Genomic DNA, 72,089 nt, shown 5'->3' on the forward strand with positions numbered 1-72,089 from the left:
CACCTATAGGTGTTAATCCTAGTTGGCATCCGTTAACACCTGTTAAACCGCTCCTGAAGGGTGTTAAGAGGTATTAAAAGTTTCACATGTTAAGAAGTTAACTAGGAGAGAGAAGTAGGGAATCAAGCATTGCCAAATTTGCATACACACACGCACACACAACAACATGCTATATATATGTATTTTAATTAATTTTAAGGGGCGTTAATGGGGTTAAACCATTTTCTTGGTGTGCGATGAAGTGAAAGAGGGTCAAGTAGGTGATGTGGTGCCTACGTGTAGTTAAGGGGCGTGAAAGTATACCCCGTAGCCTAACAGAAAAGAGAGAACATCTAGAAAGGAAACTAAAATTAACTAAGTTGCTCAGAATACCCATTATCAAGTAAGTTCATGAAAGGGAGGGCTACCCCTCCACCTCAAACTTTCATTAAACATGGTCTAATATTGTTGATACTTGAAATCATATTTGGCTTCTTTTAACACGAGTCAGCTCTTTACTAATTGAGTCAGGATTTTTTTTGTTCTATTCTTAAATTGGAAGATTTTGTTGGTTTTTATTACAAGTCTCAAATAGTTCAATATAAATTGACTTGTAAAAATTTGGCTAAATTGCACTTTTCGTCCTTTATGTTTCAGTGTTTTTGCAGGCGCTGTCCTTTAAGTTTAAAAATTACACTCTATGTCCTTTATGTTTGCAACCTATAAAAGGCGGTGTCCTTTCTGGGTTTATGAGAAAGGACACCGCCTGTTATAGGTTGCAAACATAAAGGACACCGCCTGTTATAGGTTGCAAACATAAAGGACACCGCCTGTTATAGGTTGCAAACATAAATGACATAGAGTGTAATTTTTAAACTTAAAGGACAGCGCCTGCAAAAACCCTGAAACATAAAGGACGAAAAGTGCAATTTAGCCTAAAAATTTATAAACATCTGATACGGTACCAAACTACCATACAAATAAATCAAAGATAAAAATTAATTCAAGCAACCTACCTTCTTCAGCATAAACTCGACACCAAATTTCATATGAACCAACTAGCTCAAGATGAATTAAGAAACTTTTTTCTATCAATAATGAGCAAGTCGAGAGTCATGGATTGATTAAAAGTATATTATTTAAAAATGAAAACTTAAATATCAATAAATATACAAGAAAATAATGAAAGTATTTATTATCTTGGGTGCCTTATACTTGTATAGACATGCTAGAGAACAATTAGTCATATATGTTACGAAATTACATCTTAGATTTCAAAGTTACAAAAAACTTGCCCTTAGTCCTGAATGAAATTGGGTATTAGGCTCAATAAATGTCTAAATCTATTGCTCATGGGCTAATAACTAATCAAAAGCATAAGAATAGTTTTGTAAGTGGGCCTATGTTGGTGTTTGCACAGGTATATATACCCTATTGAAAAGAAATATTTACGTATACATATCGGGTTTTTTCTAAAAATAACGTGCCCTTTGAAATATCGGTAGGGGTGTTAAACGGGTCGTGTTCGCGGGTTGGCGGGTTCAACCCGACCCGAACCCGAAAATTTTACACAAACCCGAACCCGACCCGAACCCGAAAATCGTATCATACATAAGAACCCGAACACGACCCGAAATTTCGTGGGTTGGCCCGAACACGACCCGAAATTTCGTGGGTTGGCCCGAACACGACCCGTTCAACCCGAATTTTTTTATTTTTTCCTGAAATTAATATATTAAAATTAAAATTTACTTAAAAAACACAAATGTATATAATAATATAATATTTAAACCCGCGAGTTTCGTGTTAGGTTCGTGTCGGGTTTTCGGGTCGTGTCAGAAATTCACGCCCCTAAATATCGGGCCCTAGCCGGTGGTCCCCGCCCACCCAGGGCCGACCCTGTACTTTTTTTTTGAACAGCAAAATCACTTTTTATATATATATATATATATATATATATATATATGGTGGACCGCTAGAATGAGAACCACCTCGAGTTGTAAGAACCGCGAGAACCACACCGTACGGGGCGAGGTGGACCAAATTTTTTTTTCAAAAACGTAGATGCATGTATTATAAACACATTCGTAAAAAAAAATTAAAAAAAAAATATCGTGCGTGTAGTTTTTTACACCACAAGTTTGTGTTACGGAACTCGTAAACCACAAACTTGTGGTGTAAAAAAACTACACGCACGGCATTTTTTTTAAATTATTTTTACGAATGTGTTTATAATACATGCATCTACGTTTTTGAAAAAAAATTGGTCCACCTCGCCCCGGATCAAGTACGACCCGAACCCGAAAATTTTACACAAACCCGAACCCGACCCGAACCCGAAAATCGTATCATACATAAGAACCCGAACACGACCCGAAATTTCGTGGGTTGACCCGAACACGACCCGTTCAACCCGAATTTTTTTATTTTTTCCTGAAATTAATATATTAAAATTAAAATTTACTTAAAAAACACAAATGTATATAATAATATAATATTTAAACCCGCGAGTTTCGTGTTAGGTTCGTGTCGGGTTTTCGGGTCGTGTCAGAAATTCACGCCCCTAAATATCGGGCCCTAGCCGGTGGTCCCCGCCCACCCAGGGCCGACCCTGTACTTTTTTTTTGAACAGCAAAATCACTTTATATATATATATATATATATATATATATATATATATATATATGGGGGACCGCTAGAATGAGAACCACCTCGAGTTGTAAGAACCGCGAGAACCACAAACTTGTGGTGTAAAAAACTACACGCACGGCATTTTTTTTAAATTATTTTTACGAATGTGTTTATAATACATGCATCTACGTTTTTGAAAAAAAAATTGGTCCACCTCGCCCCGGATCAAGTAGTTCTCGCGGTTCTTACAACTCGATTTGGTTCTCATTCTAGCGGCCCCCTATATATATATATATATATATAGAGGGTTGGGCTCTATAAGAAACCCTATCTTTTTTAAAAAACCTTGGAAACCCAACCTCATCTATTGATTATCTTTTATCCTACTTGATCAATGGCTCTCATCATTTTGGTGAGAATTATAATTAAAAGAAATAGTATAATACACATTTGAAAGTCTGGGAGGGCATTTTCGGTAGAACAAAACCCACTTTTTGGCATTGAAAATGACAAAACCCACTTGTGTCATCATCTCTCTTCTCTTTCTTCTAGTCAAATCTTTCAATAAACTATTATCTCTCTCCTCTTTCTTCATCATGTGAAAAGAAGAAAGCTTTATGGTCTTCAATGGTGATCCTTCAATGGTGATCTTCATTTGAAGATAATTTCAGCATCATGTGGTCTGAAAAAAATCACAAAGACACACGCACGAGTGTGTGTGTGTGAGAAGAGCGATGACAAGATGAATGTTTTTAGAGAGAGAAAGTTGATGTTTTAGATAGAGAAACAACAATCTTTATCACAAAGACACACGCACGAGTGTGTGTGTGAGAAGAAGGTTTGAAGATCTTCTTCGTGTTCATCGGACGGGTATAGATCCGGTAAGTGTTCTTGAAATATCATTTCACACTTCATTTGAAGATAATTTCAGCATCATGTTGACCGTTATGGTTGGGGCAGAAGAGGCGGTAGATGCACGATGAGTGAGGCACGATGGTGGTTGCAGATCTGGTGGTCGGTGGAAGGTGGTGGCTGGTTCATTCTAGGTTGTTGGTAGTTGATAGCGGCGATAGTGGGTGGTTGTAGAAGGTGGTGGTGGGTGGGTGGTTGGTGGCCCCGGAGTTCAGAACATCGTCGGAGTTAAGATCTAGTAATGGTTAATGTTCTCTCTCTCTCTCTCTCCTCTCCTTTGTCTTCAATCAAGATCTAGTAATGGTTAATGTTCATGTATTTTAAATAAATCGAAAACTTTAGGATGAGATTTTGAACGAGATTTTTTGTTGGTTTGGTTGCTTGTTTGGGGATTTTGATCTTAACAATAATTGTTTTTTTTGTTGGTTTAGTTGCTGGTTTGGGCTTTTGATCTGAACAGTAAGTGTTTTTTTTTGTTGGGTTGTTTGATTTACAGAAACAGACCCATAACATGTGTTAAGCACCTGTTAGAATGATATATAACGTGTGTTGATTTACAAAAACAGATCCATAAAGATATTCAATTGACAAGCTTGATGGATGTAGGCGACGTTAATGCGGGGACATTGAATAAGTCAAATCTTTTGGGAAAGAAGTTTTCGTTCGTTTATAACATGTGTTAGTGGTTCATGCTATAACAGAACACCATGATGTAACCTGACATGTGTTCATGTATAACATGTGTTCATCTTTTGGGAAAGAAGTTTTCGTTCGTATATAACGTGGGAAAGAACTCTTCGTTCGTGTATAACATGTGTTTGTTTTGCACAATTTGGAATGTATAACATGTCTTAAGCCTCTGTTATAATCTTTTTGTAACCTGACATGTATTCATGTATAAGCTAGTGGTTTACAAAACACCATGATGTGTATATACTGATCTAACATGTGTTACAATTTGTCTGTTCGGAACATGTGATTGATTAACATGTGACAAGGGTGAAAACAGTCGACGGGGGCGATGAGTTTAATGGTGAGCTTAGTTAATATCGTAATCTTGTTGTAACCCCACTTGTATACATATGATAACATGTAAGCATCCATTATAACCCGACTTGTATTCATGTATATCAAAAGTGGTTTGCAAAACACCATGATGTGCATATACTGATCGTAACACGTGTACAAGTTAATATGAAACATACAAGTTAATATTGTAACACCGTATACCTGGGATAACATGTGTTAAGCCTCTGTTATAATCTTGGTTTAACCCAACATGGTGTCATGTATAAGCTAGTGGTTTCCAAAACACCATGATTTGTATATATTATAATAACATAGTATACCTGATATAACGTGTGTTAAGCGTCTATTATAACGTGTGTTAAGACTTCCAGAATAGATGCATAAACTCCAATAGTAACTTAATAACATAGTATACCTGATATAACGTGTGTTAAGCCTCTTTTATAGCGTGCGTTAAGACTTCCAGAATGTTAAGTCCATACCGTTTTAACATCATCTACTAGACAAAACAATAAGAGTCTCAAATTACATGTAGTTGCTTAACATGTGATAAGGTTGAAAACAGTTGACGGAGGCGATAGGTTTCATGGTGAGTTTAGTTAATATCGTAATGTTGTAACCCCACTTGTATACATATGATAACATGTGTTATGCATCCATTATAATGTTGTTGTAACCCGAGTTGTATTCATGTATATGAAAGTGGTTTGCAAAACACTATGATGTGCATATACTGATCGTAACACATGAACAAGTTAATATGGAACATACAAGTTAATATCGTAACACCGTATACCTGGGATAAAATGTGTTAACCCTTTGTTATAATCTTGGTTTAACTTAACATGGTGTCATGTATAAGCTATTGGTTTCTAAAACACCATGATGTGTATATACATACTGTAACATGTGTTAAGCGACTGAAATGTATAACGTGTGTTAAGCATCTATTATAACGTGTGTAAAGACTTCCATAATGGATGAATAAACTCCAATAGTAACTTAATAACAACAGAGTAAACCTGATATAACGTGTGTTAAGCATCTATTACAACATGTGTTAGGACTTCCAGAATGGATGCATAAACTTCAATAGTAACTGTAACAGTAGAGGTACAAATACGGGCGCCTCCAACAGAAAATGTGTTAAGTCTAGACCGTTTTAACATCGTGTACTAGAGAAAATAACAAGAGTCTCACATTACATATTACTAGTAAACAAAAATACATAACACTAACACGTGTTACGTTGTACATGGGTTTCACGTCACATGTAACACATGCATGTCCTGAAGCTCAAACTATAACACGTGTTAGTTGTGTTGTGCTGTAACATAAACATGGTCATGATCCTTAAGCATCTGATCCACGTTTGACGAAACTAACCGTCCCGAGAATTGGATCTTGTTTCCCTTGTATCCATCACCATCCTAATAACAAAAAGATAAGATAACCGTTAAGTCGTTAACCAGACATAACTATTAACTATTATACTTGGTGTTCGTGTTTCAAAACCTATATTCTATAATCGGCTGAAAAGAAAAAAAGTGAAATGGGTAAAATGAAATTGAACGATTCAAACTATTCAAGCATGTAAGGTATAGTATGAAACCGACCATTTATGTACTTGAAATTTAGTATGTAACGTGTAATATGAAACGAGCCATTTACAATTTACATATCATAATCTTAACATAATAAACTTTCCCAACGCATCCAAAAGCATTTATCCATGACTCAAACATCCACATAGTCCCTAAGCACAAAATTTCAATCATCTAACAATATTACCCTCGCACATAAAAAAACCCCAAAATTAATCCAAACAAATTTTAAATCAAAAAACAAACAATTAAACCTTTGTAGTTGATATGAGTTCAACATTCGGATGGAGATCATTCCCCCAAATATAATCTTTGGATGGAGAACATTCGGGTTCATATTGATACGATCTCAAGAGCTCGTTAACATCGATGACCTTTGAGCAGCAGTTGATGATGGCAACATTCAGATCTGGTGCCATTTTGAGGATGCTACGGACCCACATGATCTGTCACACCCCCAAAATCCACACGCGGAGTATCACCGCTTGGGAGCGTGACTGACCAGGATCAAGCCACCAATCATATTGAACATGTAATTAATATTAAGTAAAATAAATGTAAACCATCCATTCAATACGATAGGTGTTCAAAACATAACCATAGTTTCAAAGTGTAGCGGAAGCATAGTAAATAAACCAACAATAGTTAATAGTTTTAAATGTCATAATAGTTCAACGTAGAAACCACGATCCTTGCCCACAACGACCCGCTTCTCCAGTGCAAGCTCCAAGTACTTAACGATCTGCAAGGCATGTAACAGAATGATCAACAAACTAGTTGAGCGAGTTCACAGTAAGTAAATGCGTAACAGTAAGTAACGGGTGGCTCTACAGGGCCAATAGTAAGTTATACAGGTGGGGGCTTCCCATGTTATGTGACCACTAGACTGTGACACTCGAGGTTTTTCCGAACGATCACCTTGTAATATTTTGTGTATATGATTATTATTAAATGAAAACGTGATCCTTTGTGCATTTTATGTGTTGTATGTATTATATATGTAGTATAGATATATAATAGAGCCGAGACCACGACCCGAGACCATGACTCGCAACCGGGCGGTTGCGAGTGGGCCACTCGGTCTCGAGTGGGCCGTTGAGCCGAAACCGGTTTGGGCCGAAACCCCCAAGCCCAACCCGAAACATCCCCTTGTATATATATCCCACCTTTCCCCCACTTCTTCCATTTTACACACACAAACACTCCTCAAACTCTCTCAACTAGAAACCCTCAACAACACACCCCAATCCCTTCCTATTTTCGGTTCAAGCAAAGATCCCGGACAAGAAACTCGGTCAAGACTATCACTCGGACATTCCATCTTCTTGGTTCTCTTTTCTTTGTTTTCGGCTCCTCCTTTCATAACCGGTTAGTGCTATCTTGTGGGTTATCTTTTGTGTATAAGATGTATGTATGTTGTATGAACTAAGAAATGGTTGGTTAGTAGTTTATGCATGATTATTAGGATGTTTTGTAAAGTTTGTGAATATGTGTTAACATGACTAAAAATGACATGATATTGGTAGTTTACAAGTGTTCATAGCCAACTACACTATGCTTCTTTGTTTCTTGCAAGAATGATGATGTTTAGCATAAGATTTTCGGCTATAATGTATGTTTTCTTGTTTAGCATCAAGATCTTGTTAAATGTGTGATTTTCGGTTCATAAATATGTGTTTATATTGGCATGAAAACCCTAGAAAAATATGAAGATAGGATGAACTTGTTTGAATATGGCTTGAAGATGTAAAAATGGCAAAGTTTGATCTATCTTTACTAGTATTCAGCTTTGGCAAAGTGTTAGTGAAACCTTATTGGTAGTTTCCTAAAATGGGCCTGAATTCTTGGTACAAAAGGGACTGATGCACCTGCATCATCACGTGTACATGAAAGTGACAGGTTACGACTCGCAACGACAGCCTTCCGACTCGAAACCGCACCGTTGCGACTCGCAACCAAAGCATGACAAGTCGAAACCACGTGATTGCGACTCGAGACTACGTCGGTTGCGACTCGCAACCACAGCATGATGACTCGAGACCACGGTTACGACTCGCAACCACAACGTGACAAGCCGAAACCACCTGGTTGCGACTCGAGACCAGCTGGTTGCGAGTGGGCTGTTCATTTTGGTTACTGGGCCCATATGTGTTTAACTTGGGCTATCTGTTGACTGGATTACGTGTTGCTGTTGACTGCTTAATTTCTTAGGCCGGCCCAGTAACCCACTGTTTACTTATATGCTTGATACGTGTTAGTTATGTGTAAGTTTTTTTTACGTGAATGCCTGTATACCGAACCTGACCTATACCGGTAACCATGTTAGGACGTGGTGACCAACGTGATTGACAAGTAACCTTAACCTACCGAGCAACCCAAGGTGAGTTCACAACTTAAAAGCATGCGTCCCGGTGGTTTGGGACACGAGACTAACAACCCTATCCCCTGGTAAAAGGGGATACCATTTACATACCTTCCCTAGTCATTGGGAACAAAACTTACTTTTCCTTCCCGGGTATTGGGAAACCTTTTGGTTAATTACTGTTTATACGGATTGCAACTAACGGCACTAAACGAAACTCTATCACTCAAGTCCCTACTACAAATACCGATTAGTCGCCGGGTTAGGCGAGCGGGTTATTAGTTGATAGCGCTATTTAGGTGTTTACCAGCCTCACACCGTGCCCTGGTTTGGGACGGGCGTGAACTAATGTACTCAGAAATCCGTCAATGATGATAGAACATTGACATCGGGGCATCCTGCGGATACGCAACGGTTACCTAGTGTTCGGTATTGGAAAAACAGTTTAGTCGCTAACTTTTGGGGTAGCTCCCCAGGGCATGTATAAACGGATAAATTAACCGGTGAAACAATGTTTTTGGTAATTAAAACTGGACAACTAGTGGACTCACTCAGCATTATTGTTGACCCCCTTACTGCATGCTTTGCAGGTAACCCGTGACGATGGAGCTTGCTGCTTGGGAACGTGTAGTGTTTGTTCACCCTTGTGTTGGGTGTTACCTTATTTTGAATCATGAACTTTGTTTTAAACTACCTTACTTATGCTTCCGCTACTTATTACTGTTTTGAACTTAAAACTTTAAACTCTGAACTTAATATTTGCTAAGCTTATGAATAGTAAGTATTACTTTTGTTAACAACTTAAGTATTCGGTATAATTGGTGGCTGGATCCTGGTCAGTCACGCCCTCGAAGCGGGTGTTATCCGCAGGTGGATTTTGGGGGTGTGACAGATTGGTATCAGAGCCATTGGTTATAGTGAACTTGGTTTTAAAAAAAAAGGGAAAAATCTTTTTGGAGAAAACCAGACTATAACCCGTGACTCGTAACGACACTACACTCCAAGTGCAAGGCTCGACACATTTGACCTCATAGCTCGGACCAGTGTTTACTTGTTTGCTTTATGTTTCCTGTTATGCTATACGTACTAGTGTGCCTAAACTAGATAGATACACCTCTCTCTCCTATCTCATTCTCGCTACCTTACGGCATCACACTCATACTGTGTTTTCTGGTTATGAAGACAATGAGTGGACGCGGAAGAGGAAACATTAACATGACGCAGGCTCAGTTCACTAACCTGCTCAACACAGTGGCTGCGGCTTTTGCAGCTCACCCTTTAGGTAAGCTCGTTGTTTTAGGATGTTTAGGTCCTACCGCCACATCGACTTTTCGCCTCTAAACCTATACGTTTCGCTTCTCACCCTATAGGTCAGCATGCACCTGCGCAACCACCAGTGTGTACTTTCAAAACTTTCATGGATTGCAAGCCTCTCCCTTTCAACGGCACTGAGGGTGCCATAGGTCTTCTGCATTGGATTGAGAAAATTGAAGCTGTTTTTGCCGTTTGCGAGTGTCCTCCTGCAAATTGGGTGAAATTTGCTACTGCTACGCTTGAAGGAAGCGCGCTTTCTTGGTGGAAGGCGCAGATTCAGATGTTTGGGTTGGAAACTGCTAATGCTACGGCATGGGAGGATTTCAAGGATATGATTAAGGATGAATACTGTCACCGGGATGACATCCACAAGCTTGAGAATGAGTACTATGAACTCAAGATGGTTGGGTCGGAAATTGAAACTTACACCAAGTTGTCCAATGACTATGCTGCTCTTTGCCCGAACATGTCTCGACCAATGTACCGAAGGATCGAACTGTACATCAAGGGTTTGGCTCCAGAGATTCGAAGCCATGTAACTTCAGCCAACCACACTACCATTCAGCCGATTGTTCGACTTGCTCACAAACTTACAGATCAGGCCGTAGAAGAGGGCCGGTTGCCCAAAAGGATCAGTGCTACTGTCGGAACTTCTAGTGACAGCAAGCGTAAGTGGGAAGGAAGTCAAAGCAAGGATGCTAACCCCACTCAGGCCCCAGCACAGCAAAGGAAAACCGAAAACAACAAGGGCGCTCAACAACAGGGTGGCTATCGTGGAAACCACCCCAAGTGCAACAAGTGCAATCGACATCACAGCGGGCAGTGTGTGAAGGGCCAGTGTCAGCGATGTAACAAAATGGGGCATGAGGCCAAGGATTGTAGAAGTCAGTTCCCAGCTAGACAGAACCAGCAACAGCCCCAACAGCAACAGCAGCAGGGAAACAACCGGGCATGTTTTAAGTGTGGAGCTGAGGGGCACTTTAAGAAGGATTGCCCTGAACTGAATCAGAACCGCAACAATAATCAGGGAGCTGGGAACAACAATCAGAACAACAATGCTGGGAATGGTGCTAGAGGAAGAGCTTTCGTGATTGGAGCTGGTGAAGCAAGGAATGACCCCAATGTCGTGGCGGGTAAGTTCCTACTCGATGATCGTTATGTTTCTGTGTTATTTGATTCCGGTGCCGATGCTAGTTATGTATCCCTACGTATTAGTAAGAAGCTTAAGCGTCCGCTTTCGTTACTAAGTTCTCCTCATATCGTCGAGTTAGCTAATGGTAGAAACATCGAGGCCTCCCATGTTGTCAAAGGCTGCAAACTAGAGTTGTCTGGTCAGACATTTAGTATCGATCTTTTCCCTGTTACTCTTGGAAGCTTCGACGTCGTTATTGGTATGGATTGGTTATCCAAGCATCGCGCTGAGATCCTTTGTCAAGAGAAAGCAGTTCGTATTCCTCGCCGTTCTGGCAAACCCCTCATTGTACAAGGTGGCAAAGGCGGAGAAGTCTCAGGCGTTATCTCGTTCTTGAAGGCCCAGAAGTGTTTACGGAAAGGGCACACCGCTATCTTGGCACTTGTTACCAACACGCAGGAAAAGGAAAAGAGGATTGAAGACTTTCCAGTAGTACGCGACTATCCCGAGGTATTTCCTGAGGAATTACCTGGACTCCCTCCCCATCGTCAGGTCGAATTCCAAATCGAGCTAGCTCCCGGAGCAGCGCCTATAGCTCGTGCGCCTTATCGACTAGCCCCCGCAGAATTGAAGGAACTCTCGACGCAACTACAAGAACTATTGGATAAAGGATTTATCCGCCCTAGTTCATCACCCTGGGGAGCACCGGTACTCTTTGTTAAGAAGAAGGATGGCACGTTCCGAATGTGCATTGACTATCGTGAGTTGAACAAGGTTACCATCAAGAATCGTTACCCTCTCCCTCGAATCGACGATTTGTTTGATCAACTGCAAGGATCGAGCTACTACTCTAAGATTGACCTGCGATCCGGCTACCATCAGTTAAGGGTCCGTAACGAAGACATCTCCAAAACTGCATTCAGAACTCGTTATGGTCATTATGAATTCCTCGTTATGCCCTTTGGAATGACCAACGCCCCTGCAGTGTTCATGGATCTTATGAACCGAGTATGCAAACCCTACCTCGACAAATTCGTGATTGTGTTTATAGACGACATCTTGATCTACTCGAAAAGTCAGGAAGAGCATGAACAACACCTACGCCTTATCCTCGAACTCCTTCGCAATGAGCAACTGTATGCCAAGTTCTCGAAATGCGACTTCTGGCTTCGAGAAGTTCATTTCCTTGGGCACGTGGTTAACAAGGATGGAATCCACGTCGACCCAGCTAAGATCGACTCTATAAAGAATTGGCCTACCCCTAAGACTCCGACTGAAGTTCGCCAATTCTTGGGATTGGCAGGCTACTACCGCAGATTTATTCAGGGATTCTCAAAGATTGCTCAACCCCTCACTACACTCACTCAGAAAGGCGTCACCTACAAGTGGAATGAAGCACAGGAATCTGCTTTTCAGAGGCTTAAGGATAACCTCTGCAGTGCTCCTATTCTCTCGTTACCTGAAGGCACTGACGACTTTGTGGTCTACTGCGATGCGTCTATTCATGGACTCGGTTGTGTGTTGATGCAACGCGAGAAAGTTATTGCTTACGCCTCTCGACAACTTAAGACACATGAAAGGAACTACACAACACACGACTTGGAACTGGGAGCAGTGATATTTGCGCTTAAGATATGGAGACATTACTTGTACGGTACCAAGTGCACCATTTACACCGATCACAGGAGTCTCGAGCATATCTTTAAGCAGAAGGAATTAAACATGCGTCAACGTCGATGGGTTGAACTTCTGAATGACTACGAGTGCGCCATCAAGTATCATCCGGGCAAGGCCAATGTCGTGGCAGACGCCCTCAGCCGAAAGGACACTATACCACGGCGCGTGCGAGCATTACAACTTACCATCCAGTCTAGTCTCCCTACCCAGATCCGAAATGCTCAGGTTGAAGCTCTGAAGCCGGAAAACATCAGGGCTGAGTCCCTGCGAGGATCAAGACAACAGCTAGAACAGAAAGAGGACGGCGCCTACTATGTGGCAGGGCGCATTTGGGTCCCACTTTACGGAGACCTACGAGAGCTTGTGATGGACGAAGCCCATAAGTCCCGTTATTCAGTACATCCTGGTGCAGATAAGATGTACCACGACTTGAAAACCACATACTGGTGGCCTGGCATGAAAGCCCACATAGCAACCTATGTTGGCAAATGTTTGACCTGTGCAAGAGTCAAGATCGAGTATCAGAAACCAGCAGGCCTACTACAGCAACCCGAAATCCCGAAATGGAAATGGGAACAGATTTCCATGGATTTTGTTACAGGGCTACCTAGATCCCAACGTGGGAATGATACTATCTGGGTGATAGTAGATCGATTGACTAAGTCTGCACACTTTCTGGCCATTAAGGAAACAGACAAGTTCTCAACCTTGGCAGAAATCTATTTAAAGGAAGTAGTCTCCAGGCACGGGGTGCCAATTTCTATTATTTCCGACCGAGACGCTCGTTTTACTTCCGAGTTGTGGCAAGCTATGCACAAATGTTTTGGCTCACGTTTGGACATGAGCACCGCTTATCACCCGCAAACGGATGGGCAGTCTGAACGCACCATCCAAACCTTGGAAGACATGCTTAGAGCATGTGTGATCGATTTTGGCAAGAACTGGGAGAAGCATCTACCGTTGGTGGAATTCTCCTACAATAACAGCTACCACACTAGCATTCAGGCGGCACCTTTTGAGGCATTGTACGGTCGTAAATGCCGATCACCTCTCTGCTGGGCGGAAGTAGGTGACAGTCAACTCACAGGCCCAGAACTAGTGGTAGATACAACGGAAAAGATTTCCCAGATCAGGCAACGCATGGCGGCAGCTCGTGACCGTCAGAAAAGCTACGCTGACAAGCGTAAGAGACCATTAGAATTCCAGGTCGGGGACCGGGTTCTACTTAAAGTCTCACCCTGGAAGGGTGTGGTTCGTTTTGGTAAACGAGGCAAGCTGAATCCACGGTATGTTGGACCGTTCGAAATTACCGAGAAGATCGGTAAGGTTGCTTATAGATTAAACCTGCCTGCAGAGCTGAGTGCAGTGCACAACGTTTTTCACGTATCTAACCTGAAGAAGTGTTTGTCGGATGAGACACTTGTAATTCCTTTTAAGGAACTGACGATTGATGAACAGCTACACTTTACTGAGGAACCGATTGAGATCACGGATCGAGAAATCAAAACCCTCAAACGTAGCCAGATACCCCTCGTGCGAGTTCGTTGGAACTCACGGCGCGGCCCAGAGTTTACCTGGGAGCGGGAGGACCAGATGAAGTCCAAGTATCCCCAGTTATTCCCAAACGAAAACCCCAGCACTGAAGCTACAACCGAATTTCGGGACGAAATTCCAAACTAACGGGGGGATGATGTGACACCCCGTTAAAACACACTAGCTTGGCAGTGGCTGCTTCAACTTTCGGGACGAAAGTTCTTAAAACTTGGGGATAATGTGACACTCGAGGTTTTTCCGAACGATCACCTTGTAATATTTTGTGTATATGATTATTATTAAATGAAAACGTGATCCTTTGTGCATTTTATGTGTTGTATGTATTATATATGTAGTATAGATATATAATAGAGCCGAGACCACGACCCGAGACCATGACTCGCAACCGGGCGGTTGCGAGTGGGCCACTCGGTCTCGAGTGGGCCGTTGAGCCGAAACCGGTTTGGGCCGAAACCCCCAAGCCCAACCCGAAACATCCCCTTGTATATATATCCCACCTTTCCCCCACTTCTTCCATTTTACACACACAAACACTCCTCAAACTCTCTCAACTAGAAACCCTCAACAACACACCCCAATCCCTTCCTATTTTCGGTTCAAGCAAAGATCCCGGACAAGAAACTCGGTCAAGACTATCACTCGGACATTCCATCTTCTTGGTTCTCTTTTCTTTGTTTTCGGCTCCTCCTTTCATAACCGGTTAGTGCTATCTTGTGGGTTATCTTTTGTGTATAAGATGTATGTATGTTGTATGAACTAAGAAATGGTTGGTTAGTAGTTTATGCATGATTATTAGGATGTTTTGTAAAGTTTGTGAATATGTGTTAACATGACTAAAAATGACATGATATTGGTAGTTTACAAGTGTTCATAGCCAACTACACTATGCTTCTTTGTTTCTTGCAAGAATGATGATGTTTAGCATAAGATTTTCGGCTATAATGTATGTTTTCTTGTTTAGCATCAAGATCTTGTTAAATGTGTGATTTTCGGTTCATAAATATGTGTTTATATTGGCATGAAAACCCTAGAAAAATATGAAGATAGGATGAACTTGTTTGAATATGGCTTGAAGATGTAAAAATGGCAAAGTTTGATCTATCTTTACTAGTATTCAGCTTTGGCAAAGTGTTAGTGAAACCTTATTGGTAGTTTCCTAAAATGGGCCTGAATTCTTGGTACAAAAGGGACTGATGCACCTGCATCATCACGTGTACATGAAAGTGACAGGTTACGACTCGCAACGACAGCCTTCCGACTCGAAACCGCACCGTTGCGACTCGCAACCAAAGCATGACAAGTCGAAACCACGTGATTGCGACTCGAGACTACGTCGGTTGCGACTCGCAACCACAGCATGATGACTCGAGACCACGGTTACGACTCGCAACCACAACGTGACAAGCCGAAACCACCTGGTTGCGACTCGAGACCAGCTGGTTGCGAGTGGGCTGTTCATTTTGGTTACTGGGCCCATATGTGTTTAACTTGGGCTATCTGTTGACTGGATTACGTGTTGCTGTTGACTGCTTAATTTCTTAGGCCGGCCCAGTAACCCACTGTTTACTTATATGCTTGATACGTGTTAGTTATGTGTAAGTTTTTTTTACGTGAATGCCTGTATACCGAACCTGACCTATACCGGTAACCATGTTAGGACGTGGTGACCAACGTGATTGACAAGTAACCTTAACCTACCGAGCAACCCAAGGTGAGTTCACAACTTAAAAGCATGCGTCCCGGTGGTTTGGGACACGAGACTAACAACCCTATCCCCTGGTAAAAGGGGATACCATTTACATACCTTCCCTAGTCATTGGGAACAAAACTTACTTTTCCTTCCCGGGTATTGGGAAACCTTTTGGTTAATTACTGTTTATACGGATTGCAACTAACGGCACTAAACGAAACTCTATCACTCAAGTCCCTACTACAAATACCGATTAGTCGCCGGGTTAGGCGAGCGGGTTATTAGTTGATAGCGCTATTTAGGTGTTTACCAGCCTCACACCGTGCCCTGGTTTGGGACGGGCGTGAACTAATGTACTCAGAAATCCGTCAATGATGATAGAACATTGACATCGGGGCATCCTGCGGATACGCAACGGTTACCTAGTGTTCGGTATTGGAAAAACAGTTTAGTCGCTAACTTTTGGGGTAGCTCCCCAGGGCATGTATAAACGGATAAATTAACCGGTGAAACAATGTTTTTGGTAATTAAAACTGGACAACTAGTGGACTCACTCAGCATTATTGTTGACCCCCTTACTGCATGCTTTGCAGGTAACCCGTGACGATGGAGCTTGCTGCTTGGGAACGTGTAGTGTTTGTTCACCCTTGTGTTGGGTGTTACCTTATTTTGAATCATGAACTTTGTTTTAAACTACCTTACTTATGCTTCCGCTACTTATTACTGTTTTGAACTTAAAACTTTAAACTCTGAACTTAATATTTGCTAAGCTTATGAATAGTAAGTATTACTTTTGTTAACAACTTAAGTATTCGGTATAATTGGTGGCTGGATCCTGGTCAGTCACGCCCTCGAAGCGGGTGTTATCCGCAGGTGGATTTTGGGGGTGTGACAGAATGATCAACAAACTAGTTGAGCGAGTTCACAGTAAGTAAATGCGTAACAGTAAGTAACGGGTGGCTCTACAGGGCCAATAGTAAGTTATACAGGTGGGGGCTTCCCATGTTATGTGACCACTAGACTATTCGTATCATCCCTGTTCTTCGTCCGAGAACAGTAGCGCGTATGGGGTGTACGTAGGTTTTACGTACGTATCCTTCATAACCGAGGATAGGAGACGCGGGGGTGTACGTGGGTTTCACGTACGTATCCTTTGTACCGAGGATAGAAGTAAGTAATGCGTACACGTAGGTTTTACGTGCGTGCCTGACATCCGAGGCAGTAATTGGCATGTGACCACGTAGGTGTTATCCCAACCTACGGAACCGTCCTGACATCCGAGGACCATGATAGGTGATAGTCTAGGAAAAGCATATATACGTTCTTAGTCAATGATAACCTTTAACCCGTTCCCATGACCCGGGAATCCCATGCTTTAGTAGGAGTGTGAACTCACCTTGGTTTGCTCGGTATGCTAGGTTATGCACTCACAAGTAATTAATCACGTCCTATTGTATGCACGTATAACAAATCAGTTCATGTTCGCAATAATACGCATGCAATCTAATGTCACATAGTGCTTGATAGCCAATATCATGCATCAATCATGTATCACATAACAGTCAGTTTGCATATCGGCACAACACGTATCATTTCACATTTAATCATCAGCTAGTGTACACGAATACAAATGTTAACATTCATCACCAAGCATGGCATGCCAAATAAATCAAGCATACATTCCATCATTCAAAGTATGTTTATAACCCCCCATTATCTTTCGACACAACAGTTATCTTTCGACATATAAGTTATCACAGTTATCTTTCGGACCAATTGTTATGTTTCGAACCAAATGTCATCTTTCGACCAAATGCCATCTTTCGACCACGCTGTTATCTTTCGGTCAACATAACTATGTTTCGGTCAATGCTATCCTTCGGTCAACACTACTATGGTTCGAAGGACAAGTATCTTTCGGTCACAACAACTATGTTTCGACTAACAGGTATCTTTCGGTAAATATCAGTTACATTCACTCAAAGTTTCCAAGTTTATCCGTGATTATCAATTAACACAAATTCAAGTATTCGGTTACCTCAAAATCGATCAAACAGGGAGTTTCATATTAAACCTCATGAACCCTAATTTAACCACATGAACAATAATAACACTTAATCATATTATGTTCCGGTTCCATGAACAATAAAAATTCCGAATTGCATAATATCACAGCCGATCCACAAAACATTATCATTAAACATCCTCACAACAGATCCGATTAACATACACATCCGATTAACATCCATATCCGATTAACATACCTATCCGATTAACATCCATATCCGATTAACATACATATCCGGTTAACATACAAACAACATATTGCAAGACAATTGATAAATCATGAAATCATATACACTCAAAGCATCATCTATTAACATAAACAACATCACACACTAACCGGAAAAATCTGGATTACGGGACGAGATCTTCGAACAGAGAATGGGTCTGCTATGCCGTCACACACACACAATGGAACTAGGGTTTTTGAAAATAACTGTCGACTAACATGCAATCACGTATATAAAACGTATCACAGGAATGGGCCAAGCCCATTAGAAAGACTGGGCCGAAAGATGTCGAAGGATCCTATCTTTGTTCGAAGGATAGAGTCCTTGGTCGAAGGATATGTTTCGTGATCCTTCGAACCGAAAGTTGATCCTTCGAATCGAAGGTTATCTTTCGTGATCCTTCGATCTGTAAGTCATGTTTCGTGATCTAGACTAAGCGTTTTAATAATAATTCTAATATTATTTTCTACCACAGCAAGTAATCACATATAGGCAAAACGACAATACGTTTCATTAAAACACAACGCGTACAATTTCAATTCCACAATCCAAACAACTAAACAGTCAAAGTCAACGCGCATCTAATGCGAAAGTGAAAGTCAGAAACTCGAGTTGTCACATTATCCCCAACTTAAAAGAAATTTCGTCCCGAAATTTGGTACGCACTCACTGAGGAAGCTAGGTAAGTTACATCGTTCACCGGTTTTCCTGGGGTGTCACATCATCCCCCCGTTGATTTGGAATTTCGTCCCGAAATTCAGTAGTAGTAGCTTCAGCCTCAGAAGTGGATGCATTGGTTTCGAATAGCTGGGGGTACTTTTCTTTCATCTGGTCTTCGCGTTCCCAGGTATACTCTGGGCCACGCTGGGAGTTCCAACGAACTCGAACAAGAGGAATTCTCTTGTGTTTGAGGACCTTAACATCCCGGTCCGTGATTTCAACTGGTTCCTCGACGAACTGCAACCGTTCGTCTATAGTGAGTTCCTTAAAAGGAACTATAAGGGTCTCATCTGATAGGCATTTCTTCAGATTCGACACGTGAAATACATTGTGAACTGCACCGAGTTCAGCTGGTAGGTTTAATCTGTAGGCTACTTTGCCAATCTTTTCTAAGATTTTGAATGGTCCGACGTACCGCGGATTCAGTTTGCCTCGTTTACCAAATCGAACCACACCCTTCCAGGGTGAAACTTTCAATAAAACCCGGTCCCCGACCTCAAATTCCAATGGCTTTCTACGCTTGTCCGCGTAGGCTTTCTGACGGTCGCGTGCTGCCGCCATGCGTTGTCGTATCTGCGCAATCTTTTCTGTGGCGTCCACTACAATCTCTGGACCCGTAATTTGACTATCCCCCACCTCTGCCCAACAGAGAGGTGACCGGCATTTACGTCCGTACAATGCCTCAAATGGAGCGGCTTGAATGCTGGTGTGGTAACTGTTATTGTATGAAAACTCCACTAAAGGGAGGTGCTTTTCCCAGCCGTTGCCGAAATCGATAACGCACGCTCGAAGCATGTCTTCTAGAGTTTGGATAGTTCGCTCAGACTGCCCATCCGTCTGAGGATGATATGCTGTGCTCATGTCTAATCGTGAGCCGAAGGATTTGTGCATCGCTTGCCAAAGCTCTGACGTGAATCGTGCATCGCGATCCGAAATAATAGAGGTGGGCACTCCGTGCCTCGAAACAACTTCTTTAAGATAGACGTCTGCGAGAGTGGAGAACTTGTCCGTTTCCTTGATCGGCAGGAAGTGTGCAGACTTGGTGAGTCGATCAACTATGACCCATATTGTATCGTTCCCACGCTGAGATCTAGGTAGACCTGTAACAAAATCCATGGAAATTTCTTCCCATTTCCATTGCGGTATCTTAGGCTGCTGAAGTAGACCAGCTGGTTTCTGATATTCAACCTTGACTCTCGCACAGGTTAAGCATTTTCCAACGTACGTAGCGATGTGAGCCTTCATACTAGGCCACCAATAAGTAGTGCTGATGTCGTGGTACATTTTATCCGACCCTGGATGTACCGAATAGCGAGACTTGTGAGCTTCATCCATTACAAGTTCGCGTAAACCGCCATAAAGTGGGACCCAAATACGCCCCGTTACATAGTAGGCGCCGTCTTCCTTTTGTTCCATGCGTTGCCTTGAGCCGCGTAAGGCTTCAGCTTTGACGTTTTCGGGTTTCAGTGCTTCTAACTGAGCAGCTCGTATCTGTGCAGGAAGACTGGACTGAATAGTAAGCTGTAGCGCTCGCACGCGCTTAGGTAGAGTGTCTTTCCGACTGAGGGCATCATCCACAACATTGGCCTTGCCTGGATGATACTTGATGGCGCATTCCTAGTCGTTTAGAAGTTCAACCCATCTCCGTTGACGCATATTCAAATCCTTTTGCTTAAGAATATGCTCGAGACTCCTGTGATCGGTGTAAATCGTGCACTTGGTACCGTACAGGTAGTGTCGCCATATCTTAAGCGCGAAAACAACAGCTCCCAGCTCTAAATCGTGCGTCGTGTAGTTCCGTTCATGAACCTTGAGTTGCCGCGAAGCGTAGGCAATAACTTTATCCCGCTGCATCAATACACAACCAAGCCCCTGTATCGATGCGTCAAAATAAACCACGAAGTCATCCGTGCCCTCTGGCAATGAGAGAATAGGTGCGCTGCAAAGCCTATCCTTTAAGTACTGAAAAGCGGTCTCTTGGGAATCTCCCCAACGGTAGGTGACACCTTTCTGTGTCAGCATAGTGAGCGGCTGCGCGATCTTGGAGAAGTCTTTGATAAATCGCCTGTAGTAACCCGCCAAACCCAAGAATTGGCGTATCTCCGTCGGTGTGCGCGGTGCAAGCCAGTTTCTGATCGAATCCACCTTGGATGGGTCGACATGGATCGCATCCCTGTTCACTACATGGTCTAAGGAGTGGACTTCACGTAGCCAGAAGTCGCATTTAGAAAACTTTGCGTACAGTTGCTCCTTTCGAAGAAGTTCCAAAATAAGACGTAAGTGCTGCTCGTGTTCCTCCTGACTCTTTGAGTAGATCTGAATGTCGTCGATGAAGACAATGACAAATTTGTCCAGGTAGGGTTTGCACACCCTGTTTGTAAGGTCCATAAATACGGCAGGTGCGCTCAATAATATCAAACCATCCATCATACCAAACATAAAATATACAGGTAAAATAATTCATAAAACCCAACATGATTAATGTTCAAACCAAACTTTGTTTGAGTAGCGTAAACATAATAATGAAAACCCAAGACAAGTTATAAGTTCAATTAGCGTTCATTGCGTCTCCTCCTCCTAACACGAAAACTCGACCTCTTGCCTCGTTGCCATTGATGTTGTTGTTTCCCCCGTTGTTGTTGTTGTTGTTATTGTTCCCGTTGCCCTGATTGTTGTTGTTGTTCTGGTTCCTGTTTAGCTGAGGGCAGTGTCTCTTGATGTGACCTTCAGCACCACAATTATAGCACCCCTTGTTGCCCTGTTGCTGATTCTGCTGTGCCGGTGGCTGCTGCTGATCCTGATTCGCAGGACGAGGGCTTCTACAGTCTTTGGCCTCGTGACCCATCTTGAGGCATCTTTGACAACGGCCCTTATTACACTGGCCACTGTGATGCTTGTTGCAGGTGTTACACTTTGGGAGATTTCCTCGATACCCTCCCTGTCTGTGGCTGCCTGAGGAGTGCTGACTTGGACTCTGGTAACTGTCTGTCTTTCGCTGTTGAGCTTGCGACTGCACTGAAGCTGATCCCTTGCTAGAATCCCCATCCCATTTTCTCTTGTTGTCACTGAGGGTAACGGGAGTAGCTGAAGGAGTGACTGTAGCAGTAGCGCTGACGCGCTTAGGCAGTTTATTCTGATCCACTGCCTGATCGGTGATGCGATGAGCGAGACGCTGGATTTCCTGGATGTTGTTGAGGTTAGCCGAGGTAACGTGGCTCTGTATTTCTGGTGCCAAACCTTTGAGATACAACTCAATACGCTTGTATGGAGGGTCCACCATAGTTGGACATAACACAGCCAACTCATTTGATCTCTTGGTGTAAGCTTCGATTTCCGAACCAACCATTTTCAAGTTATACAATTCGTCCTCCAACTTGTGTATGTCTTCTCTAGTGCAGTATTCCCTCTTGATCAGTTCTTTGAAATCATTCCAGGGTGTGGCGTTAGCAGCTGCCAACCCTAAGATCTGCACTTGTGCGTTCCACCAAGTGAGCGCAATCCCTTCAAGTGTGCCAGTGGCGAACTTCACCCTGCGAGCCTCAGGGCATTCACACATTTCGAAAACCGACTCGAGCTTTTCAAACCAGTGGAGGAGTCCAACTGCTCCCTCCGTGCCACTGAACGAGCTAGGACGACAATCCATGAAATTCTTGAAGGTGCACCCAGGTTGTTGCTGAGCGGGTTGACCTATTGTGTACGAATAGGGCAAAGTTAAGTACGAGAATTAATGTAGGATCTAAAGATCCTAGTGTCTATACTGCAGGGTATACTACCTGCTTGGGCGGCTGCAACTGCCGCAGCAACGAGAGCCTCTAGCTGGGCTTGAGTCATGTTAATTCGTGCGGCCATTGATCTTCACATCAAAGGCAACATAAGTGAGAAAGGTTCGCGAATAGTGCGATGACAGAAGAGTGTAAGCACATAAGTATTCTCATGCAATGACAAGTTGTGAGCAAGGTAATGTAAGCATACTATGAGCAAAGTTCTATGCAAATTCTAGCATGTAGGCAATAAACATAAACCTTATTACCTAGGAAGTTGAGTCTTGCACGTGGAGCGAAGCGTCGTTGTGGATCGTTGAGAGCACTGTTCTGGTTATAGTCTGGTTTTAATAAAAACGTTTTTCCATATTAAAACCAAGTTCTCTATAACCAATGGCTCTGATACCAATCTGTCACACCCCCAAAATCCACACGCGGAGTATCACCGCTTGGGAGCGTGACTGACCAGGATCAAGCCACCAATCATATTGAACATGTAATTAATATTAAGTAAAATAAATGTAAACCATCCATTCAATACGATAGGTGTTCAAAACATAACCATAGTTTCAAAGTGTAGCGGAAGCATAGTAAATAAACCAACAATAGTTAATAGTTTTAAATGTCATAATAGTTCAACGTAGAAACCACGATCCTTGCCCACAACGACCCGCTTCTCCAGTGCAAGCTCCAAGTACCTAACGATCTGCAAGGCATGTAACAGAATGATCAACAAACTAGTTGAGCGAGTTCACAGTAAGTAAATGCGTAACAGTAAGTAACGGGTGGCTCTACAGGGCCAATAGTAAGTTATACAGGTGGGGGCTTCCCATGTTATGTGACCACTAGACTATTCGTATCATCCCTGTTCTTCGTCCGAGAACAGTAGCGCGTATGGGGTGTACGTAGGTTTTACGTACGTATCCTTCATAACCGAGGATAGGAGACGCGGGGGTGTACGTGGGTTTCACGTACGTATCCTTTGTACCGAGGATAGAAGTAAGTAATGCGTACACGTAGGTTTTACGTGCGTGCCTGACATCCGAGGCAGTAATTGGCATGTGACCACGTAGGTGTTATCCCAACCTACGGAACCGTCCTGACATCCGAGGACCATGATAGGTGATAGTCTAGGAAAAGCATATATACGTTCTTAGTCAATGATAACCTTTAACCCGTTCCCATGACCCGGGAATCCCATGCCTTAGTAGGAGTGTGAACTCACCTTGGTTTGCTCGGTATGCTAGGTTATGCACTCACAAGTAATTAATCACGTCCTATTGTATGCACGTATAACAAATCAGTTCATGTTCGCAATAATACGCATGCAATCTAATGTCACATAGTGCTTGATAGCCAATATCATGCATCAATCATGTATCACATAACAGTCAGTTTGCATATCGGCACAACACGTATCATTTCACATTTAATCATCAGCTAGTGTACACGAATACAAATGTTAACATTCATCACCAAGCATGGCATGCCAAATAAATCAAGCATACATTCCATCATTCAAAGTATGTTTATAACCCCCCATTATCTTTCGACACAACAGTTATCTTTCGACATATAAGTTATCACAGTTATCTTTCGGACCAATTGTTATGTTTCGAACCAAATGTCATCTTTCGACCAAATGCCATCTTTCGACCACGCTGTTATCTTTCGGTCAACATAACTATGTTTCGGTCAATGCTATCCTTCGGTCAACACTACTATGGTTCGAAGGACAAGTATCTTTCGGTCACAACAACTATGTTTCGACTAACAGGTATCTTTCGGTAAATATCAGTTACATTCACTCAAAGTTTCCAAGTTTATCCGTGATTATCAATTAACACAAATTCAAGTATTCGGTTACCTCAGAATCGATCAAACAGGGAGTTTCATATTAAACCTCATGAACCCTAATTTAACCACATGAACAATAATAACACTTAATCATATTATGTTCCGGTTCCATGAACAATAAAAATTCCGAATTGCATAATATCACAGCCGATCCACAAAACATTATCATTAAACATCCTCACAACAGATCCGATTAACATACACATCCGATTAACATCCATATCCGATTAACATACCTATCCGATTAACATCCATATCCGATTAACATACATATCCGGTTAACATACAAACAACATATTGCAAGACAATTGATAAATCATGAAATCATATACACTCAAAGCATCATCTATTAACATAAACAACATCACACACTAACCGGAAAAATCTGGATTACGGGACGAGATCTTCGAACAGAGAATGGGTCTGCTATGCCGTCACACACACACAATGGAACTAGGGTTTTTGAAAATAACTGTCGACTAACATGCAATCACGTATATAAAACGTATCACAGGAATGGGCCAAGCCCATTAGAAAGACTGGGCCGAAAGATGTCGAAGGATCCTATCTTTGTTCGAAGGATAGAGTCCTTGGTCGAAGGATATGTTTCGTGATCCTTCGAACCGAAAGTTGATCCTTCGAATCGAAGGTTATCTTTCGTGATCCTTCGATCTGTAAGTCATGTTTCGTGATCTAGACTAAGCGTTTTAATAATAATTCTAATATTATTTTCTACCACAGCAAGTAATCACATATAGGCAAAACGACAATACGTTTCATTAAAACACAACGCGTACAATTTCAATTCCACAATCCAAACAACTAAACAGTCAAAGTCAACGCGCATCTAATGCGAAAGTGAAAGTCAGAAACTCGAGTTGTCACAACATGGTTCTTCAAGAAATAAAGTATAGCCATTTGGGTTGAATATATTCAGTTCCACATCTGAATATATGGGTTGGGGGTAGGGGGATGGCAGTGGTGGAGGGGCAGTGGTGGGGGTTGTGCAGCGGGGGTCGGCCGACGGTGGTAAAGGTGCAACGGTGGTTGGGGTTGTGCAACAGGGTTGGAGGTGTTTACGGTGGTGCCGGAGGTACAATACTGATGGTGGTGCGGTGGTGATGATGGTGGTGGTGCGGTGGTGATGGTGGTGTGGGGGGGAAAAAGATAATGATGAGAAAGAGATTTGATGAAGAGAGAGAGAGAGAGAAGATCTGTCATCTTAATTTTCAAATGTATTTGAAAGATGGAGAGAGAGACACACATTGGGAATATAAAGGCTGTAATAAATGTTGTTGTTGAATTTACAAATGTGCCCTCAAAAGCAAAAGAAATGATGGAGATGGCTGGGACACGTGGACAATTCTAGACCATGTGATGGGTTTTCAAAGATTTTTAAAAATCTAAGGTTTCCTATGGAGCATTACCCTATATATATATATATATATATATATATATATATATATATATATATATATATATATATATATATATATATATGGAGGGGCTCATGCGAGAACCACCCTTATTGTGAGAACCGCGAGAACCACTTACAAGGACCAAATATGAACTTTAATTAAAGTTGTAAAAAAAAGGACGGATGACTAGATCTGTAATAACGCATAACTATGGATTGTATTTAGGGTTTATTGTAAAATATTCGAATACACACACAAACGACTCATCCGGCGGCGATTTGTAACAATTTCAGGCGAATACGATTGATAACGGCGGCGATTACGGCTGTTCTAAGTTGTTGCGGACACACAAACGACTCATCCGGTGGCGATTTGTAACAATTTTAGGCGATTACGATCGATAACCGGCGGCGATTACGGCTGTTGTAAGTTGTTGCGGAGTATTATAATCGCCGATAATACAGTATAATGAATACAGATGAAATCAGTGAATCGGATGACAAACGTGAAACCAGACAGGGTAGATTGAAGGGCATTCTGAGGAAGAAGACTACAGGTAACAAATTATACATAGATTCTGAGGAAGAAGACTACATGTAACAAATTATACATAGATTTATTGTATTTTTTAGTTTACACATGTAAAATGTATAGTAATTTGAAATTGAAACACATATTTGTACAGTTACAACAAATTAGGGCACATTTAACCCGTATAACACATTTTTAGGTCAATTCTGAAAAATAATATGGTATTTTAATGGCGTTTTTTTTTGTTAAATACAGTATTTAGTATGTTAATAGATGTAGATTGTATGTTTTGTGATGATAGTTAAATAATTACAATTTTTGTGTAAAATTATGGAAACGGAGCTTAATTTTTGTACGTTGTATTAATACACAGGTAATTTAGTACACAAATGTATGATTATGTTAGTTTTGACAAAGTATGCATATATGCATACAATGTGATATGTACATATAAAGTATGTAAAGTAATATGTATACATTTACAGTTGCATATACAATATGTTTTACATATACAGTTGCATTAGATTAATGGTAGGCATATATGCATATATATTAATGGTATGCATTTATGCATATATATTAATGATATGCATTTATGCATACAGGTTGTTGAATATACAGTATGTTCACATGTACATTTGCATATAGATTAATGGTATGCATTTATGCATACAAGCTGTTTAGTATACAAATTGTTTTATATTTACAGTTGCATATATATATTAATGGTATGCATTTATGCATATTTATTAATGGTATGCATTTATGTATAAATGTTTTTTGAATATACAATATGTTTACATGTGCATTTGCATATAGATTAATGGTATGCATTTATGCATACAGTTTGTTGTATATGTAATATGTTTACATTTACATTTGCATATAGATTAATGGTATGATTTTATGCACATACATTAATGGTATACATTTATGCATACATGTTGATGCATATATAATATTTGTACATGTACAATTGCATATAGATTAATGGTATGCATTTATGCATATAAATTAATGGTAAAATATGTAAACGTACATGTTATCAGTTTTAGTATATTAACATTGTTTAATTGCATGTTTGTACAACAGGTGATGAAAGGGAAAAAAGGAAAGTGACATTTAGAGCCGATGTTAAGAAAACTGATGCAAATCCAACACATATTAGAAAAAGGAAACATAATGATGATAAAGAAGATAATGAACCAATTGTGTCGATGATTAGGAAAACAAAAAAAAAAATAACGTTAACAATAAAGACGTGGAGAATGTAAAAAACACAACAACAGTTGAACAACCAAGCAAAGGTACGACATACTTGTTTAATATAATGATATTAAGTGTGTATGTAACATAGGGATCCCATGTAACATAAACGTATAATGAATATCTTATTGGTTTGAATGCAGAAAACGATGAAGGTGTTAAGTTAAACAGACGGGTAAAGAGTGTGGCAAAGAAGAAAGCAAATGCTAAATCAAAAAAAGAGAACATTTTAATGGCATTGCAGTGTAGGATATCACCACACCAGTTGAGCTATGTGGTAAAAATGTTGTCAAAAGCACAAAGGGAAACGGTGGTTAACATGGGTTTTGGAAGGATGCTGACAATTAATACAGATTCAATACCATCAAAGCTTGCGTATTTCATAATGGATAGTTTTGATGAATCAACAATGGAGACTAAAATGCAAAATGGAAGCATAAAAGTCAATGAGAATGAGGTGAGCAATCTTTTAGGATTAAAGAATGTCGGTATAGTACTGGATGACAAGGAAAAAAAGAAAGATGCTGAAGTTTTGAAAAAAAAAAGGAATGGGAAGCATTGTACAAAGGGAAATTGATAACACCAGCAAACATTGTAAAACGGATTGAAGAGAATATGGATGATGTCAGCTGGAAATTCAAATACGATTTTTTGACAGTATTTATGAATACTCTTGTTGGGGTGAATATGGATGGACGGTGCATAACAGATTATTTCAACAAATTTAATGAGAGTACAGAAGTGGAGGACGTAAACTGGTGTGCATACATATGCAATAAGATAAGGTGTTGCAAAGACGGTTGGAAAAAGGGAAGAAACAACAGTTCGTACAACGGCCAATTCCAATATTGACTGTAAGTTTGTGTTTATAATAAATGATTGTATATTTGTGTATGTGTGTGAATGAAATCGGTTGTTTTGGATGATTATTATGTTGTTTAATGTGTGATTGCAGATGTTATATGTGGATATGATGGTATGTGGAGAATTGAATAAAGAAAGAACGAATGGTCCATTACAGTTTTGGACAAAAGATATGCTGAGTAAGAGGGAAAAATATGAGATTGTGAATGGCGGTTTTGGAAGGGCAATAGTGAGGGACAGCTTTAAACAAGATGAATACAAAAATGACGAAATGGATGTTGAAATGGAAGATACAAAGAAGGATGCGAATGAAATTATATGGAATGAAGGAAGCCCGTTTGCGGTATGTAAATATTGTGTGATGAAAAATGTATATTTTCCATATATAATATGCTAAATTGTTATATGATGCATTGTTTGATGTAATGTAGAAATACGCTGATAAGAAAGGAGATGTTAAAAAGAAAGGTGAAATTGAAACAAAGGTGTCGGGGAAAAAAAGGTATGTATGCATATAATATTTGAAATGGTATCTATGCATATATGCATATGCACATGATGGTATAAACAAATGTGTATATTAAGTTAATTATGCATATAAACGTATGGATATTAGTTGGTAATGGTATAAACAGAGGAGTATAGTAGGTATGTAATTAATATGCATATATGCATATGAGTATATGAAATGTATATGCATAAATGAATGATAAGGTTAAATTAATAAAATATTTGAATGTATTGGGAATGTATATGTAGTTAATGAATATACAGATGTGTAAAAAATATGTTATTATTATTATTATTATTATTATTAGTATTATTATTATTATTTTTTTTAAATATAATAAGTTGAGTGTAAAATCACATATGCATATGCGCATAATCGGTGGTTTATGTGTATGTGCATATGCATATGCATGTGAGGGTATAAAATGTATATGCATATATGCATAAACAAATTTATAGTATATGCATATATGCATATAATGATGTATAAATTGAATAATGACGTGTAATTCATAGGAAGATGTGAATAGTATAATAATGGTAATATTGTATAATTTATATAATAAATTTGTTATTGTAATACTAAAAAGGAATGAAAAATAATAAATGCAGACACATATGGATGATATAGAAGATACGGTAATCGCATTGAAGCATCAGATGAATGACATAAAGGAAGAGTTGGAAAGACAGTTTTTGCTTAATCCAGACGATGAACAACTGTTGAAGGTGATTGGGATGTTTAATGAGTCTTTCAAGGAAGATGTAAAGATGGAAAAGGTTAAACAGAACGTGGATGAAATTGTTGATGGTGTTATTAGTATGTTGAAGAGAAACGTAAGGACGGATGATACAAAGGAAGGGGAGGAATGTGGGAAAAAAATGATGAAAATCCATATGATATAATGGGAATTAAAGATTGTTTGGATAAAACAGATGTGAAAAAAGGTGGAAAAACGGGAATTGATGAAATTGAGGGTAATGATGACGTACAGACATGTGATAAATCGGCAGCATAAAAAAGGTGGCAGATAAGTATCGTAGGAAAAAGAAGGAGGTAGTTGATAAGTCAATGCCATCATTTGTATTATTGACCCCAAGTTCGCAAGAAACAGATGATGATGAGTGCGAGGAGGTAGTACCGATGAATAAACCGTTGGACGAGAAAGAAAAATTGTTATGGAATTTTGTGATGGTTATTGGGATGGAAAAAAAAGGTAATTATTGTTTGATGTGCGTGTGTGTGTATAGTTATATATAAATATGTATATGAATTCATATATGTATATATTTAGGTAGTGTGTTGTACATTTTATTTGTATTGATTTGTAAAAAACAAAAAAATATATTGTAGGATGGAGAGAAAGAAGAAGGATGACGAAGATGGGAAAGGCGAAGTTGACACAGAAAAGAAAAAGGACAAATCCGGATTAAGCTTTATGTAAGTTGTATATATATATATATATATATATATATAATTATGTATGTTATTTATATGCATGTATGTTTGTTACGAATATGCGTAATGCATATAAAGTATATAGAGTTGTAAAAAAAACAGAGTTAAAACAATTTAATTATTATTGGATAATTGAAAAAATATACGTGCATGCAGGTTGAAGATGTTTGAAACACAACATGGATTGCATGCATTGGGGCATACAATGAACACGCTAGATTTCAGGAAGGAGATATCAACGAATTTGATAGATTGTTGGGCAGCAATGTTAAATGATAAGGAGAAAAAGATGGTGGCTAGCGGGAAAAGACGGTTGTTTTGTTATACATCAAACTTCGTAAGTGGATAGTAGGATTATATATTAATATAAATACATATGTATAATATGCAAATGTAAACATGTGTTGGATAATAAGATAATATGTGAATATGCATATATGCATATATATGGTAATGTAATATGTTGAGTTAACAGATAGTATGCATATATGCATATAAAGAAAATTATGATATGCATATGAATTAAACTATATTATGCATATAGGATTGTTAATAATAAAGTGATTGGATATGTATATATGCATATAAAATAAAATTTAATATATATATTTTTATATATTTATATAAACAAGTGATATGCAATAATGCATAATAAGTATGATATGCATGTATGCATATGAATGAAAGTATGATATGCATATATGTATATGGGTTATATTATAATATGCAGATATGCGTATGGGTTATATTATGTGTTATTCTATATGCATATATGCATAAAATTAATAATATATATAAAAATATATGTTTATAAAAAAAATAAAAAAAATTAGAAATAAAAATAATATAGATATAAAAATATTAATTTTATTGTTAAAGTTTTTTACATATATATATATATAAATATATATAATTGTTGTGACAAAAAAAAAACAAATTGCAGCCGGAATATATGCTGAAGAAGAAGCAAGATGAGGAGATGGCTTTGATAACTGTGAAAAAGTATTTGAGAGAAGTATTTGAAAGGGACGACACGCTGTTGGATTTGAGAGCTTTTAATATAATAGTGGTACCAATGATCGAGAAGGCACATTTTTATCTTATTTGTATGGATTTGGATACAGGAGATGTGCATGTGATAGATAACATGGATACAAACAGAGACGCAGTGCATGTAAGGACATCATCAGATTTTAGATACATGGGGACACCATGCAAAGTGGTATGTAAATTTAATGTAATATTTATGTATATTGTCAATTGATGTTAATTTTTTATTTTTGTTTTGGCGTTTATTATGCAGAAAAATTACATGTGGACATACATGAAGTCAGTAAACCACCCGGATACAGAAAAGCTTAGAAAAGGTGTAATAAAGAGGTTGAAGATTACGTGGGGAACAAAAGATAATGTGAAAGATTGTGGGGTATTTGCAATGCGCCATATGGAATGTTACAAAGGGAGTACAAAGGAGTTTGATTGTGGATTCAGTGATTTGAAGGATGTGAAGCAACATCAGTTGAATAACATGCGAATGCGAATAGCAACAACATTGATGTTATCACCGTCAAACATTTATAGAAAAAGGGTGTTAGATATGGCGAAGGTAGCGGTTGAGAATGTGAAGCATGTTAAGATAGAGTGTAAATTGAAAACAGTAGCAGAACTGCAGGAGGAGTGCTGGAGAGGATTAGCGAAACAGTAGGGTGGTTAGAAGTTATATGGTTTATTGAACGGGGTTAGAAAATGGTAAATAGATTGATGATATGGTTTGTTAAGTGATTGGATATGTAGTCTAACAATTGGTAAATGGTATGATATTATGAATATTGTTGGATTGATGGTTAAATGATATATGATAATATATATATATATATATATATATATATATATATATATATATATATATATATATATTTTGATGGTTGTTATGTTATGATGTTACTGGATTTTTATATGTAGTGTGTAAAGTATGCATATGTTATGAAAGGATAATATATGCAATTTGTAAAATGGATTGTTAATTATTTTGTTTTTTATTTTTTTATTTATTTTTTTTATTGATTGATATTAAAGGATGTTGGTGAGTGTTGTTGTATATATAATGTTGTATGTAGATTGTAAAATGAACAGGGTAAATGCGGACAATAGAGATGGAAAGTAGTATTATGTACATGTATGCATATATGCATATAAAAATTAGTTTGTTACATACGTAATGACATATATATGTATGCATATATGAATATGGTAATTAGAAGAATATAAATGTATGCATATAAAAATCATGTTGATACATACGGAATGAATGCACATATATATAAATTTATATAGATATGATGTAACAAGATACGGTTGTATATGCATATATGCATATGATGTGTAATAATGTAGTATGTTGTAGTATAAATGGTTTTAGTTATGTAAATAGAAATAATATAATGTAAAATGGATGTATTTTTTGATAACAATATAGAAATATGTAATAATTTATATGTACATATGTATATCAATATGTACATACGGGTTTATGAATATATGCATATATAGATATGGAACGTTTAGATGTAAGGTTGTAATGGTGGATGTGATGTTGCAATAGTTATATAAATATGACAGAAGGTAGCATGTGATAAAATAGTGTTAATATGCATATATGCATATTACATATATATATATATATATATATACACTTAAGTTATTCATATATGCATATTTAAACAGGTAAACATAGATTGTAATGATATGCATGTTAAAATGTGAATGAAACTGAAAAATAAACACAACAGAATGTAACACATGATAAACGATATGTTTGATATAGTTGATACACATTTTAACATGCAAAGTTCAAATAGGGGAAAAACATATCAAACGTCGTCTTCTGATTCAGTATTGTAAACATAGTTGGGGTAATTACGGGTTCTGGACGAATGTCTAATGGGTTGGTTAGATGTTTTTGAAGGTGCCGGGTCGACTTGTTTAGTATTTGTTGCAATCGTATCATACACTATATCAATAGGGTTTTCGTTGTAGAACTCTTCATCAGAATCGGAAGATGCATATGTAGGTTCAACATCGAATTCATTGTCCGATACATCATATCGGGGAGGAGGAAGGTTGGCAGCAGCCGCAACATCGCATTTGGCCTTGTAAGCAGCCCGTTTTGCCTCTTTGACTTTAATACAATTGCGACTATCATGATCAAATACATATTTGTTACAATGGTTGCACAGACGCGCAGGACGTTTACGAGGTTTAACAATTTTTTCACCCGGACCGACCCGTCTTTTCTTGGTGCCCGAACCTTTGTTTCGTATGCCCATAGGCGGCTGGATTGTTGAAGCTGAATGAATTGGAAGGTTGAGTATATCACTTATGTTAGCAGCCTTTGGGTTATGTTCTGGTTCATCAGGTAAATCTTTATATATTTCATTTCTGATGGATCGTATTTGTGTAGATAGTGAACGAAGTCGATCAGGGTTTTTTCCAATCCGATTCATGCATTGGGTAAGTAAATCAAGTATTTCATTTTTTAGTGTACCAGTCTCACTCATCTCTGTTGAATACATGTGTGATAAGTTATACACGCTCGATGGGACCGCATCACGTTTCCATTGCCCACTTATGTATTGGATGGGAATACGGTCAATTGATTTGAACCAAAATACGCAAAATATATGACGGCACAAATAACCGATACGTGTAAATCCCATGCAGGAACAAGTATAAGTGTTTGATGGGATATCAGCGTAAACCTGCATGAATATGAATGGTGTAAGTTAATTAAATATATAAGTGAAGTGGATGTTTATAAATATGAATGATGTATTGTTTGTATGGAATAACATAATAAAGTGGTATATATGCATATATGCATATAACATAATATAATAAAAATATGTAAAAAATTTATGGGAGAATGTATGATTACGTATGGAGTATGATGTATGTTCAGGTTTGTTGATGGATAGTTATAAATATATGTAATAAATGTGTGTTGTATATTAGTATTATATAGATGTCATAAGCGGTATTAAAATATGCATATGTACATACAGTGTACATGTTGTGGAATGTTATGAATATAAATATGTATGCATATGGTATTGTAGGCATATATGCATATTGTAGTGTTAGTTACATGTATGCATAATAAAATAGGAATATATGCAAGTATGCATAGGTTTGGATGAAGTAAATAATAAGTAATCAGATGATGTATGCATATATGAATAAAAATGTAAATTATAAAAAATTTGCATCACATATGTTATGCACATATGCATATATACATATATTTAAGGTAATAAAAAAAAGAAAAAAGAAAAAAAGAAATAATTAATAGTTAACAAGATAGGTACCTCGAACGTGTTGACAGTAACTCTGTGTTTGTTAAGATGTCTAACATTATAAATAGAGTCGACAGACGTGGTAGGACGCTCAGAAATGATACAGTGCAACAGTCCTCAATGAATCTCTTTTTGAACTTCCAAAAATATATTCCAGGTGTATATCTCAGATGCTTGAATTTCAATGGGAAGGGTTGTTAAAAATTTTGGTGTGCGTGTGTCACTATCAAACTCATTCTTACGTTGTTTATTACGATTGGAATCAACAACAGTATCATAGCACATTAAGAATTGGACAAGGGAGTTTGTGTCTCTAGAGTTAGTTTTGAAACGTGCATTAGAACTTTCGCACCTAGATGTCGTTTTCATCAAACAGCATAACGGAATCTCTCTGAAATAACATGGTGCCCAACGTGTGCGAATGTTATACATATCGGTCAACCATTTGTGATTTTCAAGTTTATACTCCTTCATTAAATGTTGCCATTGTGCTTCAAATGTTTCAACTGTTATGAACAAGTTCCAAACAAGTTTGTGTATTGATTTTCTCAGATTCCCATTTGCAAGTATATCACAAGATATCTGTAAGTGGTTGACAATTTATAAATAAAAAAATGTTAAATTATAATATTAGTAAAAGAATGATGATATATATGTACATTGGAATATTGAATAGGATAAAGTTAATAATATCGTTACCTTAGCGGGCAGTTTATCCGTTATGTGCCACATACATAAACGATGGGTGGATTCGGTGAATACATTTAACACAGCTTGTTTCATAGAATCATCCTGGTCAGTAAGTATAAGTGAAGGTTGTTTTTTGTGGGCTTTAAGGAACATTTGTAGCAGCCAAGTGTATGATTCAATTGTTTCATCATATAGTAATCAAGCACCGAAAATTACACAACGTTTGTGGTGATCAACACCAGTAAATGGAACAAAAATCATCTTGTATCTGCAACATATGTATTGTAATATGTATTAATAATACAAATCATAAAATAAAGTTACGACATGTATGTAAAAAAATGTATGTTGTGGTATGTAGGCGTGAATAATCAGAATGTATGTGTATAATGATGAAATAGAATATAGTGTTATATTAACATATGCACATATGCATACGATGTAATGTATGAGTAAGGATATGAATACAAACATGTATGCAGGTGATATTGTATGCATATATGCATGTGGTTAATGTTATATATGTATATTTTAAATAGCATAATATGATTATATGCAGTTATGCATAAGTTGATATGAGGCAAATAATAAATGAATATATGGTGTATGCATAAGTGCATAACATGCAAATTATAATAAATTTGAAGTAAGTATGTTATGTATATATGTATACATATTAATATACAAAATGAATAAACAACATATGCATATGTGCATGAATTACACCTAAACATGTGATTATAAATATGTTGTTATTTAATAATACTGAAAGTTGACATACTTGTTTGTATCATATGTAGCATCAAATCCACACACATCTCCGAAAGCTTCATAATTACGTAAGGATACAAAGTCAGCCCAAAAAGCGGAACGAAGCTCGTTGTTTGTAACAACATATTCAAAGATGAAATCTTGACGGTTTTGGCTTCTTGCTTGTAAGGTGTCAACAAACAGGTTTGCATCGCGGGCACCAATGAATAATCGAAAGTCTCTACTTACATTTTTAAAATCCACTGTAGTACCCTGCACATTTTGGGGTCTACCTTTTAAGGAAACTTGAATATTGTGGGCAATGCTTGGCCCAATTTTGTTTAACCCGACCCGATGTATAAATTGTTGATCTTCAAAAGTTACTTGTCTATTTTGTCTGAGAAGATCAGCATTTTCATTACTGATCATGCAATGATTATGTTGCTCAACAATACTATATAATTGAAATTGTTTTGTTGTTTCCAAATATCGAAAACGGGCACATGCACCACAATTAGAGACGGTGTATCGGCTACGTCGTTTGTTGTTTGTAGGTGGTAGTGAAGAATCGAAAGTGTTATGTTTTGGCTTGCCATTTTTTGAACATAAAAGATACCGATGTGTAGGAATTCTTATGCTAGGATTGGATGGGTCTGGCTTTGTTTTCAAAGTGCTAATACGGACAGAAAATCCAGCCTTTGAAGCGTATTGTTTATACATCATGATAGCATCATCCCAGTGTTGGAAGACACTTCCAATTGATAGCATGTATTGAATGTCAACGTCGAGAGTCCAAAATTTGGTACCATCGGGGGACGAATAAACTGAACTTATAAATGTACCTGTTGAATGAGTAAATGAATATAAGGTTCATAATGCATATTATAAAAGAATGACAGAATTATGTTGTAACCTAATGTACGAATAGTGCAAGTATTAATGGATTGGGAATAAGAGGTTGAAATGTCAGATTTTTGTAATTGAATGTATGTAATGATATAGTAGTATATGAATGTGTTTATATAGGCATAGTATGATGTATGTAGAAGTGTGTAATGAACATATTTCATATGCATATATGCATATTGAATATGGTATGCATGTAATTGTGCAAAATTAATTATAAGGGACATATGGTAGTATAACAGTTTGTTTATAGATTAGATTGTTGTGAAATGATGATATTAGAATATTGGTATAAGCATTATAACAGAACGTGTATAATAATGAATCAAGTGTTGATATTAAATGAATGGTATATATGTAAATTGTTTTTAAACAAATGATGATGGAGTAATGTAATACCTTTCTGTTCTTTATGTAGGAATTGTAGTCGTTGTGGTGTTTTTGATGAAGTTGACACATAAGAAGACGAACCAGAATCAGAATATGACTGTATATTATACGGGATTTCAAAATTATCATCTGTCACAATGTCATATATGGGGTCGATAGATGCAACAGCACAAGATGAATCAATTATAGGAATTAACCCTTTTTTTAGATTGCATTGGTGTTGGACAATGTTGATCATTTCTAATAATATTGATTGGGGCGTTTACTGAAGACGAATCAGATGATGCCATGATATCTGCAATTAATATGAGTAACATTTGTTGTTATTATATTGATCACATGTTGTATATTATGTCACATGTTGTATATTATGTATGAAAGTATATAAAAAAACATAGTATGATGTAACAATAGGTAGAATGACAAACAGTGTAACATTTGTAAATGTGTGTAAACAAATGTGATCGTATTAGAAGGAACATAGATGCAAAAAGTAATGTATATGCATATGTGCATATGTAGTAAATAAAATAAAGTAATAGTTAAATGTTAACAAATCAGTTTAATGTTTATGAAACAAGTGTAAATTTAATGTATGTATTAACAGAACATAAAACATTTAATTTGTGTATATGTATACAGATCTTAGTGAACAAATATTTGCAGAAAGATATGTTGTAAAATGTAAATTATATAACACAGGTCAAACGTACATATATTTGAATTCAGGATTGATGGGGCATTTGATAGAATTGTACAATTCGATGGTGATTAATTGAGTTATTACAGTTAATTATTAGTAAACAAACAGTTGTAAATAAAATGTATACAAGTTAATGATGAAACAGACGGATGTGTTAAACAGGCATATAGAACATATCGATTATGAAATTGATTATAAGGTTGAGATTGTTGAAAAGAAGGTGTTAAATTACACAATTATATGCGCATTTTGAAGACATATACATTACCTTGTAAGCTGAGAAATGACGAAGATGCTGTAAGAATGTTAGGGTTTGCAGAAATTTGATGAATTGTCGTAATACATGAATTAAGTCGTTGAGGTGTTGCGAATGTGACCGGAATTAAAGATACATTGTCGGAATCTTCGATCGGTGGTCGGAATCGTGGTGGCGGAGACGGAGGCGATAGGCGGCGTCGGACATGAGTGAATAGTACCAATTTTGATCGGATACGATGACTGATTATCTGAAAATATCTTATTTTATATTCCAGCCCTTGTAGTTTGAGTATTGTTGCGTTCACACTTGGTTCTCGCAGTTCTCACAATAATAGCCAGTTCTCGCATGATCTTCTCCCTATATATATATATATATATATATATATATATATATATATATATATATATATATATATATATATAAAGAGCCAGCCAGAGGGCTGAGAACAAACAAAACAAACGAAAACAAAACGGAAAAGAAAAACAGAAAAAAAAAGAACCTACAGAAGATTCAAAACATCAAACTTCAACCAGTTTTCCCACAAAGACCTTCTATTGTTTGCACGATTACTTAACCATATAAAGGAGTCCTCTTTAATAAGGTCGACCGAGGCTTTAATGGGAATGAAGCGACCTTCAAACACTTTCACATTCCGCGCACTCCAAATACTCCAAACCGTAGCAAGAACAACCAAATGGATAATACGTTTCCATATTTTACTACCCGGGCTCTGTTTAATGTAGTCAAGAAGCTCCCGAAACGAAGACACTTCAACCGGGAATCTAATACGGACCAAAGCAAGGACGCTCCACCAAATGCATCTGGCCCATAAACAACTAAGAAAAATATGATCGCTACTCTCCATCGCCAAACCGCATCGAGGGCAACACCCGTCATCAAGCAGAACACCTCTTTTCAGCAGATTTTCTCTCGAAGCTATCCGACCCTGTACTTAACGCAAGTTCCTACCGATGACTTCCTACCAATGATCACTCGCTGCTGACGAAGACTTGCTACCAATGGGTTAAATCCTCTTTGATAGAGTTGACGCTGACCAAAAGATAGTCAAATAATTTTTTCTTAAGATATTGTAATCTCTATTCGCATTTTATATATTGTAATATTGTTTATTATTGTAATTATCTTTTTCAATTTCACAGTGATCCCGTTCATCCTTTCGCAGTTGATTATAGTTTCGTCAGTGGCGGATTCAGGAACTTTTTGCACAGGGTTCCTTTTAATTTATTTTCACTAATTCTTAGTAATTTTTTCCAAATCATACAAACTTTCCACTAATTTTTTCTAAATCGAAGGGGTTCCCGGGAACTCCCAAAACACCCCTGTATCCGCCCCTGATTTCGATAACTATTATTATGTTTTATCATGATTGCTACTAATCTTTCACTATTGATACAATTTAAACAATAAATCTAAGAAGATGCTGTTGAAAATGATACAAGTGGTAAAAGAGCTTTACTCACGATAGTTTATTCATGTATGTTATACAAAAATTTAATTCACGTACAATATAAACATGCATTTATATTTTATTGTGAAATACACAAACAAAAGTAAATACACGACCAAGAACTTATGTACACCATCTAGCTAAATTTGTAAATTATTGTAACATAAATATAACATTACAGCACAAGATAAAACGACTAATTTTTTGATTCCCCTCATAATTTAAACCTTTTAATCATAAAGGGGTGTGTTAGAGGATCATATATTTTACCAATCAACCCCTTATTGATATGATTGACTTTTAGCGCTAGTATATGTACATACAAGGAACCCGCCAACGGCTATACGCTCGTATACAAGGAATCCTTAAGAATATCCCCATTGGTGACCTTTGTTTAGGTTGGTTGCCACTTGGCAAAATAATACTTGTATTAAAATTAAAAAAAGAAAAAAGAAATTGAAACCTACAACCAGGTTGTTAGAGCAACCTAGGTCATGACCCAAAACCATTCTCAACTTCATCCACTTGTCCAAACTTGATTGGTGCATCATTTTTTATTAATTACTATTTCTCTCATCAATTGAATTACTCAAATACTTTTTATAATTAAAATTATAAGAAAAAATAAATACACAATATTTTTTTAAAATAATTTTCTGAACATCCCAATATAAGTTTTATTAAAAATAGATTTTGTTTAAAAAACACATTTTTAATATAAAATAAATATATATTTAATAAAAGTAGGTTTGCGTTGGGTTGTTAATAGGAATGAAAGGTTGAGTTGTGTAAATTCAAGAAAGAGAAATTAGTTTTTTATTAAAGGTTGGGTTGAGTTGGGTTGTGAATGAGGATAGTCTAAGGGCTATACCAGAGGCGGAACTATAGTGTTAGAAGTCATGGCATGGGCTACGGCTCAACCCCGTATCCGTAGTGTTTTTTTCAGGCTTTATACAAAGGACACCCCTAAAAAATACGAGGATACCCTTAACAAAAAAATAGGAAACTTGATATTACTAAAATCCCATTTTTTTATAAGCTCGAACATTTTACAAACCGAAAACTTCTAGAAGAATTCAGCCCGAGTGAAAAAAAAAACAAGCCCAAATTTTAACATTAATAGAATTGAAAGTAGGCCCTAAATATAATTGATAATGTTAGCCCAAGACCCAAATACTAATCTATTAAGTATTTGTTTTACTTTATTTATTACTGTTTTTTTATTACTGTATGATTGCATGATAAAAAAATATTTCGGAATTCCTCTAAATTAATAGGCTAGCTCTGTCACTCGGCTACACACCCATATAAAAGAGCAATACACAAGTACAAGCTATTGTATATGATGGTTGAGGCATGTTTTGGTACACAGTACTCTTAACCTAAAGTGAGAAGTAAAGTGATGATATGAGTACAAAGTGGTGATATGCAACACACAACATTCATATATAACTACACAATGTGTTATACTAGCACTTTGATATTTGCATATCATTACTTTGTAGTTATGTCAGCACTTTGTTTTCCTATGTGTATTTGATCCAGCCTCTACGATGATACACGACCAAATACATATAAGTAGCATATGATATGTATATTAGCATATTCCCTAAAATGGGTAGCTTCCAATCATAAAAACAAATCGAATAGAATATCCAATCAGGATCTACTCACACATCTTTCAATAATAAAAATATATAGAGAAGTGGGAGCCTTTAATGTTAGAAGTTGTAGGTATCAGTTGCCTTTTAACTGCCTACAAAATTTCAAATCCTCCCCAATTTCTTGGTTCATAAATCCATCACACATACACATGTGGGTGTCCCTTTAATTGCTTCCATCTTCTACAACATTATTCTTCAAATCTCATCAAAATATGAACTCCAGAAATGGGTCTGTTTGGAAGAGAAGATCTAAAGAGATCTCCACCAATGACAACACAACACGTCACAAGAAACACAACAACACCAAGATTGTTGATCACAAGACCAGAACAGAGTACCCTTTATTGAGATTTGATGAATTACCAGAGTACATGAAGGATAATGAGTTTATTTTGAATCATTACAGAGCTGATTGGCCTTTGAAACAAGCACTTTTTAGCCTGTTTCGTTGGCACAATGAAACACTAAATGTATGGACGTAAGTATCATCTTTCTTTCTTTCTTTCTTTCTCGATCACATCACATTATTATTGTTTTATATTTTATGGGTGTTTCATGAATTTGTTCTTAATTGACTATTTGTTCAAAAAGATTCAGGTATCGTTGGATTTATGTAGCCAATGATATCTAGATCAAGCGGTGGAAGACTTGCATTTCTCTTGAGAGATGCAGGTTTAACTCCCACTTGGTGTGGAGGCATTGGTGGGCAATGATTGGAGACCCAGGAAACCTGGGTTCGATCCTTGAGCCAAACGGGTTTTAACGGTAATTTCACTTTCGTGCCTACAGAGACGGGTGGGGTACCGGGTTTTCCCCGGAATTGGTGGTGGACTCGGGTTACTCTCGGAGTACTCCGTTTGATCCGGTGGGTGCCCCGAGAGTGTTCGGGATTGATTCTGTTGGCCGGCCGTTAAAAAAAATTGTAGGATTTATTTATGTGGGTAGGATGCTAGTTTAAATAATCTTGAAATATTATTTCACTTGAATGTTACTGACTGGGAGCTAGACTTGTTGGATTTTGGTGATTTGATTTAAGTTTCAAATTTTTTTGGGGGCATGTTTGATGATTCATTTTAGGGAATGCTGTACAATATGCATAAATACTTGTATCTTCCTTTGCCGAGCACTTCTGGTCACCACGTTTGTTCTTCATCAGAAGGGTGATCCATTTGCCAGGGTGATCTCAGGTGTCCGGGCCTTTGCTTTTAAGAAAACTTGCATTATGATTTTTTTGGGTGTTGATGTTTTGTGGGTGTCCCCTTGGTTTCAAAATTTCATCTTTGTTAGGTTGTCTACTATGAGAAAATGATTATGTTTTGTTTCTTTATGAACTTGTACAATGTGCATAAGTAGTTGTACTTTGACTTTTCTTCATTCCAGTTAAGTTGGAGAGTGCACCTGTTGTTGATGTTTTGTGGGTACCCCCTTGGTTTCAAAATTTCATTTCTGTTAGGCTGCCAACCATGAGAAAATGATTTATGTTTTTTTCCTTTATGAACTTGTACAATGTGCATTAGTACTTGTACTTTGATCATGACTTTTTTTTATTGATTGTATGATGAGAACATTAAAAAATTCAGGTTTTCACAGGTTTGAGTAACATGGGTTATGAGCTTGAATCTGTCCTTAGCATTGTTATTCTTTGTTTAAAAGAATAAACGCTATTCGCATCATATCAAAAAAAGTAATTAAATATATATGTTTGTGTAAATAGTGACAAAAATAAAAAAATATATAGTTAAAATCTCAAAAATCTTGTGGCCAAAATATATAAATATAAACTGAAAGTAAAAATGAAATTAATGTACTGTTTACAGGAAGTGTGATATGCACCATGATCCTTTTTTTATTCTTTTTTTAATCACGCTAAAGCATCTGCTGATAACCAACATGCATTTGTCCCCTTCGCCTTCGACACCTTTGGCTCCCTAGCTCCAGAAGCTATCCGTTTGTTGACTAGGGTCCAAAAGGTTGTCCACAGCAGTTGCTCATCAACAGGGGGCAGGGGTTTGTCTTTAATATGCTAGGGTTTGCTATTCAGAGATGGGTAGCGGCGCAGCTTGTTACTCGCTTACCTGCGATATTGATGTAACTCGGCCAAATTTTATATATAAATCAATATTAAATCAAAAAGTTTTAATAAAAAAAAATTTATTTATTTATTTATTTTTGGGTATAATACTAGCAGTACTCTGACATTTTTTTTGGCTATTTGTTTTTTTCATGTGTAGGCATTTAATTGGATTTGTTGTATTCTTGGGATTGACCGTTACAAACTTGATGCATGTGCCTCAAGTTTCAGATTTCCTCAATTTATTAACTTGGTATGTAAAGATTCTTTTTCTCTCCTTTTCATTTTCATAAATCATGATTTAGTTCAAGGTTCGGTGAGTCCGTTGATCCTTCGGCGACGAAAAATTGATTGTCAGTAGAGTAGTTGAATCGAACGTGTAAAAAACAAAAATTCTATGGCAGGATACATCATCATCATACTCAGTAAATCTTACCAATAGCAAAGCTAAGGTAAGGTCTGAGAAGGGTAGGATGTAGACAGCCTTACCTCTACCACGTAGTATTAAAGAGGCTGCTTCCAATGAGACCCCCGACTCGATATGGATGGATACATAATTTTATTAAATAGTTTGACTATTATTTTGTTCTTGATCCTTGTTAGTTGTTAAAGTGTCTTAAAAATCCTTAAATGTTCACATATTTGAAGAATATTGTGACCCATAACCTGCTGTCAATAACTGGAAAGAAATCATTGATTATCCAAATAAAGAATCTTCAAACAGGTTGTAAAACATGTTAAGGAAGGTTCTCTTTTTTATTGATGTTGAATTGTTGATAATGGTTTTCTTGACAAGTTGTAGTGCATTTTTATATTGTTGCGTCGGTTTTAACTTGTATGAAATTTTCAGGTCTTTCCCATTAAGCGCAGGCGGAAATGCCTCACATAGTTCGATCATGGTATGTGGTTGTTTGACCCTTCGGTTCTGTTTCATAATGAGATACATTTTGACTTTCAAGGTCAAACTAGTACTTTTGAGGATCTAGATATCTTAGTTTTTGATAAAAACAAAGGGTACCATGCCAAATGTTATGGACTAAATTACAAAAAGGCCATCTGTTTTTGAGCTTTGCAATTGAGAAACTCATAAATTCCACAATTCTGTTTGGTCACTTGACACATCAGCAACACCCACACACTTTTACAAATGGCGTGGTGGTCCATTGGCAAAGGCAAAGTCATTAAAACACATAGGTTGGGAAAGGGAAGGTCTTGGGTTCACGTCCCACAGAAGAAAGAGGATTAAAGAAATTAGCCATTCAAAAAAACACCCACACACTTTTCCCAAGCGGTCCGCAATTCACATCTTACAAACGTCCTTACATTTCCACACCCTTTGGCATGATCTGTCATGTGGCGGTCCAGTCAGCAATGAGACATTTGTTTAAAATAGGTGTAGTGGTATAATGCCCCATCCAATAGTTACCCATTTTTTTTTCTTTTAAAATTAAAACTAATAATATTTCATTAAATAAAAAAATTATATTGCTAAAAAAATTAAAAAAAAAAAACGAAAAATGCTAAAAATAAAACGTAAAATCTAAAGTCCGTATTTGTCACGGATTTGTTGCCGACGCATTTCCGCTAGGATCAACGTGTCTCCTACGAGGTGATCGATCGGTTTAGACAAAATTTTTATGTCTTTCTCCATTTGCCTAGATTCTTCAAGCGCAACAAATTTTTTTGTTTCCGGCGTTTCTTTCTTGCATTGTCTCAAAACGCCTATGACCGAGGTCTCGAATGTCTTGTAGGTGTCGGTTCATCTCTTCGCAATCTTGCTTCATTTCGAAATTTGCCGAAGACATCTCCGCCTTTCCCTCTTTTTTCCCACTTCTTCTAACGGGCGGTCGGGCCAACTCCACTTCCTCATCCTCGTCGTCCAAATTAATGTTTAAGTAGACGTTTCGAGCATCGGAAGTGGGTGTTTCCGGATCAACCGAGGATGATGTTTTGGACTGTTTTGCTTTACGTCTGCCCGTAGTTGTCATGCTCGGTACGTTAGACCATTTAGGACTTTCTCGTAGAAGCTCCCAACAATTCAAGTATGTGAAAACGCCTCTCATTTGGTCGTACTCCTCCAACTCTGTTGTTAATATATTCCCGTCATTTTGGGTGGCAGCGTTGGAAAACTACGGGTGGTCTAATATATTATAAATAAATATAATGTAACTAAAAAAGATTTAAAAAAAATAATATTATATAATTGATGCAAAAATCTTAAGATTTGAACATTAGAAAATTTAAAACATTACATCCTATATTTTTGTATAAAGTTTGATAACTTAAAAGTTATATAAAACAGATTTATTTAACTTAATAAAAAGTTAGTCTAATTGATTTTTGTAAAAGTTTAGTAAGTTTCTTTTATCTAAGAAAGAATTTCTCATTTAAATGAACAAAATTGATCAACTAAAACTGAATCTATCTACTTGGGAATAACCAGTGGTGTTGGCGAGTTAGATTAAGTTTAGGGTAATAGGAGGTCGGGGGTTCAGTCCTCATGGTATGCAAATTTAGTCGTTCCTGACTCTAGACCCAAAAACTAGACAAGGACCAGCGCAACAATGGGCGGTCCTCGGTCCTTGGCCTCCCGTCCATAATGTGCCACATGGGTGTTCTTGAGTTCAAAACCTCCACATTGCTAATGGTCTTAGAGCCAAAATTTAGTTATGATTGTTTTGAATTTAAAGCATAGATACCTTTGAGTGTAAAAGTCAATTTTTTTTGTTTCTAAATTTCCATGGTGCTTTGTTACAGGACACACCAAAACTCATTGACTTGAAGCACGAATCACCGCTAGATATGGAGATCGAAACACCACTAGTGGCGGTTACACAGTGGCCATTCTACGTGTTCTTAGGCGGATCAATGTTCTGCCTCCTCTCCAGCAGCACCTGCCACCTGTTTGGCTGCCACTCGCACCACCTAAACCTCCTACTCCTCCAAATGGATTATGTTGGCATAACCATCATGATCATTTCCTCATTCTTTCCCCCAATCTACTACATTTTCCAGTGCGCACCCGTCTGGCAATTCGTGTACCTTGGTGGCATCACAATCATGGGCGTTTTTACCGTTATAACCCTACTGTCACCAGCTCTGTCAACTGGGAAGTTTCGTTCTTTTCGGGCTTTTCTCTTCATGGGAATGGGCCTGTTTGGGCTCATACCCGCTGTCCATGCTGTCATGATGAACTGGCACGCGCCTCAGAGAAATGGAATATTGGTGTATGAAACAATGATGGCGCTTTCGTATTTGACGGGTACTATGTTTTATGTTACTAGAATCCCAGAAAGATGGAAGCCGGGTTGGTTTGATCTTGCGGGTCATAGCCATCAGATCTTTCATTGTTTTGTGATAATGGGTGCATTGGCTCATTATGGTGCTGCACTTGTGTTTCTTGAGTTTCGAGGTCAAGTCGGTTGCTAGTGATGCGAAACTGTTTAGGTCCTATTCGTTTTGATCGGTTAATATTTTCGGTTTCAGGTCTATTTATATGAAGTTGTAGGATGAAGATGAGATTGTGAGTCCAGTCTAATGTTGTGAAAGTGGGCACACTTAATTTCTTTTATTTTTTGCCAATATTTTTGGTGATTTATATTGTAAAATTGTTGTATCATGTGAAGTATAAAACTCTATAGTTGTAACTAATTGTATGGATAGAATGTTATGCATGTGTAGATCAATATGCTCATCCCTATGATATTGGTACCGATACGACATCTATACAGTAGCGATCTCATCCCTAAGAGCAACCATACATTATATTTGATAGTTAATCATCTGAAATTTTCATCCATTTCATTAAAAATACACTAAACGTGACATATGTGCTTAAATCATAAAATGTCATCCATGTGGGAATAGGTGTTCGGAAATCACACCAACTAATATAGGTGACAAAGGGTATAACTAGTCCATACATCCATGTGGGAATAGGTGTTCGGACAAATCACACTAACCCATCTCTGGTGGTAACATGTTTATTAACTTTTTTGAAGGATTGATTCATACGCTTCCATGGTCGTACATATCTCTCTTGTGGTAACATGTTCATTAACTTTTTTGTAGGATTGATTCACACGCTTCCATGGTCGTACCTATCTCTCTTGTGGTAACATGTTCATAAATTTTTTTTGTAGGATTGATCCATACGCCTCCATGGTCGTACAAAATGTACCATGGTTGCCAGTGGCGGAGGCAGACATTTTTTTCTTATGGTGTCATTTTTTATGGATACCTCGGTTTATAATAACCCGGAGTCGAACTTTTTGGATCGGTTCGGATCTAGTCAGGTCAAATCACATAATAAAAGCAAATATCATAGTAAAAATACAATGTCATTGAATAAAAACACATAATAAAATTACAAAGTCATTTGAAATAAATAAAAAAATGGATTTAATAGTTGCTCTGGACGTATTTTCATGTTTTGAAAACGATTCATAATGTTTGCAATGACAACTTGCAAAAAATACCTCTTTTTCATTATAACAAACAAGTGCACGCATCATTCAAATGATCATCATACATCCTATTAGGCTAAACAATTGAAACAAAACCAATTAGACATTGGTCTATAATGCTTACTGGATTAGAAAAAATTAAAATTAAGCATGGACCTTTAATGATTTAAAGTATACAAATTAAATTCAAGTAACTGGGCTTAATTTTTGAAATATAAATTTGTTTATTGTGTAATTCTTTTAGAAGAAAACAAAATAATGGTGTCGTTTGTAAAAAGGACAATGGTGTCGCTCGTAAAAAAACAATGGTGTCGCTCGAATTTTCATATTATACGTTGTATTTGCTGTACCACATTCAATGGTGTCGGACGACACCGTTGTTCAAAGTGTGGCTCCGCCACTGATGGTTGCTCCTCGAGTCGAGCACTTAAATTCAAGACACCATCAGTCACAGTCACAGATGGTGCCACGTCGAGTAGCGGAGCTTGAACGAAAGTTCAGTGGGCCGCCCGGACTCTCAAAATTTAAATCAGTGGGGGCCGAACTCTTAAAAATCCAATATTTTACACTACAAAATTTTGGTAAAGTTTATACTATGAGCGAAAAATCAGTGGAGCCCTTCACAGAAATGTGTCTTGTAAACTTTGTAAGGATGTGTAGCATATGAGCATGTAAACTTGTATACTCGTAAGCTTGTAGAGTTGTAGACCAGCAAACTTGTAAACATGCAATCCTGTAAACTTGCAATCCTGTAAACATGTAACTGGTAAGCTTGTAAACTCGCTATCTTATACACTTGTAAAATAATAAATATGTTGCAAAACTTGCAAACTTTTAAAATGATATTTTCGTAAAGCATATCTTAAAAACATGTTGAAATACTTTTAACATCCAAAACATTTGTTCGTAAAGAATCATAATATCATTTATAAACGAAATACCATAATCGATTTCATAACCCAGGATCCGGATCCGTACCTATCACTTGATTTCATGACGGTTTATGTGATTTGTTATTTGTGATCATTGACGGGTTTTTTTGCAAACTAAGTGTAACTGGTTAAGTGTTTAGATCTTAAAGATGAAATCTTTTAAACCATATACATATATAACTTAATTAAAAGAGAATCACATAATTGTAACCAAGGGAAAGGTTCAAGACCTTGAGGGGCAGATGGATATGTATGAGGAGATTCGTGAGCTGGATGACAGTGCTATGCATCAGATGCCCAAGAGGATGAACTTTTTTCAAGGGGTTCACTTTTATAAATGTTCCAATATCATATGTCCGAACATATTAAAATACGGGTCGGTTCGACGGTTCGGGTCGGGTAAGATTTATCACATAATAAAAATACGATACAATAATGAAAAAAATCGTCTTGATAAATTTAAAAACATGTAATGTAAATAAGATGGTATTTACGAATAAAAAAACATACCTATAGTTGTTCTCTACGGAGTTTCATCTTTGGAAAACATTACATTACATTCTCGATCAAAACTTGTTGTAAGAACTCCCTTTCAATGTAGCTATTGCTACAACAAATATGCGACCAAGTATAGTGGAGGGACTGGTTAGGCAAAAGGCTTCACGAGTCTCATTTTGCCTAACCCAGGTTACGAGTCCCCCTACGTATGCAATACGTAGGGTTGGATCACTTCTCTTATCAATTGCTTGGAATTCAAGGCCGAGGATGACTCAACCCAGATTCTATGCATGCAATGTGATAGTTGTATTGAACGCGAAGGATATAATATGCAAAGTGCATATCCTAGAGAGAGTTAGAGATTTCGGAATGTTTTGTCAACTGACCAGGTGTGGTCATTTATAGAGAAGGGTAATCCTTGAATATGAAACCTTTGACTAAGTGATCCAGGTATGTAGAGAGGGGGTTGCCCGTTTTGGAGGATTGAAGGCTTTAACCTACGGATAAAAGAGTGTCTCATCCCACATGTTTATCTTTTACGGCTAAGCGAGGATGTCACACGTAAAGTGTGATGGGACGTGACCCTGCCCTATGCTTTTTGCTGTTCACCACAATTGGGTCGTTGGTTGAACCCTTTTAACCTTTTAACCTTTTGAGCTATATTGTATTTAAGTTAGTTTCTTAAACTTGAGCTACCTACGTCATCAGCCCCCCAAGTCAGAGGTGTTTGGGTGTAAGCTCAAAGGTTTCTGACTTTTGTGCAATATTTTTTATTAGCTAAAAGGCTTCAAGGCTTCAAGGTTTACCTTTTTCAAGGCTTTTGGGCAGTATTATTTTGAATTTGACTGGACAACTTGATTTGACATGTTGACAGTCATTCAGGGGGCGATTGTCTGCCCTATGTATTGTAACCGCTGTTTTTTGAATTTATTATCCCTTTCACTTCTCATTTAACTTTAATCATCATTTTTCTTTAACATTTCTCACAACCAGAATCCCTTCATTCTCTCTTTTCCGCTTCACAGGTTAGTTTTTTTCTTTTTACTTTTGCTTGATTTTCCTTGATCATCCCTTGGAACGTTGGGTGCGAGGAAGGACACGGGTAAAACTTTTTCTAAATTGACACAAGAGGAAGTTGATTCCTTCTGTGAACAATGGGGTGTTGATCCTTCCGTTAATCCGGTGGCCCCGGGTTGCGATAAAACCGTTGATCAATGTCCTACCGGTTCTATTGCTATGTGCTGTCGTCACTTTGAGTTTTCAAATCTTCGATACCCTTTTTCTGTGTTTGTTCTGAATGTGCTTGAATATTATCGTGTTTCTTTTGGGCAATTACATCCTTAAAGGGTTTCTAGGGTTCTTCACTTTGAAGTTTTATGGCGTGCCCTAGGTTATGATCCTAATTTGTTAATGTTTAGACGATTTTTTCGTTTGGCCAAAAATGGCGACTGGTTTACGTTTGAAATGTCCTAGATTGATGTGTCTTTGATTTCTTCACTTGTCCTTACCCTTGGGTCCTGAAAAGATCGATTCTTTTAGGTCTCTGAGTCAGTTGTTCCTTTTAAGATGGTGTGGAGGCATCCAGATGCTGTTTTAAACGAACTTGACCTTCCGAGTCTGAATTGAATGAGGGGATGTTAAAAGCCCTTAGGGCTTGTCCTTCTCGGCTTCGTCAGTTTCCTGAACATCTTTTGGTTTTTACCGGTGTTAGTGTTTTGTGGGATAAGCCAAATCGAGACCTTTCGTTCATGAGGGGTGGTCATGGTATGTATTTTGGCTTTTCCATTCCTTGTCTTTTTATGTTTATTTTGTCTGATCTTTTATTTGTTGTGTGCAGTTATGTCTGCTTTGGATTTCATTAAGTCGGATGACACTTCTGATGTTGTTCTTGGGGATTCGGAAGCCATTGAGGGGGAAGATGCCATTACCAGGACTGCTGAGGGTAGATTGGTTCCCGGGGGGAGTATGTGAACGTTCCAAACGTTAAAGGCTTTATAAAGGTTAGTTCTACCAAGCCTTTGACCCGTCGTTCTTCTCGTCGCTTGAAGGGTCCGGGTCAATCGTCTGCTGTTGAGCATGTTGATCTTAGTGATGAGATTAAATTTCTGAGGATTAGGGTATTGAAGTTGAAGGAAAAAAGGAGTTGGCAGTTGTGACTGGGAAGAAAGGGAAGTCAAGTGGTAAAAAGGCTGTTGTTTCTGTTGCTGGAGGTTCCTCAGAGAGAAGTGGTGAAGAACCGGTGGAGGGGAATGCTGAGGATGTTTATGTTCCCAATTGGCAGGTTAAGGTTGAGGACAACTTAAAGTCCTATACTGTTTGTGAGGACGTGTTGAACCATTTTTCTCCTCCTATGGTTCGTAGTTCCAACTCATCGATGCAGGATGATGTGCTGATTTCGCGTATGTTGTTGGGTGTTTGTAATTTGGCTGCTATCCTTCCTGAAGGAGTCTCTCGTTTTCGCAAAAGAATGCACGAGTATGAGGAATTTTCGAAGAAAAGAGAGAAGACTAAGGCTTTAATGACAGCCATGAAAAAAGAGATTGAGGGCTTTGCTGAGAAGGAAAAATCTTAGGTGGTGAAAGTTCATGAGCTGACTAAGAGGCATGAAATTGAGCTAAGTAATGAGAAGAAAAGGATGGAAGCAGATCGGCTTCAGTTGAAGGCTGATAGGGAAGCCCTTAATGTTCAACAAAAGGCCTTTCTAGATGAGAAGGAAAGCTTGAACGCTTCCTTGTCCCAAGCTACTAGTGACAATCAATGGTTGATCGAGCATGGGTTTCAGTAGGTAGTTACCTATCTTATCCATTCAACTAAGTTTAATTCTACTCTTGGCGATGTTTACACAAAGCTCCTCAATCATGGCAAATATTTGGGTTTTGTTGCTGGTTACAACACTCAAGAATCTGGTCAGCCTCAGGAACAATCTTCTTTCTATCAGCCTCAAGCCTCAACCGTTTTTAAGGAAGCTGTTGTCACACCCTGACTTTTGTGGAAGCGTGATTTGGTGTGACTTGCTTAATATCATTGCATTCAACCATAACAAACAACTATATGATAAATCCAAGATGTTCATCCATTGATTAAGTTTTGAAACATTACAACAACATTGGTTTAACCCAAAAACACAGACTTCATATTCAGAATACAACACCAACAGGTTTAAGTTCCATAAGGACTTTTCAAAAGACACTAATGATAACTAAGCTTTGAAACATGTATCCTATCAAGGATAGGATACTCACTCTAAACCATTCGATACCGGATGACATCTTTTATTCCAGACAACACTTGAAACTTTAACGCCCGCCAGATCCATACTTAGTTTCCTGAAATACATGTAGTTTGAAAACATCAACAAAAGTTGAGCGAGTTCATGTGTGTTTTTGTGAATAAACCTTTGAAACATTTGTAAGTACGTTTGTATGTACTTGAAAACCCGGTATGAACGCAACAAGGAAAAACAGATCACCAATGGTTTGGAAGGCCATTGATATGTGTGACGTGATGCAGGAAAGCTCAAACCTAGCAGACTTGTCTCCGGCAATAAGACATAGTCACCACATGGTTCACTCGACGGACTCATGGGTGGGGCTCGCTACACCCAAATAGATCTATCACTAATGCCCCTCGGTCCTACAAAAGGATTGATGGCCTTAAGCGTCATACCCACCACTCACACGATCTAGGTGTACCCTTCCTTAGCTAACCATACCAAATAATAATGTTTGTAAACAGTTGTAACATGTACTTCACCCCCGAAGTTATAAAACCAAAAACCGTTAAGGGAAAAGGGGGAAACATGAACTCACAGTATTGCGTTCCTTATATCTAATGTAACTCGAAGCTTCTTCTAGAACACACGACTACCTACATGCGTACTACGGTCCATTAGACGATCGGGTCTTGCCTTGATTTAGTATTAGTTAGTGTCTTTGAGTTACGTTCTTTGTATCTTCAACATTATCCCATGTCATATAATTATTTGTTAAAATAGTAAATATTTTAACTTGAATTATATTTATTAAATTTTGAGATAATAGTTAAAACAATATATTAACTTGACACTTTCCACGTAATTATACATGTATTTCCTTCCCAAGGATGGGTGTATTTGTATTCGTATTCTTATACTTGTATATTTTTGCCATGTATTGGTGTCGTATTCCGGAGCGTATTTATACGTACGAAAATACGTATCTTTATTGTATTCATTAAGTATTCATATACTTAAATTTATATTAAACTTTCCGAAATATCATTTCTAATAAAAGTCCACCAATATATATTTCCAAAATATATATTCAAGAAATATTACTTAGAAAAATTATTTATAATTTTCACTTGGCAAAAATATTTGTATTTTCATATAAGTTCCAAAAATAATATATTTTCAAGTCTAACTTTAGAAAATATATATAAACTTGTTTTTATCCAAAATAATGTATTCAAGTTTACTCAAGAAAATATATATACTTCCCAAAAATAATATATCTTCTAAAAATTCCAAGTAAATATATATATATATATATATATATATATATATATATATATATATATACATTTTTATTCACCAAAAATCATATATTTCCTTCTTGTCAAAATATGATATAACTTTGTGATAATCATAAAAAATCATATTTTCATTTCCTTGTGTCCAAAATATTATTTACCAAAATATACTTGTGAATTAAGTTCCAGAATATTTTGTAAGTTACATTTTTTTGTTTGGTGTCAACAACATTTTGTCTATAACTTGTATCTTCATATCCCTGGAATTTTGGTAATATTTTGGATTGTAATTCTTGGTATTTTGATGAGTTATATTTTTTCAAATCCTAAAATAATATAACTAATGCACAAAGTATACAAATAATCACACACATGGTGTTATCTAAATATATATTTCCCAAATACATATTTAGTCACTTTTATTTATAAATACCAACCTCCAAGAATCATAACTTTTGTAGCAAAAATTATGGCAAAGTTTATGTAACAACTTGTTGTTGAAAATACATTTGTAAGTGCATGTTTATAAATATTTTTCTAAATATTTATATTTTTAGAAAATTTTACCATAGTTTCCCCTAAAAATGGAGGTTTCCATGCTTTTAAGCATATCATTTTCTTTTGTAAAAATCATCACAATCAATCCACAATCAACACTAGACAACCTTTACTTACCAATCTTGCCAAAATCATGCATATTCTACTACTTCATGAACTTGAAAGTTTGTGAAAATTTGTAGTAACTTGGTAGTGTGTTCATTGAGTTTAGTTACCCTTTAAAGTATGGTTGTTTATTTAAAAACATCATTCTTGAAGAATTTAGGTGTTTACAACTTGTAATCATGTTTTACAAAAATGTTTCTTTATGAAATTTTCTTGTTACACAAGTGTTTCTACACTTGTTTAACCACCAAAAATAGTGTTTGTTTATGTAAGAAGCAAGTTTTAACAAAACTTATATTTTTAACTCGGTTTCTTTAGAAATCATCCATAAAATTTCTAGATCTACAAGTATCACAACTTACTTTGATCATCATTTTTCAAGAAAAACAATTTATACTTCGAGTTCATGATTTACGTAAGGATGATCTATTGATTTCTTAACATAATCATCCTCTCATCTTGCTAAATCATGTTTTTAATCATGATCTAGCAAGATCATATAATGATCTACATCATTTACACAAGCAAACAACAATCATCAAGTATAACAACACATAAATAACATGATTTCTTCATGATTCCTTATAATTTTAAGCTTATGTTCATGTTTCATCTCCTTGTTTCTTAGTGTTCTTCAAGATCAACATTATGTATTATCTTTTAACCAATTGAAATAGATGTAAAATGGAGTGTATGATGTTCTTACCACTAGCTCAAGGCTAGGGATGATCAAGTGAAGAAAACAAGTGGATAAAAGCAAATGAAAGAGGTCCTTGAACTTCCAATGGCACCAAGCTTCCTAATACACCTTCTTACACCTTTGTATATATGTAGAATGGATGGAAGGGAAGTGAAATGGTGGTGGTGTTGTTGCTTGTTCTTGGCCGTGAGGTAAGAAGAGAGGAGGAAGATGGGTGAAGTGTGAAGTGTCAAGTGAGTTAGAGAATGATGAGTAATGAACTAGTGGTTATATAATAATTCTTCCAACATCATATCTTTTCTATATTTTATGTTCCAAAAAGCACCAACAAGATCTAATAAAATATGAGAAGAAAATCAAGTAGTGGGGACCACACTATGGCCATAGGAATGGGGGGGGGGGGGTCTAGAGTTAGGATGTAACCATATGATTAGTTTGTAGTTGAATTTCAAGTGTTAGTTAAGGATTTAGTTACTAGATATTTATGTAGTGTGTGTGTTATGATGTTCGGGGATCATAACTAGCTTAGTAATGTTAAAACAGTGCTTCTAGTGAAAATTTTTCGGGTAGTGTCCGGTTGTTTGGTCGGTTACCGGTTCGTTAAGGTGCTAAACTATGCAGTTTAGTGTGCTTTATGTACCCTTTTATGACAGTTTTGATTCCCGATACTTAGGAAAGCATTCAGGACCATTTTACCATATTTCTGCATGATAAAAGTATGTTAAAATGCTGATTTATGCTGAATTTTGCTGATTTTCTGCATAATTCTGCAGTTTATGTAAGTTTTAGGCACTTTCCAGCACTTAAACTATCAGTAGGAAGGCAGTTTTGTGATCCTTACTTTCCTACACACTATACTAGTGTAATACTTGGTTTCTGGCTCATTCTTGTGTCTCAATACCATGTCTGTCTATCTATCTACTGAACCGTCAGCATTATTCTGTTTTGCCGGATAACTGTGATAATTGTGGTTCGTGCATCATTTGAGTCAATAAGGTTCTCATGCAATAATGACATGACATTAAGCAATATATGATGCACATGTATGTATATGATAATAATCAGAGGTAATTCAAGTAATTAATTGAAATGTAGCACTGTCATTAAGCATTAATCATTGTCTAATAATCGTACGGATGTATGCAAATTTGACAGTTGTCACATTCTCCCCCTATTAAGAAAATTTCGTCATTGAAATTTGTACTACCTTAACTCCCTAAGGTTACATTATGCGTGTATGGATATATATAACACTAAGGTGAATAACCACGAATCTGAATCAAAATTTATTTTAATCAGGTGCACCCAAGGACTTATTATAACAATATGTACCCAACGGTAAAAGGTATGTGTTTTAGGATTTGATGTCAAAAGATACGAGACATATAGATGTATAGTCTAGTGTAATCTAGTTAACAGAGGTGCAACAAAGGAGTTTCGACCAATAGGATTTCAAACAATCGGTCACAATATGCAAATGAGTTTTCAGAAACAATAGTATCCACTATATGAACTCGAAATCAACAACTCGAATATGATAGTAACATGAAAATGATCTGTCAACTTCCGAATAAATGAATGAGTCAAATTTAGTGTGTTGTTAGTACTAAATCGCGAAAATACACCGAAATGAAATGCAAACGAATCTGGTGTATCATTGTCTTAGTCCGTAGTTGCATTAAGAATGTTTAATTGTTAAGTCAAATAAAAGTATGTGTAGTTTTGTGTGGAATGGTTGACCATGATTAGCACAAGCTACAAGTTCGTAATGACACCACAAGGTGTCGTAATGACATAATTCAATAATAGTGGTGACTGAACAAGTTCAACGTGTTTGAAATCAAATGAAAGTGTACTGAAACAATCCGAAGATTTGATTTACACAATGTCATAGAGTTTTCAATTGAATATGGAACATCAAAGAACTACTGTTTTTGATTGAAGATGAACAAGTAACAAATTCCGCAAGGCATTCGATTGTTAATGAAAGAATTGTTAGGAGGTACACTGGAATATAGAATGAATTTATGTACCATTGTGTTAACATACGATTGTGTTAAGGCTGCTTCAATTATGTTAAAACAAAACGGATTTAGAGCAAGTCAATAGATAAATAATTAAATCCGTGTATGAGATGCATAAATGAGATTAGCGCAGGCTTCAAATTTAGCGAAGGCATCACTTCAAAGTGTCGAAACCAACAAACGATTTAGTGGAGTCGTAGACCAAAGAAGTCTACTACGACTCGAAACAAAAGGAACGTTTGCAAAAATATATTTGAATATGATGCTCTCAATACATCATATGGTGTTTCAAACTGAATATGCGAAATGGACAAGTTCAAGTAATTGAACTTGGTTTCAGTATAACCTGACAATAAACATATGTATTGACAAGGGGATTTTGGCATGGTTACAAAGATAAACCATGTATGTAACTTGAAAGAAAAGAAGTTTCAAGAAAGTGTGTTGGCTTGATAGCAAAGGAGCCAACAATTACAATAATGTAGGTTATCGGAATCGCAAACCAAAAGTTAGCTTCAATAAATAATATTCGAACTTTGACGAAACGCTTTTTCCGAAATGAAACCACATACGTAACAAATGGTGCATGCGTGACATATGAATTCCAAGGAATGAAACAATGAGTATTCGCTATAATAAAGGAATGATCAAATATCGAGGCAAGTGAGTGTTCGCTCTCGCGGAGAAAATTAACGCGATGCAACTACCATTGGGAGGAGTAGAGATGCAAACATCTAATCGCTAGAAGCAAAAGTGGAAATTTCAATATAAGAAGTTTGAGTGCTTTATCTGCTTGGTTAACTGAAATAGCATATATGTCAGAATAATGGGGTTTGCTTGAGTTAACAGATGTGGTCCCTACGTGACAACCTTTAACGAGTTTTGACCTAAGTTCCCGAAGGTCCTAAGTACATGTTTTCTAGGTTCTCAAAATTCTGTATTCTGTGTAAAACTGTTTTGTGCATCGTGTAGGAAACACAGTTTCAATGCATGCTTGAAACAAATTGCTAACTTCAGTATGCTTTGGTATGCTTTTATCCTAAATTCACAGCTAATGACACTCGATCAACCATCAGTCTTAGAATAGTAGTTGGACCCTCATAGTTAGTTAAATAAATAATTTGTTAATCCTCAGCAAGAGTTATCGACTCTTTTTGGTTAGCTTGTTCGGTTCCGGGTAGTTGATGTTCTTTGGAAAACCATCGTCCTTCATCTTGACGAACAGTACTGAAACTCCTTAGGGCAAAAAGCTTGGCTTATAAATCCCCAATCTGGCAACTTCTGAAGCTGTGTTGACAAATCTTGTATCTCAGGAAGTGCAAGTCGATAGGGTTCCTTGGCTACAGACGTGGAGCCTGGAACCAAATCAATGCAAAATTCGACTTGTCGTTGAGGAGGTAATCCTAGCAAGTCTTCAGAGAAGACTTCAGGATATTCCCTTACCATAGGGATGTCTTCGAGCTTAGGTTCTTTGGATTCTTTGTTCACGATATGAACCAAGAAGGCAACATATCCCTTACATAAAAACTTCCGTGCCTTCAAATAACAATAATCCGTAGAGGCGTATCATGCTTCTCCCCATGAATCACGATCATATCTCCATTCGTCATCGGGATGCGAATAATCTTCTCTTGTCATATGATCTCAGCTCGGTTACTTGACAACTAATCCATTCTGACTACGACGTCGAAGCTTTCCAGCTCAACTGACAGAAGTTCTGACGAACCTCACGCTCTCCAAGCTCTATCACATCGCTTCTAATTACTTCGTTGGCTTCTACTAGCCTCCCATTAGCTAGTTCTATCGAGTTCGGGATATCTAAATTATTTGTTACTAAACCAAGTATACTCTTAAGCCCTAGAGGTACGAGGCTATAGTCGTTACTAGTATCAAACAACACTGATGCAAAGTATTGGTTAATAGGGAACGTACCAGCGACTTCGTTCGGACCCTAGCATGCTTCACAAGCTCCATTGTTGAATGCTCCTTCACGGTCTTGCTTAATCTCCCTTGGGCAATCTTTCCGAAGGTGCCCCACGTCACCGTAGTTAAAACACCCTTGTCTACGTTCTTGATTATCGCCATTTCTGCCCCGATAGTCACTGTTGTCGTTGTTTACTCCGTGTTTTCTACTACCAACTTGACCTTGATTTCCACGTCTCGTCCGGCGCCAACACATCTCCTTGCAGTGTCCCACTCTGCCACAGTTATCACACTTTTCATTTCTACATTGCCCGGTATGATGACGTCGACATTTTTCACACTTAGGTAGTTTTCCCATGTACTCTTTTCCCTTTTTGGCCTTGTTTTTGTTATTCGCCCGAACACCTCCTTGGAAAGCAATGAGCTTCCTTTTGTTCTTTCCAGTTGACTCCATCTGAGTTTCTATCTTCTCGTTAGGGGTCGAAAGTCTTTCCAATCTAAGTGCTTCCTTAGCGAGTGCCAAACTCATGATACTCACATCAATAGTTGTTGGTGGCGTTGATGCCGTCATTAAGCTCAGGGCCTGAGGCGCCAGTCCCCAGATGAATTGCTCCATCCCTTTCCACTCTGGTTCTACCAGGTATGGAACAACTCGCGACAAATCATGCAGTTTCTGTACGTATCCACCACCTTTGGTCCTTCCATCATCAGGTTCCGGAATTCAATTTCCAGCTTCTGGATCTCTATTTGAGAACAATGCTCCCTATGCATCATTTCTTTCAGCTCATTCCATGTCAAAGCATACGCAGCAGTCTCGCCTATTTTTGTACCCGAAGGTTCCACCATAACAGAGCCTTATCTTGAAACAATCCCGAAACATATGGGACTTGTTGCTCTGGCGTACATCTACTCATTCGCAAAGCAGAATCCATATTCTCGACCCATTTCACAAAAGCTACGGCACCTCCAGTGCCGTCGAAGTTCAGAGGCTTATAGTCTAAAAACTGTTTGTAGGTACAACCTGTACCCAAGCAATCATTATCACAGGAAGCATTAGCGAAGCACACTTGGAATTATCCAAACGTATTGTAATGTGTCTTAGGTGACTAAACATTATCGTTAGGTGGGTCATTCCTTGAAGTACTTTTGCTACGCTTGTAGCGAAGAACCTCGTGCCGAGCTATGGCTCGTGAGATAAGCGCTTGCCATTCTGCCTCGGTCAGCCGAATGATCTCTTGATGAGACATCTTTTAAGAAGAAGTTCGGATTGGTCAGGTCTCATTTGTTCAGGGAGTGTACATAGTTGTTTAGAGGTCATGTATACACACACACATTAAGTCATCATCTCAAATAATCAAACAATAGCACCATCATAGCATAATCAAGTAAATGGGAACATGTTTAATAAGGAGATAGCAAACAAGAATGTTGTTGATTTATATGCTTAATGAGAACATGACGATTGGGCTTTCAGTATTTACCGACCGCAATCACATTGTCTACAAAGTGTATCACATCAAAAGGGACACACGGTCACCCTACCCTTGTCCAATAAGTTTATTAGTGTACCAAAATCACATGGTCAAAAGTGGTCTTCAAAAGTCTCCACGATCTCGGCTCATTAGTAGTGTCTTTTCCCCAAAAGCAATGCAATCCGCATAAAACCAAAAGCCAACTATACTGTTGACTGAGGTGGAGAAGGGAAGGAAAGAAACTGTTAACGTGTGCGTGCTCCTCCTCGAGCTTGTATACACGTCGAAGTAAGTAACTGATCTGCTGCTTGATAGTAAAGAAACGAGCATCAAAACCTAAGAAAGGTGTAATAGCAGCAGGTGAGAGTGCAAAAAGAAGAACGTGATGAGGCGGAGGATCATAGTATACTGGTATAGACAGGGTGGAGGACGTAGTGTCAACTCATGCTCCAAACTCTGCGACTCAAAGCCTCAAACTGTAGCTGAAATGACAGAAGCAACTCATCCCGTGTGTAACCTCCATAAGGTGGGGGATGGTAGGGGTCTAGAATCAGCATAGTGTATGGTAGGAACCATTGGAATGGTTCGTCCAGCAGTGAAGAAATGGAAGAAGCAAACGGTGCAGCCTGTGAGGTCGGAGAAAATGCTGCTGTAGCAAAAGAATCGCCGCGCGGGTGCTGACCAGAAGTATCTTCCCGGGGTGCGGGTATGTCCTGAAAGAAAGCGATAGGCATGTCGGTGCAATGGACGTCGGTCTCCATAGGGGAAAAGGAGCAACATCAGCGGGCGCAGGCGGGGGATAAATAACTTAACAAAGGGAGGGTCAACAGGAGCAGGAACTGAATCAGGTATAAGGGGTGCAGTGTTTGGTTAACCATAAGAAATAGGGTCATGATTAAGCAAGGGCTCAGGATCAGCAGGTGCAACATCAGGCTGACCCAAAAGGATCAGAAGCTGGCTCAAGAGCAGGCTCTGGGTCGTGTGAAGGTGTGGGATCTCAAGTAGGTGATAGTGCAGCAGTCATAGCGGTGTCGTCATCCGAGTCAGTAGCAAAAGCTGCAATCCGGCCGTCTGTAAAGCTGCAGATGTCACAGACTCAAAAGAGTCTGAAACCGAGTGCAAACTAGTTATCAGAGGGTAACTCAATAACAGGGATCTCAAGAAGTGGAATAGCAACAACGTTCTCGTCTAACTTTCCATCATCATGGGCGTCATCAGGAGGACCACCAACAAACAAATCAACGTCATCACCCAACAAATCGTCAAAAGGCAGATCCTCGGGAGGAATGACCACGAGAGGTACGACATCGAGGATCGGAGTCATGATGGGCTCACCATCGGAATGACCAGTGATGAAGTGGTCATGGGCTGGAACAGGGATGGTAAAAGGATCCTTGTCAGGGAAACCATCTGCAACGGGTAATTCATTGCCCAAGTCTGGTAGCGCGAACGGCTGGAAGTCGTCCTCATCCTTGGTTAGCAGGTCAGGGTCACTCTCAGTGTCCGACGTAGATATCTCCGGCGCAGGTGCAATCTCATTATCTATGGCGTTGGCCATAGGGTCGTCAACATTTGACAACTCGCTCTCAGATGAAGGTGACATGTGTGCCGGTACATAATAATCATAACATGTATATTCATAGTAATCACTAACACTTAGTATATTGCAAACAAAGACAATTCATCATGTAATCATGTATTCACATTATTCTTCATGAAACTTTCTATCCTTCCTAGTCTCCCAAACTAAACCACCTAGTCTCCCAGACTAAACCACCTAGTCTCCCAGACTAAACCAACTAGTCTCTCAAACTAAGCCACCCAGTCTCTCAGACTGAACCAACTAGTCTCTCAGACTAAACCACCCAGTCTCTCAGACTGAACCAACCAGTCTTTCAGAATGAACCATAAATATACACCTTGAAATGTGTTTCGTGTCTTTTCTTTATAAAAATTTTTGTTTCTTGGATCTGGGCATTTCGTGTATGCAATGAAAACATGTTGTAAAAATATTTTCGTGAGAGCCCTAATGATTGTAGTCTAGACTCGAGAAGGAATCCTAGTTCGCTATAATTGAAGCTCTGATACCAAACTGTCACACCCTGACTTTTGCGGAAGCGTGATTTGGTGTGACTTGCTTAATATCATTGCATTCAACCATAACAAACAACTATATGATAAATCCAAGATGTTCATCCATTGATTAAGTTTTGAAACATTACAACAACATTGGTTTAACCCAAAAATACAGACTTCATATTCAGAATACAACACCAACAGGTTTAAGTTCCATAAGGACTTTTCAAAAGACACTAATGATAACTAAGCTTTGAAACATGTATCCTATCAAGGATAGGATACTCACTCTAAACCATTCGATACCGGATGACATCTTTTATTCCAGACAACACTTGAAACTTTAACGCCCGCCAGATCCATACTTAGTTTCCTGAAATACATGTAGTTTGAAAACATCAACAAAAGTTGAGCGAGTTCATGTGTGTTTTTGTGAATAAACCTTTGAAACATTTGTAAGTACGTTTGTATGTACTTGAAAACCCGGTATGAACGCAACAAGGAAAAACAGATCACCAATGGTTTGGAAGGCCATTGATATGTGTGACGTGATGCAGGAAAGCTCAAACCTAGCAGACTTGTCTCCGGCAATAAGACATAGTCACCACATGGTTCACTCGACGGACTCATGGGTGGGGCTCGCTACACCCAAATAGATCTATCACTAATGCCCCTCGGTCCTACAAAAGGATTGATGGCCTTAAGCGTCATACCCACCACTCACACGATCTAGGTGTACCCTTCCTTAGCTAACCATACCAAATAACAATGTTTGTAAACAGTTGTAACATGTACTTCACCCCCGAAGTTATAAAACCAAAAACCGTTAAGGGAAAAGGGGGAAACATGAACTCACAGTATTGCGTTCCTTATATCTAATGTAACTCGAAGCTTCTTCTAGAACACACGACTACCTACATGCGTACTACGGTCCATTAGACGATCGGGTCTTGCCTTGATTTAGTATTAGTTAGTGTCTTTGAGTTACGTTCTTTGTATCTTCAACATTATCCCATGTCATATAATTATTTGTTAAAATAGTAAATATTTTAACTTGAATTATATTTATTAAATTTTGAGATAATAGTTAAAACAATATATTAACTTGACACTTTCCACGTAATTATACATGTATTTCCTTCCCAAGGATGGGTGTATTTGTATTCGTATTCTTATACTTGTATATTTTTGCCATGTATTGGTGTCGTATTCCGGAGCGTATTTGTTAGTGCAGAATGTCTATCGCCTTCGTCAATCGGAACCATAGCTGAAATAGAAGTAAAATAGGCTTTATATTGTAATTTGTAAGCAATAGGCAAGGTGGCATTATTGTAAATAAGGGGAAATCCCTTATAATCTTGTGCCTATAAATAGGAGCCTTAGGGTTTAGATTTAGAACTTTTGCCACATTAGAGCTTGGAGAGCTAGGTGCTTAGAGAGAGAAACTAGAGAGAGAAAGTGGCAAAACATGATTCACAGAGCTTGTATTCGTCACATCATAAATAGAATCACTGATTAGTGTACGTTATTGTGTGTTCGGTCACGCACGTTCACGGATTCCGCACGTCGAACGTTCGTTACGCAATCGTAAGGTGTCGAAACCGATCCTACAAGTGGTATCAGAGCTAGGAGCTTGATTGCACGATCAAACGCATTAATTCGTACCAGATTTCAACCAATTCAGATCCGGATTTCATCAATTTCTTCATCTTCTACCTATTTCTCAAGTTTTTTACGGAAATTCGTCAAATTGAATGTGATTTCACGGTCCGATTCGTCTGAATTTTTAACATGTTGTGAGAAAATACTTGAATTGCAACCCTACCAAGTTTCAGATCAAATCTCCTAGCCGTTTAAGAGAAATCGAAGTTTTTCTGTTCGAATTCGCGTCATAGTTGCAGGTTCGCTTTTACGAACAAGCTCATACAGATCCCCTCCAAATTACATGTTTGGTCCGCTTATTAGTCAGTTAAGAGATTCGCTCATAGAGATTAACTGTTGAGGTTCGCTCATAGGGTAACTATTGTGGTCCGCTTATTTGTCAAAAGGTTCGCTTATCTGAACAAAAAGTTGGTTCGCTTATTGTTACATCAGTGGTCCGCTCATAGTGTTCGATAGTGGTTCGCTTTTTAGTCATCATCTTCACATGGTTTTGAATAAGATAATAAGTCACCGACCCACTATACTATAAGGTTCAATCAAAGTGATATAACATTAATAGTTTGTCGGATAAGTGGTTTTAGAGGCCCAATCACTGTTAACCGATTAATGTAGGACAAAAATTGCATGTGATGGTGGTTGTTGTTGTCGGCTAAATGTGAAGCCCAAAGCAGTCACGTTCTCTTGTTGAATTAATGGACTTGTGGCCCTATAGCATTCCTACAAGAAGTCCTACATTGCCGCCCATTTAATCAGTTGTCAAAAGCAATCGGCCCAATGCATGTCATTCCATGTTACACCGCCCACTTACTTTGAGGCCCAATCACAATCAGTGGTTATTTGTTTGTGGGCTTAGTTGAACAAAAGGCCAAATCACAAAACCCGATTTGAGTTGTCTGAATATTTGATTTGAGGTGTCGGCTTAGTGGTTCAGTGGTAAGAAAGGCCCAGTTTATCTTTAGCCCATATCTCATGAATTGTTTTTGTTCAGGTGACACGAGGCAATTTACAAGGTAATTCACGAATATAAGGACATGGCTAATGATGATCATGATGCCTGGTGGCGAAGAGATAGTGCAAGATGGGAAATTAGAAAGTTGAATGAACCATTTCAAGAAGCACAAAGAGCCAATAGATGGAATGAAGAGTTGGAGTGTTACATGGGTCCACTGGGAAATCCAGTAGTTGATCCGTCAAAAGTGGATTTTGATGCTGTAACCAATTTGTTTCCAAGTGAGAGAACTTTCAACACACGAAGGTTATCAGATAAAGAGTATTTGCCAGATTTGGAGAAAAAGATAAGAGAAGTTTGTTTAGCAAGTCTACCGAAGGTGGTAGAATTCAAGAAGAGAACAGATGAAAGGTTGAAAAAGATGGTTGAAGATTGGAAAAAGGAAGCCTTAGGAAAGGTTAAAGCTGATGCAGATAAAACTGAAAAGAGTTTGGAAGTTAAATCTGAAAAAGATAAAGAAGTTTCAGAAGATATTTCAGAAAGAGCTTCAGTTTTTGATCATTCATGCTCATCTGATGAAGAGTGTGATAATGATAGCAAAAAGGCCGATAATGAACAGATTCTGGAGGCACGCTTGAGTTGTGAAAAGCTGAAATTTGAAAATGATAAACTGTTAAATGATTTGAACAGTTTATCATCAGAAAATAAAATTTTGAAAGAAACAGTTAAAAGTGAAAATGAAAAAGTTTCTTGGATCAAATTAGAAAATAAATTTTTAAAAGAAAAGGAAACAGAATTTCAAGATCGAATAAGAGTTTTGGAAAATGAGAAGTCTGTTTTTGAAAATGTTAAAATTGAAAATGAAAAATTAATCAAGTCACATCTTGAAAGAATATCTCGGCTTGAAAACGAAGCTGAAAATTCAAGAAACAAGATTGAGGAACTTGAAAAGAAATTGAAAGGTTTTGTGACTTCATCGGATAGTTTGAAGTTTTCATGTCCAAAACCAATCAATTCTGTTCCAATAAGTGACAAGGTCACAAATTTTGACAAAGTCAAAATTGAAGATTGTGATGACAAATCTGATGATGAAAAAGAAAAAGAAGAAAAAAGAAAAACATTTTTGAAATTAAATGAAATGTTTAAAAATACTGTTTTACATTCTACTAAGAAAGGTGAATGCTCAACGCAAAAACCCGTACAGAAGAATGTGGAACAGAAACAAAAAGATAAAAAATCGAAAAATTTTCAAAAAGAAAATAAAAGCTCATCAGATCAATCATCCAATCACAATAAAAAATCACAAAAATTTAAAAATCAAAACTCAAAAATAGTTGGTAATAAGTGATGCAGGTTTGACCACAGTGCTCAAATGCCAAATCAAGGATACAAGAAGAGAAATGACTACCACAAGGCAACTCAATGCTATGATTTAAGTGTGTGGTATGAAAATGGTGTACGATATGAAAGAGAGAAGAGGTATGATAACAGAGTGTGTTATTCTTTTGGCTATCAAGGACACATTGCTGTTAACTGCCAAGGTCAGAGAGTTGAAACGAGAAGGTGTTATGAATGTCATATCAGAGGACATATTGCCAGAGATTGCCCGAGGAGATCTATGGGAAGATCAAGGGTTGAATCTCAGAGAATAGTAAAGAACCAGTCAACGTCAAGCCCAAAGAACGAAAGGTTCAAGAACCTAAAGTTCAGGAAACAAAAGTAAAGCTTTCTCAGGGGCAAAAAGACAGACTGCAGAAGAAAAGAAAGAAGGCGAGAGAATATCTCGAAAGGATTTTGTCCTCGGATACAACAAGAAAATCAGAGAAGAGTTCTGATAAATCGTTTTTGCTCTCCAAAGAATGACAAATCAAGCAAAACGAATTCATCAGATACAAATCTGAGGACAAAATGCAGTGTTAAGAAAGAAAAAGTTCCTGGCAAGGAATTTGTTTCTTCGGAAACAAAGGAGCCACGTGTCGGCGATGAATCTGACAGATCAAAGTCAGACAAGCCACATTCAGGCAATGATTCTGGTTCGTCAAAACCAGAAGAGCCAAGTTTTGAGGTAAAATTGTCAAAAACACCCAAGGCTGGTCAGGCTTGGGTGAATTTGTTTAAATGAAAAACCTGACTTGCCGGAGTTCCCAGGTTAGTAAGTGTGGAACAGGTATCGGCATCTTTCTTGAGAAATTCACAGGTTGGTAACTGTGATATTTCGAATTACAAAAGACTAATCAAGGACATTAAGTTGTACTTGATTTCTCTTTCCGTCAAGTAATTAAAAGAAAACAATGTGATGAAATAACCCCGAATTTGTGAAATGACACACAAAATAATTTTCCGGAAAAACCATTTTGATGAAAACAAACTTAAGTGTTTTGAAATCTAAATGGGAAAATAGTTTGTTGTCAGGGGGAGTTCTGATTGTTTATGCCAAATGAATGGCGAATTGAAGTGATTGATATCAGTTTGTCATTTTATTTGTACAGTTTTCAAATTTTCCTTGAAAATCAAAATTGAAACATATTTTGATTTTAGGGGGAGAAAAATTTTTAAAAAAATTAGAAAATTTGAAAATACCAAAAACATTGAAAAAAAATGAGTTGTGTTGAGAAAAGAGGAAATGATAGTACATCAGTGGACTATCACAGCATGCTAAAGAAATGAAATGTCAAAAGTGATAAACGGTCTCACTGATGATGTGTCGATAGGTTTTTACACATTTAGTAGATTTATTCGGGATATAAACCTAAAATTTCAATCTTGCGAAATTCGTGGGGAACACTACTTGGATATATAGGTAACCCCTGAAATCTCGTTTGAAAGGTCTCGTATTCTGATATATTAGGTTTTTATACTCAATGATGTCTGGGGTATTATTCCGGGCCTTCTGCTGAACGGAAGTTCTGACCTAGTCCTTGGATAATACTTTGCCTTAAATGCTTGAAACACAGCATTAGCCCTCAGCTGATTAGACAATAAAATTGATGATCATCTGTTGTAGCTGAAAAGATCCTCTAAAGGGGACATACTGCAAAGTCGAAACTGATATCTCTCTGCGCATACGGAAGTATCGACCTGAGATCCCTCAGTTCTCGCATTTAACCCCTAAATTATGTACAGATATCATTGTAGTATACTCACCTGTAAGACTGAATATTGAGATTCTGGATACGGGAGTATATTCAAGAGGTAGGTGTAGGAACGTTTCGAGACCTGACGAGTCGTTCAGAAGAGTGCTTAGACCGAATCAGAGGCGGAATTCATTGATTCAGTCTTCGTAAAGCTTGATTTCACTACTTAACATCTCCTTTATTGATTATCTAACAAATATACAAGATTCGGAGACAAACGGGCAGAGCTTCGCCGTTTCATACACACAAACTGTTCTAGAACCGCTCATATGACACACATATATATAGGCACCATGGTTCGCTTATATGGACATGTCCATATAAGCGGACCACTCATCATGTCACATAAGCGAACCACCTAAGTGACAGATAAGCGAACCTATGTATAAAGTGACTAATAAGCGGACCACTTTATATACCCTATAAGCGAACCTACCAAAAACAAGATTTCTCGTTTTCCGTTCACAATACAATCAGCCCTACCCTAAGACTCGAACGAAGATGTAGTCAACAGAAAACTGCACCAATAGACTCCCCCTTGAATGTTGACGGAATCTTCAGTGAGAGTCTTCAATAATTCACAGCTCTTCAATCTTGTTCGATCTTCTTCAGGAACTCTGCCTGGAACCATATCTTTTTCAGGATCTTCATCCTGGAATCATGTGCCTGGATCTTTCTCTGGCTCTAACTTTCATCAGACTCCCCCTATCAACGAGCTGGGATCGCTGTCTGGCATTTGTTATCACCATTGAAATCAAATCCTGGTTTTATCAGTTTAAGCTCTCCTCAGGTTCTGCTATACCTCCTGGCTTTCCGTAGCAACAGGATCAGAAACCTGCAACACTCAAACACTCTATTACAAACCAAAATAATTGTGATTCAACTTAATGAATCAACTAATCATTTGATACTTTTTACAATTAAACACTGATCACAAATTTGAAACATTCCAATTTCTGATTCAACCTAATGAATCATTTTAAACATTTCAAATCACTTAACCAACCTGTCTGTTCATCAAGTTTAGCCTTTGAGATTTTGAAAATCAGCTCTTCAACATCAGTTGTCGAGAATCTTTTTGGATTTTTCAAAATATGAAACATGAATGTAAAGACAGAAATTAAATGCAGAAAAGAAATATGTACAAACATATTTTTGTGAGTTTGTGTAAGAGGATCATATCAGTTTTTGAGACACATTACAAGCACCGTTAAGCTTCTAATCGTTTTAAGTTCTAAACGATTCACATAGATTGACGATATAGTTGTCCTCTTAAATTTTCATACAATTTTCAGTCTATTCAAGATACTATTTAAGTGTTTTATGAACTTAGTTCAATTCATGTGACCCACTTCTTGAATATACTCCCGTATCCAGAATCCCAATATTCAGTCTTACAGGTATGAATACTACAATGATATCTGTACATAAATTAGGGGAAAATGCGAGAACTGAGGGATCTCAGGTCAGAACTTCCGTTCAGCAGAGAGATATCAGCTTCGACTTAGCAGTGTGTCCCCTTTAGAGGATCTTTTCAACTACAACAGATGATTATCAATTTTATTGTCTAAATCAGCTGAGGGCTTTATGCTATGTTTCAAGCATTTTGGATAAAGTATTAGCCAAGGACTAGGTCAGAACTACCGTTCAGCAGAAGTCCCGGAATAATACCCCAGACATCATAGAGTATAAACACCTAGTATATCAGAATACGAGACCTTTCAAACGAGATTTCAGGGGTTACCTATATATCCAAGTAGTGTTCCCCACAAATTTCACAAGTTTGAAATTTTAGGTTTATATCCCGAATAAATCTACTAAATGTATGAAAACCTATCGTCACATCATCAGTGAGACCGTTTATCACATTTGACATTACATTTCTTTAGCGTGCTGTGATAGTCCAACTAATTTACTATCATTTCCTCTTGTTTCGCAACAAAACTCATTTTTACAATTTTTCAATGTTTTTGACATTTTCAAATTTTCTGATTTTTTTTAAATTTTTCTCCCCCTAAAATCAAAATATGTTTCAATTTTGATTTTCTGGGAAAATTTGAAACAAACTGTACATATATGACAACATGATGAGAATCACTTCAATTCTCCATCCACTTGGCATAAACAATCAGAACTCCCCCTCACAACAAACTATTTTCCCATTATGATTTCAAAACACTTAAGTTTGTTTTAATCAAAATGGTTTTTCCAGAAAATATAAGTTTGTTTACCAAACATTTTAGGTACGGGGTTACTTCATCATCTTGTTTTCTACACAAAAGTAGGAAAAACCAAGTACAAGTTAATGTCCTTGATTTACCGTTTGTAGTTCAGAATCCTCTGTACCACTTGCAAAACATAAACTCGTCTAATACCTCTTGTAAGAAAAACACATACAAATCTTTTTTACCGTTTGTATGATTGACGTTACCGAATAGTTTTTGAGAAATATGCCGATTCATGAACCACGATACCATCTTGGGATCTCCGGCAATTCCTGCAAAATCTTAAACACTAATTTAGAAAGATGCCGATTCATGCTCCACGCTTACAAACCTGGGAGCTCCGGCAAGTCAGGATTTTTCATTTAAACAGATTCACCCAAGCCTGACCAGCCTTGGGTGATTTCGAATTCTTATTCAACAATGGTGGAAAATTTGCATCATCCATTGTTAAACTAGAACTCTCCTTTTTTACCTCAACCAATGGCTCCTCTGGCTTTGACGAACCAGAATCATTGCCTGCAGATGGCTTGTCTGACTTTGATGAGTCAGATTCATCGCCGGGAAGTGAAAACTTCACTTTCTTCTTCTTCTTATCCTCTTTAGTCCTCAGATTTGTATCTGATGAATTCATCTTGCTTGACTTTGCAGCTGAGGAAGTTGATTCATCAGAACTCTTATTCGATCTGTCCGGTGAACCCGAGGACAAAATCCTTTCGAGATACTCTCTCGCCTTCTTCCTCTTCTTCCTGAGTCTGTCTTTCTGCCCCTGTGAAAGTTTAACTTTCTTTTCCTGAATTGACCGTTCTTGAACTTTAGGTTTCAGAACCTTCTGTTCCTGGGGCTTGACTTTGACTGGAATCTTTGTCGATTTCTGAGAATTAGCCCTCAATCTTTCATTCGATCTACTTGGGCAATCTCGGGCAACGTGACCTTTGATGTTGCAGTTAAAGCACCTCCTGGTCTCATAACTCCAATACTGGCAGTTAACAGCAATGTGTCCGTGATATCCGCAGCTGTAACACATTCTGTTATCGTACCA

General features: G+C 37.7%; 2 protein-coding genes across 2 annotated transcripts; one reads left to right on the forward strand and one right to left on the reverse strand.

Moving 5' to 3' along the window:
- The first annotated feature begins 41,439 nt into the window (after positions 1-41,439).
- On the forward strand, positions 41,440-47,497 carry LOC110879146 (heptahelical transmembrane protein 1). The gene is made up of 4 exons (XM_022127568.2): positions 41,440-42,224; positions 43,978-44,070; positions 44,668-44,716; positions 46,575-47,497. The coding sequence occupies exons 1-4, from the start codon at positions 41,959-41,961 to the stop codon at positions 47,244-47,246; spliced, it is 1,080 nt and encodes a 359-aa protein (XP_021983260.1). The 5' UTR covers positions 41,440-41,958; the 3' UTR covers positions 47,247-47,497.
- Positions 47,498-59,560: 12,063 nt separating this feature from the next.
- Positions 59,561-60,148, reverse strand: LOC118479580 (cold shock protein 1-like). Its single transcript, XM_035974181.1, has one exon. The coding sequence runs from the start codon at positions 60,146-60,148 to the stop codon at positions 59,561-59,563; it is 588 nt and encodes a 195-aa protein (XP_035830074.1).
- Positions 60,149-72,089: the final 11,941 nt, after the last annotated feature.

Source organism: Helianthus annuus, chromosome 6, assembly GCF_002127325.2.
Source record: "Helianthus annuus cultivar XRQ/B chromosome 6, HanXRQr2.0-SUNRISE, whole genome shotgun sequence".
NCBI classification, from domain to species: domain Eukaryota; kingdom Viridiplantae; phylum Streptophyta; class Magnoliopsida; order Asterales; family Asteraceae; genus Helianthus; species Helianthus annuus.

Coding starts and splice junctions, on each gene's coding strand:
- LOC110879146 (XM_022127568.2), top strand. CDS start 41,959: ATGAACTCCAGAAATGGGTCTGTTTGGAAGAGAAGATCTAAAGAGATC. Junction 44,071..44,667: donor TTCCTCAATTTATTAACTTG/GTATGTAAAGAT, acceptor TGAAATTTTCAG/GTCTTTCCCATTAAGCGCAG. Junction 44,717..46,574: donor CCTCACATAGTTCGATCATG/GTATGTGGTTGT, acceptor GCTTTGTTACAG/GACACACCAAAACTCATTGA.
- LOC118479580 (XM_035974181.1), bottom strand. CDS start 60,148: ATGGAGCAATTCATCTGGGGACTGGCGCCTCAGGCCCTGAGCTTAATG.